Genomic DNA, 60,948 nt, shown 5'->3' with positions numbered 1-60,948 from the left:
AGTTTCCAAGGCTGAAAAACCTTCGCTATACTTTATACCAATCTTAGAAGATGGAGATGGCTTTATGTAGACGTTCAATTTTGGCAACTCGGGAATTTTGTTGACAATGATGACAGTTTTTTTGCAAATGGTTAGATAGTACATTGTATGCATATTTCATAGAGTAAATTCCATTGTTAGATCCACCCCAAATTAGGGCATCCTCCATGGGAGAAAGACTCAATGGAGTTTGTAAGATTGCTTCCTTGTCACAAAGAAGAAACTCATTAATCACATCTACTCTCCATCTTCTATTATCTTGATCGATCAGGTCCGAAACCAAAGTGATTGAGCAGTTGGTGGGTTTACCTTGGCGAAGCTTAAAATTTGTTGAAGATGGTAGCCAGTTGTGATCACCCATGCCAACATGCCATGTGAGACCTGCAGTCTACCCTTCAAAAATACTTTGCCATGCATATGAGGGCTGATTCCCTAACTTTGCATTTAAAAAAGAGTAAATATCATCTCCCTCCCCTCAAAGGATTCATAATATCAAACCCCTCTTACGGGTTTTGAATAATGCAAATTACCTATTAACGCTATTAAGTGATGATGTGGAAATTACAAATTTTCTAAAATCTCATGGTACTTTTAATGTAATTTTATTCCAATCCTATTAACCCTTCAAACCCCAAAACCTTTTTTGTGTCTTCTTCCTCCCAAAAACCCCGCAACGATGAATGGATTATGTGATTTCTTCTTCAATCTTCTTCTTCGATCAACAAATATCTCTCTTTTCCCTTTTGCGTCTCTTTCTCTCCCATCTCATTCGGTTCTATGGTTTCTCCATTGTAACTTGTTACAGATATGAAGAAGATAAATCCCTTGTCTTGACCCATTAACGCACCCACTATAATATATTTTAGCCAAGTGCTTGCAGCAATACCCTATTCTGAACACATGGACTTGCTCCTTGTGACACCTGTACCCAAAACCCATACCCTGAACCGTGTAACATGTGACATCTCAATGAGGGAATATCATCTCTTCTTCTAGCAAACAAATTTCGAGAAGGAATTCATCATTTCAAGCACAGATGTGTAGAGCTCCAAACAAATCTAGCGATTCCCAATTTCCCAAATCAGAGACCACATAAAAATTTTCGAGATGGGCAAGAAAACCCATTGACAAAGGAATTGTTCAATTTCTCCTTGGTTGTGTTCAAACATTCAGTCGGGAGATTTCCTGGGGGTTCTCGATTTCCTTATGGAAGAGAAAAAGGTGAATTTTCCGAATCAACAGAGAGTCCAATCTTGTTCATGAATATGAGATGATGACACAAACTTGCCAGGCTCTGCTACGTCAAACAGAACAGTGAACTTTCCTGTGGAAGACAAAAGGTAGATTTTCCGACTGGACCAGAATACCCAAGAACAGTGATCTTATGATTCTTATTCCATGGGTTTTGCTTGTTCTGATTGCGGGAGGTACTCACGGTGGGTGTTGGGGCTTGCACAGGTGGATGGAGCTTGCGGGTTGCAGATGGTGAGGTCACGCACAAGTGCTGGGGCCTCACGATGTTTTAGGTGTGAACACGGATGGATCAAGCAAGTGCTTGGGTCGCTGGTTTTAGATGATTACAAGTGTGAGGCTGGAGCGAACAAGAAGTTTTGGGGTCGCAGGTTTCAGGCGGGAGTAGAGTGTGAGTATGGATAGGTTGAGGTGCACGAGCACAGGTGCTGTGGTCGTAGGTTGTGGATGGGCAGTTGAGCACAAGTGTAAGGGAAGAAGGAGCGGAGGACATTAATGTCACTTTACCCTATTAAGGGTATATTGGTCTTAGAATTTCTAAAACAGAGGGGTTTTGGGGAGAAGAAGACACAAAAAGGGTTTTGGGGTTGAAGAGGGAAAAATTGGAATAAAATTATATTAAGGGTATTATGGGGTTTTAGAAAATTTGTAAATGCCACAGCATCACTTAATGGTATTTTTTAACGATTAGGATACAGTTGATAGAATCTTTCAAGAGTAGGGGAGGGCATTATCATTATTCAAAATCTAAGGGAGGGGTTTGATATTATGGATACTTAGGGAGGGAAGGTGGATGATATTTACTCTTTAAGAAATGAATATTAGAGAAATAGATCGATTTAATGAACTTTGCCCAATTTGAATCCGGTGTTGACCATTGCCGCCAAGCAAGTTGCAATGTCTCACTTCATCATCCAATAGAAGTTCACTCACAAACAAGCTTGTTGGCAAGATTTCCTATCAGAATTTGACATGACCCTTGAATACAAACCTGGTCGAGTGAACAATGTTGCTGATGCTCGCAATTGGCTGAACTTGCAATACTACAACAAGAGACAAGGAGGTACACGAGCCATGTAGGTACCAACTTATTGGAGAAGATCAAGGAAGGACTACAAACTGACCTTCAAGCTCAAATCCTTTGGTCTCTGATAAAAGCGGGAGGAACCAAACGGTTTTGAGAAGGAGACAGACTTCTCTACACCAAAGGCAGCCTCCTTTATATCCCTTGATTAGGGAGCTTAAGAAAGGAGTTGATTAAGAAACGCCATGACACCCCATGGGTAGGATATCCTGGTTGGCACCATACATTTGCTTTGTTAGAGGGAGCCTACTATTGGCCCCTTATGAGAGATGATGTGATGGATTATGTTAAGCCTTTCTTAGTATGCCAACAAGACAGTGTTGAGAGGAACGAATCCTTGGGTCTTTTGAAACCATTGCCAATACCACAAAGACCATGGGAAAGTGTCTTTCTTGACTTCATTTGTTCCTTGCCAAAATTAGGGAAGTATGGGTCAGTGCTAGTGGTGGTAGACAGATTCTCTAAATATGCAACAAGAGATGTCGACTACATTGTAGCATGCATGCTCTACCCAACAAGCCTTCATTGATGAAATACCTAGTCAAGTGGAATGGTTTGGCAAAGTACGAAGCAAGGTGAGAACCAACAACATCCTTATTAGCCTTCCTTGACAAGATCGAAGAGTGCCTTCAAGAGGAGTTGACGAGGGTGTCAACATTACAAATGGGGGAGAATGTCACAGCCGTTTCGTCCAGTGCTGTTCGCATGGCCTACGGTTGTGGCATAGGTGGAGCTTGGGATCATGGCATGGGGGTGGTGCCTAATGACATTTTTGTAATTAAATTTTTGTGAGTATGATTTTTCAAGGGGTCATGTCTCCTTCAAGTTGTCAAGGAGTGTAGCATTTGGTTGCTTGCCCTTATGCTAGTGGCTTGAGGCCCATTGACCTGCTTGCTACACATTTCGCCTGGTGATCCCCTTTAGATTGTTAGGTTGTAATGATTTGCTTCAATTAATGAAAGTGTTTTGACTTCCTTCCATTTGTGTGTCTTTGCCTTGCTTCCATGCAGGCGCTCCTATAATGTGTCTCTGTCTTCCTTCACTCAATAGCACCGCGTGCTAGTGAGTGCTGCACGTACACCTAATTGAGTAGGTTCGTGACAATGTGGCCATTCTTGCAACAAGCTTGCGACCAAGCCTGCACACCCTTTGTAGGAGCGCCCGCAATCTTGATGTGGCCATGGCCTGTAACCTTTATGTGGTACTGCACATTCCATTTGGGTGTCATTGTCTTGCTTCCATGCGGGCGCTCCAGTAATGTGTCTTTGCCTTCCTTCACTCAATAGCATCTCGTGCTTGTTAGTGTCGCACGGACACCTAATTGAATAGGTCCGTAACAATGCGGCCATTCTTGCAACAAGCTTGCAGGCAAGCCTGCACACCCCTTGCAGGAGTGCCCACAATCTTGATGCGGCCATGGCCTGCAACCTTTATGCGCTCGTGATCCATGCGCACCCTCGCGCACATTGAGGGCAGCAGCCCATGTGCACTCACCATGATACCATGATACCTCCCCGCACATTAGGCAACAGCCCCTCGCAGCCACACCTGCATGCCTATTGTAGCCGTGCTCCCACGACCTGTACAGTCACGGGCTTATACACCCCCAGACCCTATGCACACCACCCTTGTGGCCATGAATGCCACACACCCTATGCATCCATATCCCATGCACACTCACCATGATACCCTCCCCCCCCCCCCAACACACACACACACACACATCCTATCATGCCACATAACCCCCATGTTACGCCCCTACTCCCATATTCCCTTGCTTTTAGCCCTCTCATCCTCACCTTGGGAACCCACTCCCTTACTTTAATTCCTAACCAGTAGAAACCCCCCACCCTAACCTAACCAACCCCAAATTGCCACCTAACCCTCCCTCTTTCTATATCGAAAACACCTCTCTCCTTTATCCTAAAATACCCAAACACCATTGCATTTTCCCACCCTTTCCCATCCTACCTCCTTCCTTGACCCTTTGCTTATAAATACCCAAAAGCTCTTCTTCTTCCCTTGGCCAAATATACTCCCCAAAACCCCTTTCTTGAGTTGCTCCCCCTTCTTCAGTTGATCTATCTCTTTAGTGGATCTCCCCTTTAGTTTGGAAGCTTTCCCTCCCTACCACCAAACTCCTCATCCTCTCTCCTTCCTTAGACAAGTGAGGAAAGGAGAAGGGAAGGAAGGAAGGAAGGAAGAAAGAAAGAGAAGAGAGAAGGAAAAAGAGATGGAAAGAAAGCAAGAAAGGAGAGAAATGAGGAGAGGAAGAAGGTAGGCACAATCCCTCCCCCTTACCTGAATACCCCTTCTTTTCCCTTTGTTGTCCCACACATATACACACACAACTCACTCCATACACCTAAACTTACCCATACTCAGTCTCCAATCCAATCTATCACACACACCCCACATTCATACTCAGTCTCCAATCCAATCTATCACACACCCCACATTATCCCTTTGTTATATGTTCTTTAGAGGGGAGTTCTCTTCCAAATTGATGGAAACAAGAACTCCCCTACAGTTGCACCCCCCCCCCCCCCCCGCCCCCCCTCCATATATTTTTTTTGGATACACATTCTCCAGCATTTGACAGTAGTAGGGCATCCAAGTTTCTCCCACTTGAATGTGTTGTCTGACCTTGGGTTGAAACTTTGGGGATTTATTTCCAATTTCTTTAAAGACTTTTGTTGTTCTTGAGGGGTTGGTGGTTGTTGAAAACCCGGAATTGGCTAGAGAATCAGCCTCCATAGATTCAATTCACATTTGATTGAAAGTGGTTGCAATAATCCATTGCTTTTATTTTTTTGGTGAAAATCATCCATTGGCGATTGGAACCCTAGATATTAGAGTCGGGAAGAAAAAGAAAAGATATCCATAAATCTCTACATTTTTTAAAATTTTTATTCAAAAGTCTTGTAAATCTTGCTGCACGAGGGAGCTGTACTTTGTCTGGAAATGTTTGACCAAAGTTTGTTTAATGGATGTATTTAGGGTCTCCACTCTTGAGTGTGATGTGGATATCTTGAGCAGGATTGGCAATAGCATGTACTGTTGTTTACACACACCGGCGATCAAACTCATGTATGGTTTACACCGATGTGTGGAGCAATAATGTGGTGTTCTCTTATTCTCTCATTTTGGAAAAAAAAAAGAGTACTTGTACACATCATGTACTATGACTCCATTGAATGATTACCTTAACTTTTCAAACAATTACTTGAACACCTTTTGCATTTTAATATTTCTTACAACTAGCCCCTATCCATTAATCAGTCATCGTTTAGTGATGACATCATACTTGACATCAGGGGTTCGAAAAATAAAAAATGTCCACCACCATGCCCCTTTTACCGTTGGTGTCTTCTCTGTGATGGAAATGAATGGGTGGAAAGAGAGCAAGGGAGGAACTCAATCTGGGTTCATCATTGTCGCCATTGAGGATTTGTGGGTCAGGCAGTGGTGGCCCTATTGCCAATAGGTTGTCCATGAGCAGAAATTCTAGCTCTTTTGGAGTTGGTAGTTTTAATTTCATAAGTTTTAGTTGAATAACTCATAGGGGTAAAATGAACTTTCAATTCAACCACTAACAACAGACTAACACCGTCAGGTTTCAGGGGGTGATAAGTAATTGTTTGAAAAGGTTGGTGTATTAAGCAATTAGGCAATAGTACAAGACTAATATGAATAAATTTCCCAAAAAAAAACATGGGTTGACAACTGTTGGGGCTCATGAGTGGATCATATCCTTGTACAACTACCATCCAAGGCCTCTCAGGGCCAGTCACATGGAATCCACTGTGAGACCCTCAGGATGAGTAGATTCCATGTGAGTGGCCCTGAAGGACCTTGAACGGTCTTTATAAGGACATGATCCGGTCTCAAGTGAGAACAATTTTAACTTCGTTTCAAACAGGACAAATTGGCAAATAAATGGGCTCAAAGTTAAGTATTATTTTATAATTGTAACAAATAAATGCTTCCATCTAATTAAATTCATTAAACAAAGACTACTCATCTATTAAGAGCAATGGATAATGCGAAGGATAATACCAACCAGCCCAAGAGGAAGAAACCCACTACCCTAGTGGGGCCCACATCTTCCGGTTCCTGTAACATAAAAAATTATGATATAATCATCAATCAAAAGTTAAAATCTATAATAGCAAATTCTAGAGTAGGAATTACCCTTTTTCAATGTTGTTAAAGTTTATGTCAGATTTTAACTCCTTTTTTTATCTTGGCACGAAAAAATTGAAAGAAATCGAAGGTGTTTTAGGGACATTCTTTATTTCCACTATGATACATAATTGTCAATTGATGGAATTGGATTCTCATTTCCCAATGTTTACTTGCAGTAATAAGGGAATGAGGGCAGCAATCATTAGAATTAAATTGTACAGAGCTTTTGCAAATTGAGGGTGGAGGGCTAAATTTGAAGAAATCCAGCTATTGGTTGTGACCATACGCCCTTTATTGCAGACAAAAGAGAAAAGCAAATTTTCAAGCAATGTGGCTTAGACATCATGATTGCAGTTGTACTGTAACTTTAGCTTGGAGTTCTACTCAGTTAACACCCCTCCTTGTGTTCTTTCTAAAAAATTTCAAACTTGCAAGAGACACCATCCGTCAAAGATGGAATGTGAACATATCTTAGACAAGAATCCAAGCCTTGAAGGAAGAGCTGTTGTGTCTTCAAGGTTTGCCGGCTTCAATGGGTTCTCGGTTTCTTGAGCAGGAAGTATCCAAGGAACTTGAGGAGATTCTAGCTTGGACGGAGTTTTAGCATTAAAAAACGAGAAAAATCCGGTTGCAATGTGGTGATCAAAATGTGTCATCAAATAAAATTTTCAAAGTGAAGCTCCCTTCGGGTTCTTGAAGACACTGCAAGAGGTCGACTCTTAAATTTTGAGTCACTAAAAACATTGTTTCAATAAAAAAGGATGGAGGAAGAGGCTATCCATACGGTTCTTCAATCAGTTTAGCCAAGTTTGTCGAAGGAGGACAATAGAAATCTTTGTTAGTTACCGTCCTAGGAGAAAATTAAAGCGACTCTCTGTGCCATGAGTCCCTTGAAATCCCCAGAGCGAGATTGGTTTCCCATATTCTTTTATCAAAACATTTGGGGGTATTATTCATGGAGAATTTATATGCCTTCGTAATTGACTTCTTTGCAATAGGACATCTACCGACTTACTGCAACGAGACCTTCACACGTCTCATTCCAAAAACTGGCAAATCAGAAACAGTGGACCAATTTCGACCAATAAGCTTATGTAGGGGTTGCTGTCATGATCATCACAAAGATTATTGCCGCATGGTTAAAAGATGTACTAGCTCATATTATATCTTCGACACAATTAGTTTTCTTTCGGACAGGATTATCTCTAATAACAAATTCACTGCCCATGAGGCCTTTCATTATATATCAAAAAGAAGAACAAGTAAAATCGGTTATTGCCCTTAAAGCTGGATATGCAGCGGGCATATGATCATGTTAAAAGGAGCTTCCTAGTAAGAATCTTGTTGTGGTTGGTTGGGTTTTAACAGGCAAATTGCCAATCTCTTCATGGCCTACATCCATTCCGTTTGTTATACGTTCTTAGTGAATGGTGCAGAAAGATCGCTCATACCGACCAAAGGTATCTGCCAAGGAGACCCATTATTCCCTGCTTTATTTCTTATTTGCTCACAAGGGCTTAACAGTATATTGGCTCAAGCAGAAAGAGAAAATCTCCTCCATGGCATAAAGGTGAGGAATCAGTCCAAGGCAATTACACACCTTTTTACGGATGACTACCTACTTTTTTCCAAGGTCAGCCTCTCCGAAATTTCCTATCTGAAAGAATGTCTTGAAGTGTATTGTTGGCAGGTCAAGCATTTAACCTAAAGAAGTCTACACATTCTTTCAATCCTAACATACCGACTCAATTTAAGATGTGGTTTTCTAGAGTGCTTAAAGTCTCATACATTGATGGCCCAAGGAAGTATCCTGGTCTTCCAATTGAATTTGGCGTTAGCAAATCTGATCTGTTTCATGAGATAAGTGACCGAATAAGCACCCGTACACAAGGTTGGAAACAACAGTTACTCTCCCAGGTAGATAAGGAGATTTTGCTCAAGTCGGTGGCACTATCCATGTCAAAGTTTTCATCATCACATTTTAAATTGCCAGCCTCTCAGCATAAACGTATGTGAGAGGACGCTGCAAAATTATTTTGGGGGATCAAGGATCAACCAAATAAGATCTATTGGATTTCATGAAAGAAAATGTGCAACTTGAAAGATACTGGTGGGCTTGGCTTTTGGGACCCACAACTATATAATCAGGCTCTACTCGCCAAAGTGGCATGGAGGTTATTCCATGAACCTGATTCAAATTGTGCACTTTTTATGAAATCACCATACTTCCCATGTAGTGATATTTTAAATGCAAGGAAGAGTAACTAACCATCATGGGCGTGGAGAAGTATGTTAGAGGGTAGGTTGACCCTACCGGCAGAACTCCTATGGAAAATAGGAATAGGCAATCGGGTTCATATCTAGGAGGATAACTAGATTCTGACTTTCCTAGGTTTTAGAGTTCAATTATCCATACCTCCTCACAGCTCCTTCAATTGGGTTTCAAAACTGATAGATCAACAGAACATGACTTAAAAGGAAGATATTATTGAAAATCTATTCATCCTACAGAGGCTACGACAATCTTTCAGATACCTCTAGCGCTTTTTCCACAGGGAGACACTATGGTGTGGGGAGCTTCAAAAGACGGGGGGTTCTTAGTTAAATTTGCCTACCATCACCAGTGTAATTTACAGAAGATGGAAGAGGCAACACGACCATCGTCATCTAGGAGTTCTTGCAGCAACACACCGCCTATAGTGTGGAAGAAGATTTAGGGGTGTCAGACACTTCCAAAGATTAGGAATCTCCTTCGGAGAGAATGCACAAATGGGGTAGCTATAAGTGAAGGATTATCTCAATGATAAGTTCCGATTGATGCTATGGTGAACCGAAGGAAAGTCTTGCTCATATTTTGTTGAGCTGCCCCTTTTGCCCAAGCGGTTTGGTTCGGCCCTTTATCTTGTCCAGTGAAGACACCAGGAGATATCACAATTGACTCATGGATTCAGGAGTGGTGCTGGATGGAACAAGAGGGCAAGCATGTCAATCGGGAGAGTTGGAGTCTATGTGGTTTCATTGCTTGGTACTTACGGCAGGCAAGGAATGACTTGGTAGTTGGGACTAGAGTGTGGACTCTAAATGAAGTAATCAGTCCAGCCTGTCGTGCTCATCAAGAAATTTGCCAGGTTCTTTCTCCAACACAAAGCAATTCCACACAAATTAGTATCCACAGAAATCAGGTGGATCAACCGATTTGGGTACCACCACCTATTCATTACTTCAAGCTAAATAATGATGCATCATGGAAAGATAATCATGTAAAAGGGGGATTAGGGTTCTTGATAAGAGATCATCTTGGCCACATTCGGCTTGCGAAATCTGAACCAACAGTCTTCAACTCTGTTCTCACGGGGAACACTATGGCTGTACTTAGCGGGTTATTGGAGCGCTATTTGATTGAATGGATAGGATCATCGTGGAAATGGACTGCAAGGAGCTTTACTCCTATTTAGCTGATGCGAGAACTAATCCTCCTCTATCTACACAAATGGTAGTAGAAGATATTTTGCATTTATCTGGCTATTTTCACTCACGTAAGTTCCAATATGTTCCTAGGGAGATTAACAAGCTTGTTGACTCACTGGCAAAGAAGGCATTGTCGTTGACGTGTGCGACAGTTTGGCCTAATTCCACTCCATGGTTGAAAGAATCATGTATTCCATCAACTACGTGTTTGCCACGCTGCAATGAATAAATATTCTTTTTACAAAGAATAAAAATTAAAATCAAATAACCGTTGCCATCATGGTTTTAAATATGGACAACCGAATGGATAAATGTTTACTTTCTATCACTCCTCTATACTTGCCCTTAATTACTGAAATTCCCTTGCCTAGAATTTTTTTTATTCCTCCAACAATCCAAGCTTCCACCTCTCTTTCTCCTTTGATATTTTAAAATTCTTAAACTAACTCTGGTCCCCTCTTACAGCCCTACGCAGCAAACTCTTGCATTGCCTTTGCATCTCTCCCTCAACGTTCATGGTATCGGTATGTATTGGCTATATCGGGTGGATACGGGTTCAAAACATCATTTTTCAACAAAAAAATGGATGTCTATACCATCTTGATCAGATAAACCGATACCAATTTTTGACTAATACTGATATGAATTGGATGATACGGCAGATCCATTACTGATACCTAAAACCGTGCTCACCCCTCTCCCCGACCCTCTTCATCTCCTTCCCTTCGATGCTTCATTGCTCCATTGGTACCCAAACCCAAGTTTAGGAACATAACTTATAAGAGATGTACAGTGAACAAGAGTCTACAACAACTTGAATCATCTGTTGAAGAACATAACCTTTGACCACAGTACCCTTGGAAACCAGGTTCTTCCCGTCTTCTTCCTTCCTCTTGTGCAACAGATAATCGAAGTAATTCAAAACAGTGTAAATGCCAGAATGTAGGCAGTAGATAATAATCAGCACAACAGTTCCTAATAATTCATCCGAGATAGCTATACCTATGGATGAGAACAAGATCGACCACAAAAGCCGAGAAACAGAGGCAAAGCCTCCCAATTCAGCCACAACACTACAATTCCACCCGAAAGCTCATCAAAATGAAGGGATGAAGATCTTCAATACAAAAAAGAACCAATTACGAATAGGAAAAAACTAATATTGAGAAGTTGACAAATAAATTTTCACTTGGAGCAAAGAGCAAAAAGGAACTCAAAAGCTGGCAGGGAGGAATAAAGAATGCGAAGACGTGATTACTAGGCTTTAGATCAAATGAATATAAAACTTCAATCCCAACTAGAGATGAAGCAAGGTACACAAACCCTAACAAATTGAGGATATAATTATAATCATTCCCTCTGGATTGTTTATCATAAGAACATATCTCGTTTGAAACAACGAAGACAACAAAGGGTAGTGCAGACAATGATAATATCTAAGGTTTTGAGAATGGAAGCTTCGGATCAAGTCATTGGATGCAAAGCTGAGAGAGAAACAGATGCAATCGTGCGGCTGTTTTGCACATGTGGTTTTACGCAAGGAGAGATGCAAGGGAGAGGGGAGAGCAATAAGCATGGATGCTACAGGAGGGGGCTGTGGGATATCACAGCGGAGGGGCACATAGAGGGCTACGAGAGGGGGGTGAACAATTTAGAAATTTAAAAGTATCAAAGGAAAAAGATGGGTGGAAGATTGGAATTCTAGGGGAATCAGAAAATAAGTTATGGATAGGACAGTTTGAATAATTATAGGACAAGTATAGGGAAGTGACTAATTTTCCCATAAAAAAATGCCTGGACTGGATTAGGTCATATTTTTTGGTATGGTCCCAAAACCAGTCTAAGGGGACAAACTAGTCAAGATCAACAAAAACTAATGCAAAGAAAGCCCAGCAAAAATCTAGAAAATCAACTAGTGTTGACAATAACAGTCAATTAGGCTGGTTGACTTTCTGAAGTTGTTTGACAATGTTTGGTTAGATAAATTGAACCAGCTCTAGCCAGATCAAATCAGGACCGGACAACTTTTCTACGACTATACATATACATACATACATATATATATATATAGAGAGAGAGAGAGAGCATTGTGTAATGGAATATTACATGTTAGCATCTTATTGATCCTCCTCTCTACATCTCAGTCATTCAACACGTTAGTTGTCGTAACCCATTCTCTCCACCGCCGCTACACCCTCTCTCACTCCACTTGCAGTTAAAATTGACCGGGCACCCTTCATCTCTCTCTTTCTCAACTTTGCCCCATCTCTGTACCACCACTCCCCTGACCCTTCGTTGATCCCCTGCCACCCCTCTCCTCCCTCTTGAACCCAACCACCACCGCCTCCCTGCTTCGTCTCCTCACTACCTCTTCCCCTCCTTTGTTGTGATCAAAATTAGAGGCCCTCCAACAACAGCTGCAAGCAAGGTTTAAACTATCCTTTCATTTCCGGTGATACTAACGATACGTATCTTATATTTAATGTACACATACGATACTAAAAAAAATGGTATTAGTACATGTAAGAAATCACATCTTTATATATAATCAATTGAAAGCACTTGTCTCGTCTTACTTTGTTCTCCTTTTTATACATTATATATTTTACATGTTACTTATTTATAATGTTTTATGCTTCAAAAGGGTATTTTGCATATATCATAAGCATTTCCATGTGTTTCTTGACCATTTCCATACGTATCTAGCATATCTTGCTTCTCTCTGATATGTTATGATATGTCTCTTAAAATCACCCTTTGGATACGATACCCGATATCGATACTTTAAACCTTGGCTGCAAAAACACCAAACTCACCAATAAAAATGGTGAGAAATTCCCAAATTGCACAAAGGAGGTCGACGAGCAATGGCATGAATTCTCTCCAACGGCCGCACAAGAAGAGAATTCATGCCTCATCAACCACTCTCTCAGGAAAACCGAGACCACGTCCACACACCCTGCCCCACCCCCTCTGTATAATTTTGATTAGAACTTTGTTTTGGTCGATGAGAAACAGGTTTATGGTAACCTAACTAAAGCGAAAGAGTACTACAAGAGATCAACTTTGGCAAACCCAAGAGACAGATATCTTTTGTCACTCTATGCTGAATTGCTGATCTGATATAGGAAGCCCACAAAGATGCTTGTCGAGCTGAGAGATACTTCAACCAAGTTAAAGTCTCCCCCAACGATTGGTGAAGAATTGGTTTCATATGTTCCATTTGCTTTCTAATCGAATCTCCTTAAGATATTCAATTGTTTCCGAGAAATTTGGTCGAGGTTTTATTTATCTCAAACTGGGTTCGAAAGAGAGGAGAGGACGAGGGGATGCAAAGAGGGATGACAGGGAGGCGGTGGTGGTTGGGTTCGGGAGGGAGGAGAGAGGTGGCAGGGGATTGATAAAGGGCAAGGGGGCAATGGTACAGAGTTAGGGCAAAGTAGGGGCAATGGTACAGAGTTAGGGCAAAGTAGGGGCAAGGGTGAGAGAGGGCGGGAACAGAGATGGGGGAGAGAAGGGAGGGTGTAGCAGCACTAGAGAGAATGGGTTGAAACAACTTGACCAGTTGAATGGTTGAGATGCAAAGGGGGGGGGATATGATGATCAATAAAATGTTAGCATGCAAGATTCCATTACACTCTGCTAGCATGTGGATCCCTACTCCTTTATTTGTTGGTTTGCTATTTAAAAAAACGAGAGGGTTCTGTAAACAAGTGGCATAGAAGAGCGCACCAGTAATAAAACGGTACCGTACATAGAAGGGCAAAAAGGTCATTTCATGTAAGGAGAACAGGGAGGCACACAAAGGTGCTGGTGTACCCTGCCCCATTAGCTCAGGGAACCTTTTCCCTTAAAAGAAAACTAAGTGTCGTGAAGTTCTAACATTTATTCTTGAATGGTCAAACTTCTGAAGGATCTATTTAAAAGACGCCAAGAATTGAGTTTGGTGAATCTTCACGTAAGTGAAGTGAGAGTCCGCTCCACTTACACCTGCAGATACATCGGATGGACACCAAGTAGTTGATATTATACCTCCAGGACCAGAACTTCAGAAGGATCTATTTAAAAATACGACAAGAATTGAGTCCCGTGAATCTTCATGTAAGTGAAGTGAGAGTCCTCTTTTATCAATTCGTTTTCATTTCTTTATCTTTATTCTTCTTTTAAATTTTTTATTCAACATTCATTTTTATTTTGATCTGGCACAATAGTTTTAGATATCAGTCTTTGCTAATATCAATCCAATATTGATAAAATTTAAAAAATAATAAAATATTGGTAAAAATTGTATCAAATCAATATTGTAACTAGATAGCGCTACGGCAGCACCACGATGCTATGGCTGTGACAAATATCAATTTGTATCAGCATATCGAGAAAAGTATGTCATAGTGCCAAATTGTCGCTATACCACCAAATCCCCAAATCAGCATATCGCCAAATCGCCGCCATAGCACCAAATCGCCATATTGCCAAAATATGGTCACTATGGTATCATATGTCAATTTGACACTATGGCGGAAATTCGGAAATATGATGATTTGGGGATTTTGCGTTATGGCAACCATCCTAGTGATTTGACGATATGATGCCATGATGGAAATTTTTTTCCGTATGCCGATACAAATCAATACTGGTTACGATCATAGCATCACTCATGACGTTATTTGGTGATGATAGCAATTTTATCAATATTTTATTATTTTTTAGAGAAAATTACTCTAACCTCCCTGGCATTTCTGACAATTACAAACTTCCCCTACTTTACAAACTTTATTGTACTCAGCCCCAGTCCGTTAGTATTTTAAGGTTAGATAACGACATAATTTCAAAATCGATTTACTATTGACCATACTACCCTTGATAGAGTTGATGTTAAATTTTTGCCCCTCTTTTAAGTCTTTTTTTCTTCGTCTTTCTTCTTCTTCTTCCTCCTCCTCCTCCAAGTCTCCAACCCCTTTCCTGCAACTCTGCTCCCACCCCTGCTGTCGGTCGCACCTCCCATCTCCCCCCTCTGCAACTCCCCATCCCCGCCACTTATCTTTGTGGTTACCTTACCCCCAGCAGTCCCGCTTCAAATCCCCCCCCCCCAACTTCTTCTTCTTTCCACTATTGACTGGATATAGCAACAAAGAAGAAGTACATTATACTTCTCCACATCATAATAGGCCAAAACAAGCCCTGAGACCAACATGATGGCAGCTTAGTTGCCAGTCAACCAACATAAACTTTTCTACATCATAACATAATAGAACCCCTAAACTAAAAATGATCACTAACACAGAAAAAGGCAAACGGAAGAGGGAAGACAGATATATAGCCAAGGGCCGAAGCATGGAATTATGATGAGTTTCATGCAATCTATCCCTGGCAAAGCTCATATTGGCTCCAAGTGGCAGACAGGTAGCCATGGAAGAGCACCTTCTGTTGACTCAGAGCCCTTAGTCAGTGCATTCACCATAGACACTCGCTCAAATGGTCAAGAAACAACGAGATTATAGAAAGAAGAAATAAATCAATCCATTTCAATAATTGACTTCCTACAACACAAAACTAAATCATACATCAGAGTTTTTTTTTTCCGCCCAAAAAAAAGAGACTACCATCACAGATTTTATATTGAGATTTTTAACCGCTGAAGCTACAGGGACTTCGATCAGAGAACACACAAAAAACATGTGAAGAAGCATTGTCGTTATTTTAGATACCTAGAAGGTCACTGGGACTAAAATAATTTTTATAAAGAAGTACAGCAACAGTTAAAATCGTAGAAACCAGAGAAATCGCCGATAAGATCTTCAACCTCCTCCATGGTTCGCTCTCTTTTCCTCTCTATTTTTCTTTCTGTGAGCAGTTAGGTTTTTTCAATCTTTGATTTTGTTTGTTTGTTGGTTTAAAAGGTCGAATTTTTGTTTGTTGGTTGGTTCAGGTTTTTTCAATCTTTGATTTTGTTAGCAGATTTAGCTGCTCCGTGATTTTGATTTTGACTTCAAGCCCTTTTCTCACTATATTTCTTAGAAGTAGAAACCAAATTTTCTACATCTGAAATTGAATCTGGGCTTTCTTTATCTTTATTTGAGCTCTGCAACTGTTCATGAGATTGGGTGCAGCAGTCGATTCATTTTGCAACACGACGAGGTGGGTATCTTTATGTGTTGGTTAGGGTTTAGATTGCGGGGTTGCAGATGAGTGAGGTTGGGTGAGGTTGCAGGGGAAAGAAAAATAAGAGAGTGGGGGTTGCAGAGGGGTGGGGGCAGGTGGGTTTGCAGGAGGAGGAAGAAGAAGAAGAAGAAAGGGAAAGGGTGCGTTGATGCTGACCCTTTGTAAGTAGGGGCATTTCGGTCACAGCAGGTTTTTTACTAACATCGTTAGCTTCAGGGGGTACCTGAGAAATTGTCACAAAAGCAGGGGAGGTTCACGTATTTGTCAGAAAGGTCAGGGGAGGTCATAGTAATTTTCTCTATTTTTTAAGTTTTACAATATCAGATTGTATCAATCAAGACTGATACCTAAAACTATTGTGCCTGTTTAAATAAAAAATTAAAAACAAAAGTAAAAACAAAAAAATGAAAAATAATTGATAAACCGTAAAAGAGAGTGGAAGAGAGAGAGAAAGTGAAGGTACATGCAATTAGAAGAGAGAATAAGTAGAATCCACGTTTGACTTGAGAGGTGTAAGTAATGCGGACTTCCTCTTCACTCACGGAAAGATTCACCGGACTCCCAAGAATTCAACCAATTTCAAAGACTATAGGGCGCATGCAAAGCTGGAGTCATATGATGCACTTTACGAGATGATAATGATAAGAATACTGGGGAAACGATGCAGCCATAATTCATAAACCAACAGGATCACATAGAAATTGGAACAGTCTAAGGACTTTGAAAAATTAAAATTGGCAGGCTTGTTAGGGTAATAGAAGCAAAGCAGGTTGTAGACTTGAAGGAGATGGAGATCTTCAACATCTGGACCATGGAATTTTCTTCTACTAGTGCAAGATTTAAGAGAGCTTTTAAACTCTTCCAGTCAATCCTTCTCCTCCATAAAAGGAGCTTTAAAACAGGATATAAGGCGTCTTTTCCCAATCAGATTTTAGTAATTGGTAACCGATCGGTTGGATCGCCGATTATCCCTTATTTGTGGAGATAGGTACAGACCAGAGTAAAACGGTATAAAACCTGGTTTTTAAATGAAATCAGGGGCATATCCATGTGATACGGGCAATGGATACGGTATCGGTCTCACTAAATCCCTGTTCCCAACTGAGTCTTGGGAATGATGGCCATGGTCCTGAATGGCTTCATAACCTTGGCTGTTACAATTCATATTTCAAGGAGAAAGAGTGATGAAGGTTCTAATTCGCACCAGCTATATGCTGCTAGATGATGGTGGTTAAGGGCAACTCCAACAAGAGAGATTTGAATGGACACTACCACCACACGCAAGTAGTGTCAAGGGCAACTGGGATCGATCCTGCTATACAATGTTCTAAGGGCTGGGCTTCTTGCTGTCAGGCATGACCTTGAAATAGTTAAAGAGCAGAGGTTTTGCAGTTCTCTGGCTTTCCCAAGCAATTGAGATTTTAGTAGAGCATTATGAAGCTATTAGGTTTAAATTTCAGTATAGGACGATATCACACCAGCCTCTGTGCAAACCTTTTGACGGGAAATGTCTTGTCATTTTAATTCATCTCTTTTGGCTTTTCCTTTTCAGTTTTCAAATTCATAGAAGGGCTGCAATTTATCAATCCATTCAGAAGCTTAAATGCAGAGAATTTGCAGTAGGGTGCACACCTGCGGTGGGGGAGTCCGTGTTGGTGTTTGTGTTATGTCAACCTCGAAAGGCCAGAGATATTTGTCTGGCTTCTCAGCCCTTGCCAAGCTCCAGTCATATAATCTCCTTTCCTGTTCCGATGACAGAATTGAGTACGATTCCTAAGAACAAAACAGAATGCCAGATTCAGATATCGGGAAGAGGATAAACAAAAATATAAGAAGAAAGAAATCCACTATAAGGAAAGATAGTCGCAATCGGAATTCGGAAGGGAATGGAGAAACCAACCTTTAAGAGATCCAGTTTCATGGTGAGATCCTGTTCATCCAGTCCTTGATTCATAACTTCCTCATACTTATTCTTATATGCAACTGTTACCTATAAGGAGGAGAGGCTTACATTGTTAGCGGCTTAGCAATTCAAAGGCTGGATATCCAACTCAATGAGATCAAAGAAAACTATACTGGATTCAAGTAAGAGATATAAACGTGATTCCCAGTCCAATAGAATCACCAGATATTAAAACCCTAACAACAGCAACTAAAAAAAGAAAAGTTAAAGAAAGGTTGGGAAACTTTTGTCTGAACAAGGAAAAGACACAGACGCATAATTTCATCAAGAAGCCATTCACAGTAAATAGGATGTGGAGCAGTTGTGTTTATTAAGGGGAAACGAAACTACCTCGAGATGACTAATCTAAAATGATCTTTTAATGGAAATTATAAAAATTTATCGTTTATGCGAAGAAAATGGATTGAAGCAAATTTACAATTGTTTTAAAAATCAATTACAAAGAGAAATTAAAGAGTTAGAATGGAAATCATTGAAGATAAGAATGTCAGGCGAAGAAATTTGATTGATTGAAGCAGTAAACCAATAATCGTCGTGAAAATCCATTTCGAATCTAATTGGACTGCAATAGACACGAAAATCATTCAATCAAAAGAAAGTTCAGAGAAATAATTCGATTGAAGCAGTAAACCTCTCAAATCTTAATTGTCGTGAAAGAGTTAAATCAGAGAGTTCCGACCTCCTCATAAGGACATCCTCTTTGAAGTCCAAGTCTACCGTAGTGATCTACCTCAGTAATGGCTGCACTCTAAACCACGAATCGATCAATGAAATCGCAATCCGAGAAGAAGGACAAATGAAAACGTAAAGGCTAAGCAAAATGTGTAGTGATCTTTCACTACCGATGCCGCGAAGAGCCTTTTCGACGTTCAAAGCAGAGATGAGAGAAGGAGGCGACTTAGATGCTTCAACAGAACTCTCTGAATCCGTTTCCATTTCCGTTTCCGTTTCCGTCGCAGTCTCTTGCGAACCATCACTTGAACTCCTCATCATCAGAAAGTTTCGTTGTTGTTGTGGTCGTTGTTTCACGGGGAAACCAATGGCATGTGGAATGAGAAAGCCAAGTTTCGGTGTCGAATACCGAAGTCCATTAGGATCTCGCCAGGCAATGCAAGGGTTTGCAATGGTTGAAGAAACCGCCATGAACACCTTCTGTGAATCTTTTTTGGTTCCCCAAGTCCAGCTTTACCAATCGTTGATCCAGAGAGAAAGAAAGCACTGGAAGTTGATGTGTCGAAGAAGGGCGTTGGAGATAAGAAAAGATTTTTCAACCTGTCCAATGTTATCCAACTTCACGCGGGGCAAGAATTTCGATGGAGGTCGCGCCATTGACACGTATGAGCGTGGCTGAAAATGCCCTTACAGCCTGCCACGTGGTAAATATTTTTTAATATATTAAAAATGAAGACTGTTATTAAAGAAAGTCAAAAAGATCCGAAAAGAGAAATTTACAAGAAAAAGGGGTGGGTAAATCCACCAACACATGATACAAACCTAAGAAGAATAACAGATTAGTTGACACCTTGGTTCAAAGGATCCGGTATCGTACGTGTGAGATGGTTTGGCCTAATTAAACGTTTTAATCGAATGAGATCGTTTAACACTTTTACTTTAGGGGTGCGAGTTTGGCTCTCGATCCGAACCTGCCCTGAGCCTGAACAGGATTTGGGCTGAGATATTTGGTCCTGAGGGAGGGTCAGGGCTGAAAATTTCTAGCCCTGAGTCAGGATCGGATCAGGTCGGATCAGGGTTTAGGCCTCAGGCTAAGCCTAACCCAGCCCAGCCCGACCCGATCCTATTTTAAGTTATACTATAAAATATATATTTATATAATATATATATTATAAACTTTAAATGTGACTCACATTTTGTTATATAATATATTATATATGAAGATAATAAATTATATAATACATTTTATTCTAGTGTTATTTACATAAAATTGATAATTTTCTCCCTGGCTCATTCCAGCCCATGTATTTCCTTCCCCCTCCCCATGATCAGGGTCAATCAGAGTCAGTCCGGCCCGATCTTGAGTGCGGGTCAAGGTTGGATTTTTCTGACCCTGAGTAAGGGTTGGATTAGGCCTAGGCCCAGCTAAAGGGACTTAGGGTTGGGCTAGGGCTCTATAAAGCCCAGCCCAACCCGACCTTATTGCAGCCCTACTTTACTTACTACCCGTCATTAAATTTATAAAAACGTCCCTTCATGCCCCTTAAGTTGTGCATCAAATTGAATTTCACTTATTGAGGTGGAATATAAAGATTTCAATTTTTACACTAAAACATTGCATCTCAAGATTTCGTGATGTAAATCCGTATTTTCAACCAAACGAGAAAAAAAATTGAGATTCAGACATCTGTGCTTGTAACACCCACAGATTTATACAACCAAATGCAATGTTAAATACTCCAACAACCCCAACCGCGCACCCGAAACTGCCCGAATTTGATCAGGTCTTGCTGTGTCGGAGATTCGGCAAGTATATATAAGATTATTTTTTTTCTGTTTTTTCGGCCAGAAAGTGTGTATTAGATTACTTATTATCAAAAAAGTGTAAATTAGATTACTTCACTTCTCACTTGGGCTTTGGGTTGCAGAGCTCTGTTTTCTGAACTACTTTATCGTTCCCCGTTTCTGCTCCGAAAATTATTCGCGGAAGGCGGAGAGAGAGAGAGAGAGGGGATGAGAGCGCAGGAATCATCAGGGTCTGTTAACGCCGGTAGCGCCGGCGGGGAGTCGACCACCTCACAGCCGTCGGCGGCTAGACGGTTCCCATTCGCTGCACAACCGGAGATCATGAGGGCAGCAGAAAAGGATGACCAGTACGCTTCTTATGTTTACGATGCCTGCCGTGACGCTTTCCGCCATTTGTTTGGTCTGTTCTGCCTTCTTATTCAATTTTCGACTGCGAATAAGGGACCGAAAAATGAGCACTAACTGCTTGTTTAAATGTCTGCTAACCTCTCTTCCTGCTTCTATGTGCTCCAATTTCTAATCTCTCTTCTCGAAAGGAAAACCATACATCATTTTCTCCAAGGAACATGATCATTCAGATTGCTCTCGGCAAGTGTTCTGGGTGGAACATCTTGTACATGGAAAATTGAATATGTTTATCTGTTTGTTTAAGTGTATTTCAATTGTTATTGAGGTTGTTGCTTACTTATTGACTGGGGATGCCTTGCCTTGAGATTGCTTATTCTTTTGGTCGGATTGTCCACAGACTGTTCCTTAATTTGCTGTCTTTGTATCCCCCCCCCCCCCCCAAGGGAGAATAAAATTCTAATTCGTCTTGCCCTATTATTGCAGGTGCAAGAGTTTCTGTAGCATACCAGAGTGAGGTTAGTCAATATGAACTGTTTTGACACCTCATGATTACATTACATACAAACGTCACTTTTTTCCCTGAAGCTCTTTGGTTACTTACAAACATCATTTTGGCACCATAGTATATTAGTTTAATTCTTTATAGTAAAATGGGTCATTGATTCCATTTCAGTATTTCCTTGTATTCTCTGTCTCTCCTTTTACTGTTTTTCATATCTCTGTTTTGGCTGTTCAGGGGTATTCTCTTTTCTATGCATCATGCATTTTATATTAGCTATTGTTTTTTGATCTCTTTTATGTTTCAGACAAAACTGCTGGGCCAGATGCTTTATTTTATATTGACAACAGGTTCAGGGAAGCAAACACTGGGGGAGGAATACTGTGACATCATACAGGTCTGTGGCCTTTCAAATTTCAATCTTCTACCTTTAGGGAGTCAACACTATAGTGAAGCCCCTTGTGTTGATAAATGCTTGTGCTTATAAATTCTGTTGCCACCTATACCTGACTTGATGGCCTAATGATTTTTCGTAATGGTGTCTTGTCAGAATATTCTATCACGTCATTGATAATGTGTTAGCTCATTTTGCAGGTTGCAGGTCGATATGGGCTTCCTCCAACACCAGCTAGGCGTGCTCTTTTCATCGTGTACCAAACAGCAGTTCCTTATCTTGCAGAAAGAATTAGGTTTCTAAAGCATTTCTCTTGTGTCTTCACTTTGGACATTACTTTCTTTACGCTTTTCAACTTAACTGCCTACGAACCCATAAAACATCTGAATTATATCTTTTTGGCAGCTCTAGGGTGGCTGCACGTGGGATCATCCTCGCTGATTCTCAGTCCGATGAACTGTATAATAACAATGATACTGGGAATAATATGGTTCAGTCTACTGGTGTCACTGAAAGCTTATCTAACTCTGATACGAGGGTATCTTTTCTAAATTTCTCGAGGTTGAAGGAGAAATTCCATAGGTTATGGTTGTATGCAGTCCAGAGATGGCCAATGGTATGCTGTGATTTTAGTGTACTTTTGTTGTTGTTTTAAGACAGTTCAATCTACCTCTTTTTTCATTCCTCAACTAAGCAGATTCACAGCAGATGTGCTTTTTTGGAGAATGAACTAAACTTTAAGACTCAGATTATGGTTTTATTATGTTTTTCTTAATCATTGTCTGATTAACACTGGTATATATTTTTCCACTTCTCGCTAATTTCTGTATCCTGCTTTACTATTCAGGTACTTCCTTTTGCTCGTGAATTTTTGCAATTCCTTATCCGTTCCAACCTCATGTTTTTCTACTTTGAAGGTTAGTGTTGGATTATGGAGGATCAATATGTATGTTGGATGTTTTAGAATAGCTCTGAAGAGAAAAATCAATGTCTTATACATAATCTCTATTTTTGTAGGTCTATATTATCACATATCAAAACGTGCAGCTGGCATTCGTTATGTGTTCATTGGCAAGTCATTGAATCAAAGACCTAGGTACAGGGCCATAAATTTAGAATCATTTGCTCTCGAATGACTTTCAATTTCTGTGAGTAATTATTTTCAAATTAAGGTAACTAGGTTGCATTATTAGTAACTGATGATGGTCTAATTTCTGGCACATATCTTCACTGACATTAAGTGATGCATAGGTCCACACATATGATTTTTCTAAATTTGTTCCTTGTCTCTTACAAGGTTTAGTTCAAAAGATTGACTGGAAACTCCTGCTCAGTGGTACGAGCATGAGTCGTCATGCTGATTCTCTTCCCTCAACATTTTTTCACTCCCAAAATCAAGTATACCTATCTCTCTCCTAAATCCTGATGGGTCTTGGAAATGCACTTGAATTTAAATTTGCTCCTTTTTACTAATGAAAAGATAGAGTATTCAGTGGATTAACCAAAATGACCAACGTTGTTTTGCATTACTTATTAGTTTCCTTTTATGGTGGGTAAATATCAGGGGTTAGGGTTAGGTCTTATTGCAATTTAGGTCCAGCAACAGTAAATGCTTCAATTGGTTCTCAGATTTGCAGGAAATTTCAGAACAATAAAAAAAAAAAGAGAAATTGAAGAAGGGAAGAAGAAGATGGGGTCGTCTTTCTCAAACTCGGGTCTCTCACCCACACTCTCACCAATGGCATCTCACCATACTCTTTCACAAAGCAAAGTATAAACTTTTTTTTTTTTTTTTTTTGTCATTCTCATTAATCAAATTCTTGTACAAGGCTGCCCCTTATAAACTTATATTGAAGACTCAAACACTAAAAAGGAAAGGCCTAACCCAATCTTTAATTAATAAGGTAACATAAACTGATTAGGAAACTAAAGGAATGAAAGAAACTGACTCAAAACAGGACTTTAACTAACTAATGAAGTAAATCCTGTTTTCTTACTTTCTACCCATATCTTAGTCCCATTAAAGTGGCTTATTACAAAGAAAACTCATGGGATCAAAGGCCCAAGCCCTACATAACCCAATCCAAGGCTTATTTCCAATAAAATAAGCCCTTTAGGTGACTTATCTGCATCAATTTTGCAACACCTGGATTTTTTGGTTTGGGCCATGTACAGAACTTCAAAGTAGTAATGAAGGGGGGGGGGGGGAGGACGAGGACATCACAACTTGACAAAATGGGCCTAATTGTTGGAGACTATGCATTTGGTCTCCGCATTGACTCAGATTAATATCACCACATATAGCATATAAAATCTAATGTATGGTTAGATTATTATGCTGGACCATGAAAAGGTTTGTGCTTCATCTGTAGGTGGTTATACCATTAATGGCTATCTAATTACCCAAAGGCTGGGATTAGAATAACCAGCAGTGATCTAGAACAGCATGTCAATCAGTAACCTTCAAATAGAGCAATATCAGCAACGTGGCTTAGGGTGGTCGATCTGGTTGCAACTCTGACCACAAGGCCTTTCAGATATATGGAATGGGTTGCCAATATTCGATGGTTAGATCGGAAAATATTAAGAAGTTATGAACACAGAAAGTGGTTAAAATTTAGAAACTACAGAAAATAGTAACAACTACAGTGAAGAAATAGCAAGTGTATACAAAAATAGAAAGTGAGGAATGGAATTAGTAACTGATGAGACAAAATATTGTGTGTAAAATAGAAACTAGCAGGACAGAATTAGAAACCAAGCTAATAAGGTGCTGCCACAGTCTTCTAGAAGGCTGTGTGGACCACCCATTATTCGGACCGATGATACTGCCTTTGGGGTCTACTACAGCCTAAGGATCTGCCCAAACTTGAGAAGAAACTCAGATAACAGTTAGTGGACAAAATAGTATTCAAGAGAGCAAACCAAATGGAAGAAACAGTATGCGCGAGACTGAAAACAGATTCTGACCTATAACAGAAGAAGGAAAAGAGATGGAAGATAGAAAATAGTAGAATGATATGAATCCCACCTAGAACTTGAATTACATCTCACCAGTCCAACTTGGCATCCCACCAAGGGCTTCACTGCATCTCACAGAAAAGGAGTTCTGAATCTCACAGAAATCAGCAAGCATAAGCTTTAACAACTTGTTCGAATCGTTGGGGTAGTGTGATCCATTACTCTTTATTTATAACTTCAATGAAATAACAAATAGAAAACCACATTGTATGGTAGGGAGAATCCCTTACAACTCAAGTCTTCCTCAAAATAGAAACTATTCTAGAACTTTAACAAAATAGAAACTAGGGGCTGGAATGTAGCCATGTAGGACATCTGCCCAGCCTTCTAGAAACACTACTAAAATAAAGAATAGAAACTAACACCAATCCCATATAGGTCTTAAATCCTTAATATCTGAGCTTATAGAATTGGCCCATTATAATAGAAAACCAAAGAATACCAAGGCCATGCTCCATATCACCCATTGGACACTCAAAATTAAACATATTGGTCCATTCGTGGTCCAGTCCAGTGGCCTAGTTTGCTGCTGGCCTTCTTCTTCTTTTGAACTGCATCAACTATACCATAGAAAACAAGGTTTGCAACTGAATTGATTACCCATTCAAGCAATTTTGATATGCAATCCTTTGATTCTTCTTTGATTAGGGGCACATATTCTAAGAACCTGACTCCTTGGAAAATGCTCAACCAATAAATAAGTTGAGAAGGAGAGAATAGATTGGCTTGTCAAGGAGACAGAGGCCACAACTTTATTTATAATATGAAATTGTTACAAATATGGAATGATTGACACAATCCTAATCAAGCATAATTAACACAATTAACATGTGCAACATGAACCTAGACACTATAATATATCTAGCCACACTAGGAGAACCAAACCGGTAAGTGAACCGTACTGGGGCTGCACAGCCTGCACTTCAACACTCCCCCTCAAGTTGGTGCATAGGTATCTCACATGCCCATCTTGGAAACAATAAAATGGAAGGATTTAACTGTTAAGCCTTTAATGAAAATATCGGCCAGTTGGTTCTTAGTAGTAATAAACGATTAAACAGAGTGCATATGAGACCGCTTCGATCTTCTCCTTGATGAAGTGTGTGTCAATCTCAACATGCTTTGTCCTATCATGCTGGACAGGGTTATGAGCTATACTAATTGCAACTGTATTATCACAGTAGTGTCTCATAGGCCCCCTTCTGGTGCTATTTCCAGATTATAGAGGAGTTTCTTTAACCAAATGAGTTCACAAACCCCCTGTGCCATCGAATGTATTCTGTCTCAGCACTGGATCTGGAAACCACAGATTTTTTCTTACTCCTCCAAGTTACCAAATTCCCTCCAAGGAATGTATAGTAGCCTGAAGTGGATCTTCGGTCATCAATAGAACCAGCCCAATCAGCATCAGTAAAGGACTTCAACTTTTGACTTCCATTGTTTGAGAACAAGATTCCTTTCTGATGCAGGAGCTGTCCATGGCCCGGGCCAAACCCGTTTGAGAATCCAAACCAAGACAAACTGGGTTCAATTGGGTCTTTGAGTTCAGTAGGATATTTAGTTTATTTATTTATTTATTATGGTTTTTATTAGCTGGGATTTATCTTGTAGTCTTCTATTTTAATTTTAATAGATTAATTAGTGATAGAATTGCATTAGGAATTTATTTCAGTTTTAGATTTCAATTAGGAGTTTTATTTTCTTTAAATACTAGCTTGTAATGAAAGAAGGATCAGATTTTGAAGAATGAATTAATTCGTTTGGTTGAAACCTATTGTGGTTTGACTGCTCGTGTGAGCCCCTCTTCTCCTCCTTCGTCTTCTTCTTCTTCCCTTTTATTTCTTATTATTTCCCTTTACTACAGATACCTTGTTCTGCCTAACGTGATTTGCAGCCAGGTGTTGGCATCGGTCTCTACCGCCTCTCTTCAGAACAGTGTGAGATTGGAAACACCAAGGCAGCAAGCCATCGGCAGGGCTTAGCAAAAGGAAGGCCAATAATCACCAAGGCAGCAAGTGAAGAAGTCAGCAACAAGAAAATATTGTTGGGCAGCACTTAGCACAGCATCTAGGCAGTCGGCAGGGGCGTAACAGTGGCTGGGAGGGCTGACAGGGTGCCTAAAGATGGCTGGGAGAACTGATAGGGGTCCAGCAAGCCATCGGCAGGGCTGGCAGGGTCTGTGGAGGACCGAGAGACACCAGCAGGGGCAAACGAAGGGCCTAGTAGGGAAGGCGCAGGCAGGTGAAGGCCCTTGGAGGGCCTGGGAGTAGTTGGTGAGAGAAGGGGAATCTCTGGCAGGTCCGGCGAAGGCAAACAAAGCCCTGGGAGGGCTAGCAGGTGGTGGCAATGGCGGCAATGGCAGGGGTAACCCTTGGAGGGTCCGGCGGTGGCTGGAGGTACCAGAAAAGGGGCCAGCAAGGCTGGCAGCAGACCAGCAGACAGTGGCCGACAAGGGTGGTGCGTAAAAAGGGCCCTAGATGAGGGTGACATAGGCCGCAGTGGCGGCGGAAACAGAAACCACCATGGCGGCAGTGGCGGCAGGCAGTGGTTGATGGCCGTGGTTGCTGGTCAGTGGTCAACGATGGTTAGCATGGTGCGACATACGTGATCACATAATCACATATTCAGTCAACCATGCTGAACCTAGAGGCTGAAACCTCGGCGGCGGTGAGTACCCTTTTGAAGGGAAATAAAAAGAAAAAAGGACGATCCACTCTGATACCAAGTTGAGAAGAGAGGATGGGAGAGAATAGATTGGCTTGTCAAGGAGACAGAAGCCACAACTTTACCTATGATATGAAATTGTTACAAATATGGAATGATTGACACAATCCTAATCAAGCACAATTAATGCAATCAACATGTGCAAAATGAATCAAGACACTATAATGTATCAAGTCACACTAGGAGAACCAAACCGGGGCTGCACTTCAACAAAATATATGTTTGCAACTATGGTTCCAACCGCTTATGCCTTTTTTAAGTACTAACAATCACTTTTAAATTACAAGTTTGAGTGGAAAGGGTGTTTGTTGAAGTTGATTTCTGAAACCAATCTATGCTTTTAAGATGATTTGTCCCATGTGTCTGTTGGAATCTAGATATGTGTTAGTTCTTTGCATTTCCAGAATTTAAATCATCTGTGACACTTCAACAAGTGATGTTTCAGTATAATAACAAATTGTCAAACTGAACAAGATCTTTTTTACTGTTTTTTGATACAGATATCAGATACTGGGAGTATTCCTTTTAATTCAGCTATGTATTATTGCTGCTGAAGGTCTTCGGCGCAGGAATTTGTCTTCTATTACAAATTCAGTCCATCAAACAACACTTAGGACACACCACTCATCAGGAGGTCATCAATTATGAACTCAATTTACCCAATAATCCTGTTATATCGATTTTTTGTTTTATATGCACTGTTGAGAATCCTAGCATGACTGTTTGGAAAAATAAGAAATTATGTCTTTTTCTTTGGCTGGGAGAGATAGAAACTTAGTTTCAGTTTAGCGAGCATGACAGCTTGGTAAATGAATGTTGTAACAAGATCAAATCTAATAAATCAGAACAGAGAAAGAAGAAGAACATGATGGAGAAGATTTCTGTTCTTAGGAATAAACAGAATCGAGAGTGAGTGACTATCGGCTCACTCCTTCACTATATAAATAAGAAAATAGAAATTCGACTTAGAGATAAAATCAAAGTAAGACTAAAAGTAACCTAACCTATCTAGGACTCATAAACTACTTACTACTCAACAATAAAAAATCAACCAGGCTAAAGAAATCACAGAACACGAAATTACATATTAATGTGTACATGACCATATATACCCCCACGGTACATATGGTCATGTACCCCTAACAACTCAAATTGGTAAACACTTTAACACTACCCCTCAAGCTGGAGCAAACAAGTCTCCCATCCTCAGCTTGACACAATGCTTCCGGAAGGTAGGCCTAAAACGCGGCTTAGTGAGCATGTCACCAAGCTTTTTACCCAAAAAAACAAAAGAACATGTCAACAAGCTGATTAGTAGACGAAACAAATGGAGTAACAATGAACTTCTTCATGATAGCATCTCACACGAAGTGACAATCGACTTCAATGTGCTTAGTTATTTCGTGGAACACTGCGTTACTAGCAATATAGATCGCAGCTTGGTTATCACAATACATAGTCATGGGACGAGTAACAGGGCATCCTAACTCTTGAAGAAGAGAGCGTAACCGCATCAACTCAGCAGCAGTATGAGCCATAGCTTGATATTCAGCTTCAGCACTAGATCTAGCCATTGTAGTCTGCTTCTTGCTACACCAAGTGACTAGATTACCTCCAACAAAAGTACAAAAACTAGTAGTACGCCTCCGGCATAGTTGTCACGGCGTCACGGCGATCCAAGTCGGTGGAGGGGTGTCACGTCGATATATCGACATGTCGCCCGCCATGGCGTTGCCATGGCGAGCATGTCGACCATGTTTTATTTTTTATTTTCTCTATTTTTAATGTGTTAATAGATGTATACTCAAGCCATGTTTTATTTTTTCTCTATTGTTTCTCAAGTTTTAAGAAGAAAATTCAGAAATCGAAGAAGAAATCGAAGAGGGAAAGAAGAAATCGAAAGAAATCGAAGAGGGAAAGAAGACAGGAAGAAGAAATCGAAGAAGAAATCGAAAGAAATTGAAGAGGGAAAGAAGAAATCGAAGAGGGAAGAAGAAATCGAAGACAGGAAGAAGAAATCGAAGAGGGAAAGAGAGTCAGGAAGAAGAAATCAAAGAGGGTCGCCATGGCGTAGGTCGCCATGCAGCCCTCTCCAGCGCCAGGACGCCATGACAACTATGGCCTCCGGTCATCATCTGTACAAGTCCAGCCAGCATCAGAATATCCTACCATATCAACATTTTGATGTGGACGATAAACAAGCCCTTTTCTTGGGGCCCCTTTGAGATACCTCAAGATCCTACAAGCTGCCTCTTAGTTAACCTTTTTAGGTGATTGTATAAATTGGCTGCATAAACTGACTAATAACTCAAACAATAAAGGATATGTCAGGCCGAGTAATAGTTAAATGGATCAATTTTCCAACTAGCCTTCTATATTGGTGCACATCAGCAAAATCTTCATCTGTAGTAGTACCAAACTTTTGATGGGGATCCATAGGAGTATCCACTGGTTTAGACCCTCCCCAGACCCTGCAGTGGCCGGAGCCTCGTGCACTGGGTACGCTCTATAATTCCTGAAGCATCATTCCCAGATATTATAATATCATCAACATAAACAATCAAAGCAATCACCTTCAACCCTTGTCGACGAACAAACACAAAATGATCTGAATAACATTGTGCAAACCACATTGAAGTGAAAACAGGGGTAAGGCTGCATACATTATGACCCTCCCCAGACCCCGCAATGGTGGGAGCCTCATGCACTGGGTACACTCTTTAATTCCTGAAACATCATTCCCAGATATTATAATTTCATCAACATAAACAATCAAAGGAATCACCTTCGACCCTTGTCAACGAACAAACACAGAATGATCTGAATAACATTGCGAAAAACCACATCAAAGTGATAATAGAGCTAAACTTGTCAAACTAAGCAAGAGGTGACTGTTTTAAACCATAAATAGCCTTTCGAACAAACACAGAATGACCTGAATAACATTGCGAAAAACCACATCAAAGTGATAATAAAGCTAAACTTGTCATACCAAGCAAGGGGTGAATGTTTTAAACTATAAATAGCCTTCCGTAACCTGCATACTAGGGCAGAATTCTCCCCTGAGCAACATACCTGGGAGGTTGCCTCATATGCACCTCCTCATCAAGATCACCATAAAGAAAGGCATTTTAAATAGCCATTTGATCAAGAGGCCAATCAAGATTAACGGCAAGGGAGATAAGCACACGTACAGATTTCAACCGTGCCACAGTAAAAAAAAGTCTCAAAATAGTCCACACCATAGGTCTGAGTATAGCCCTTGGCAACAAGACGTGCCTTGAAAGGACGTGCCTTGAGCCTTTCAATGGAACCATCAGGATTGTACTTAATTGTATACACCCAGCGACATTGTACAAGATCTTTACCAAGAGGCAAATCCACTAGGGTCCATGTCTGACAGGATAACAAAACTTCCATTTTCGTATCCATAGCTACTTTCTACCCAGGGGGAGATAAAGCCTCATGATAATGCTTAGGGATGGAATGAGTAGAAAAGGAAAAGGCAAAATTATGTAATGGAGACGGAAGATGAGAAAATAGAAACATAATTGTCAATGGGGGTAGGCAATCTGGGACTTCTGCGTGCAGGATCGAGTACCTTCGTGAAGAACGATTGGTAGGTCTGGTGAAGGAACCTCTATAGAACCTAGTGAAGGAGATGGTAAGGCAAGAACTTCAGTAGGATCAGACTATGTAGCATTGTTGTCAAGGCATCACCTTGTCGGTGTTGCCTTAATTTTGGACCCTCTCCAACACCTTGGGTTGCCTAGACGCCGTAACAACTATGCTGCGTAGAGGGCAAAGGAGGAGCTGACACAGGCTTCTTTCGCCAAGTGTAAACTTGTAGAGGACGAACAAGAGAAAGAAGTATTACAGGAAGAGGGGTAATCTGATCATGAGCTGCACTAGGAGCTGGAGCAGGAATGCCAGGCAAATAAAAAGGAGTATTCTCAAAGAAAGTAACACCAACGCTCACATATTGCCGATGAGTAATAGATTCATAACATTTGTAGCATTTTTGGGTCCGAGAATAACCCAAGAATATACAATTAATTACATGTGGGGATAGTTTATCAATATTAGGTTGTAAAACATGTACAAAGCAAACACAACCAACACCCTTAGGGGGGGAGAGAGAATAAGGGAGTATTAGGAAACAAAATAGAAAACGGAGACTGATTTGATAGAACTGAACAAGGCATCCGATTAGTAAGAAAACATGCAGTAAGAACGGATCGCACCAAAAATGTTTTGGCACATGCATATGAAACATAAGAGAACGAGCAACCTCTAATAGGTGATGATTTTTACGTTCAGTCACCCCATTCTGCTGAGGAGTGTGAACGGCTTGTTTGATGAATAATGCCATGGTCTAAGCAAAAACTAGTAATATCATGTTGTGCATATTCAAGAGCATTATCAGATTTGAAAACCTTGATATAAAACTGGGTCTTTATTTCATTGTAAAAATATTTTAAAGTAGACAAGAATTCGGAACGATTTTTCAATAAATAAATCCAAGTCATATGAGAGTGATCGTCTACAAAAGTAACAGAATAAGAAAAAACTAATCTATTCTTGACATGATAAGGACCCCAAATGTCAGATAAACTAATGAAAACAAGGATTGACGCCAAGGTTTGCTACAAGCAGGATAAGATGACGGTGATGTTTCCCCAACTCACAAGCTTCACACTGAAGATGAGAAACAGACTTGTAACTAGGAACCATGCGTTGAAGTTTAGGTAAAGACAAATGACCCAGATGAACATGCCAATGAAAAGGAGAAGGCCCACTAGTGGTAGTAGCAGCAGCAGCAGTAGAAGGTCCAGTACCATCCAGATAATATAGTCCAGCTTGGTCAAGCCCTCCACCAATCGTCCTCCTTGTCTGAAGGTCCTGTAAAACACAATACAAAGGATAGGAAGTAACAGAGCAGTTAAGCATTTTAGTAAGTTGACTAACAAATAAAAGACTAGGTTAACTGGGGAACATGCAACACACACAATTTTTTTTTGGTCAGTCCTAATCTAATCTAAGTAGGTTAGAAGGGAAGGCTAAGACAAGCCAACAAAATCCTACAATTACCAAGGGGGGAGAGGGGGTGCCTTTATGGAAAAATGCAATCCAGGAGAGTCTATCCCTTGACTTCCTGGGGGCATACACTCAACCGGCATGCCTCCAACCAATCGAGCTAGCGGTTGTTTGCTAACACAGAGGATAAGGTTAAAGGGGTAGGTGATACCGTCCATGGCCGGTAACATTAGAAGATGAACCATTAGCAAGAATGATAGGAGAAGCAGAATTAAGGGATGATAAAGATGAAAATAATTTTGACTTACCAGTCATGTGAGTAGAAGCACCAAAGTCAATAATCCACGGAGTGGAAGAAGTGGTAGAAAGAAAGGCAGAATTACATGTGTAAGCTAAAGTAATTGTAGAAGAGGAAACAAAAGTCTCAAGCTGTTGAAGATGCTTGAGAATTTGAGCATAGTCATCCTAAGACATAGAAACAATGGAAGAAGCTCCAGATGTAGATGTAGTAGATATATCACTAGAAGGGACATGCTCTGTATTGTTTTCAGTAGTAGCAGTGTTGGCTAGTTCATTAGCTTAATTAGGTTTGCCATGCTTGGCCCAACAAGTATCAATAGCGTGGTTTGAGAACTCGGTTTCGGACCCCAACTCGGTCAGCCAAAAAACCAAGTTGGACCGAGATTTCGGCGAGTTGGTACCTTTTTTTTTTTGAACTCGTTTGATGTTTTGATGGGTTTTTGACCTAGTTTGGTCATGAAATTTGGTATACAACCTATTTTGGGCCATTTTAAACACAATGACACTGGTCAAATTCCAAATAGGAGTTTGACTTTGGACCTAGGTTGATAGGCTACGACGTACTAATAAGCTCTATTCTACACATAATTTAGTAATAGAAAGCAATCAAAGCATACAATTAATGTAAACCAACTTAAATAAGCATTAGAAATGTAAAAATGTAAAATACATCAATTTTAACATAGACCTCTATCAACTCCTCTTTCGTTCTCGCTTGAATCACTTCTCACTTATAATCAAATACTAAAATTTCATTCCAAATTTCCAATTCTATCGCGCAAATGAATGTCGTGTTGGATCAAAACCTCGAGATCTGTTGAGCGTTGACTCTGTCGAAGCAAGTTAGCCTCTGTTTGTGACACATAGGCTTCCCATGTCATAGTGTTGCTGAAGAATTGCACGTACTCTTCCACACAATACATAAAAGTGAAGTCATCAACAAACTGAAGATACCCTATCTTAGGGTATGAAGGAGTCGGTTACGATGAGATCGATCCACTGCTACTGCCACCAGACTGTCGAACTACCATCGACATGTATGGCTGGGTTGGGACTGTGAATATAATGTGCGTGAAAAAAAAGTGACTCCGTGAGGCCGTAGGGCATCTAACTGTGTCCAACATACATAAAAATCAATTTCAAACAGTCACTATTGACCCTATTTTTTTCATTATTTTTGCAAGAAATTTATTTTTTTCAAAAAATTAAAAAAATAATAATAGCAACAAAATAAATCGGACTCCATGAAGTCATAGATCAGCCAAAGTTGTGTAGCATATATTAAATTGACACCCAACCACCAAGATTTGAACATATTTTTTGGAAAAAAAAAAAGAGATTTAGGGAAAACTGCTTTACCTTGGAATACTTTAAACTTCTTCAAATCACTGCAGTCTTGATGTAGATCGACGTTTCCATGCGTTTGTTGAAGTTATCTGGCGATTTTCCATCAAAAATTGAGAAGAAAGATGAACTTTTGACTAACTAGAGGTATTCTCACCGAGACCACCGAGAGCAGTCGAGATCCGACTGCTCTCGGTCGATACAAGTCACTTCTTATACCTGGGCTTGGCCCAGTCTTGGTCGAACCGAGATCTCGGCCGAGACAGTGTACTTTTCCTATTTCTCCTATGATCTCATCTCGCCTTTGCAAAAAAGTGAGATATTATCGAGATCTTGTTCCATGATCAACAGTATGATTGGGCTTGTTGCAAAAGGAGCAATAGCGTGAAGACTTGACAGAATACTGACCACCAGTACCTCTGTAATGTAGTCCTAGATAGGTAGTAGACCTACTAGGAGCCAAACAACAGGATCAAATAAAAAAAGGGGCTGCTGGTTCGAATGGACAGCACTAGGATTTAGGTCAATTCCTAGGGTTAGGGTTGGATATTGGGAAAGGGGTTTATAGGGTATTAATGGGCAGGTCTAGGGGGTCAATATGGTATAAAAATAATAGGATTTGGGAAGGTTTTAAAATTCTGCAGTTCTGGACAGAATTGTGTTGCAGGTTTTGGGTTTTAATGGAGTGAAGGAATGGAGGGGATAAAATGGGAGTTTGGGGCTGAAACTTGGATCGAGTGTCAACAATGATGTAAGGGATGTATGCTGAAAGTTTGGTTTGAAACTGATGGATAGATTTGGAGTTATGGAGGTTTCCTAGTAGAAGTAGGAGAGAGGGATAAAACTGTAATTCCAGACAATCGGCTGGGTGGATGGTGCTGAAATTTGAATCGAGTCTCTCTTAGGGTTTGAGAAAGACTTGATCAAATTTTTAGCAGATTCTAATGGTTAGATTTGGCTGGGCAGAATTCTCACGAAAATCACCTTGTATGTGACCTTCTAGAAGGAAGAAGAATAGTTGCAGAATTTCTTACTTGTTACAGGTCTTCAATGGAAACAACTTTGAAGATGAACAATGGGGTCTCCCGATCTTCACAATGCAAGGAGATAAGTAGCAGCCCTCCCGATCTTCACAATGCAAGGAGTCGATTGGAGATCCACCAATCCCTTCAACCTTGATATTACTCACAAGGCAACCTTGATATTACTCACAAGGCACACTCACGATGGAGCAAAGGCAGCAACAAAGGCAGCAAGCATAAAGCTAATTTTTATTAATCAAATTCGTATACAATGCTGGCCTCCCTTACAAACTTATATAGAAGACTCAAAAATAGACTTCGACACTAAAAAGGAATGGCCTAACCTTATCCCTAACCTATTAGGCAACTTAAACTGACTAGGAAACTCAAATAAACTCAAAATAGAGTCCTAATGACTTAAAACAACTTAAACTGCTTAAAATAAAGAAGATTCCCTAGTAGCCAATAGGATATAAGAACCTCTTAGCCAATAGGATCACTTCACTTAAATTATACCAATTGAACCAATTGGATGCAACCAATTTAAACCGGTTCAATTAAAAACACAAAATAAAAACTAAGTATTGGGCTAATCCCGTATGCAACCTATATACCCCTATTTCAGGCCCACTAAAGTGGCCTAATACATAGAAAACCCTTGGGAACAAAGGCCCAACATATATATATCCCAACCCTACACTTATTCCCAATGAAACAAGCCCTATTTGATGATGAATCTGCATCAACTCTCCCCAACTTGAAAAAATTCGTCCTCGAATTTTGTAGTGATGAGGGGGAATCAACATGTGATCAGCAGCTTTGACCATCCCCAAACAGAATTTCGGTGAAGCGGGAACATTGGGGATTAAGTCTTCAATGCATGGAGCGTTCTCTTCAAAGAACCATAGTGGCATAACAAACTCTATGTGCTCGACCTCTTCAAGAACAACATCTTGGATGTCGATGATTTCTTGTGGAGTGTTGTCAATCACCACTTCATCTTCCATGTCCTCAGCCTTGTCTACTTTGCCCTCTTCAGTAGTTTCTTCTACCATTGTGTGTTGGACCTCCACATCAATTTGATGGCCGAGCTTCTCAACCATGATCTCAACTACTGGTGCAGCTTGGTCTACTTGAATTTCTTTAGCTATAGGTTCTTGAATCTCTTCAACACAAACCGCTTTAGTAGAATCTTTTGTTGGTACATCTGCCATAGGTGAAACTTCAAACACAGTCGACGTCACTTGCATTTGAGTTGACATGTTCGGCAGTCCTTGTGGCTGTACAGTCGATGTGGTCACCTTTGGTTGTAATCCTTTTAGAGTAAACAAATGATATAGACGCTGTCGATCAGGTAGGACACACAAGTTGTTTTCCGGTTCAATCCAACCTTGTCGCTCGTCTAACCAATTGCAACCTACTGCAATAAAGATCCTTGGAGATGGTACCGGCTTACACCAAGCACCATCATGATATGAAGAACACCCAAATTCAACACAGACTTTACCTGTAGGCTCGATGCAAATCTCTCCTGATTGGGACAACATATCCACCACGGATTGTGAAATAATGTTGTTACGTCTCCTCTCATCAACAACTAAGATGGCTGTGCTCCCATTGGGTAGACGAACTTGGGTCTTGAAAACGAAGGGAGGTGGGTCTTTCAAGGCTTGGTTGGAGCTGCCCTCCGCCATAGCTTTGATACCACTTAATGTAGTCCTAGATAGGTAGTAGACCTACTAGGAGCCAAACAACAGGATCAAATAAAAAAAGGGGCTGCTGGTTCGAATGGACAGCACTAGGATTTAGGTCAATTCCTAGGGTTAGGGTTGGATATTGGGAAAGGGGTTTATAGGGTATTAATGGGCAGGTCTAGGGGGTCAATATGGTATAAAAATAATAGGATTTGGGAAGGTTTTAAAATTCTGCAGTTCTGGACAGAATTGTGTTGCAGGTTTTGGGTTTTAATGGAGTGAAGGAATGGAGAGGATAAAGTGGGAGTTTGGGGCTGAAACTTGGATCGAGTGTCAACAATGATGTAAGGGATGTATGCTGAAAGTTTGGTTTGAAACTGATGGATAGATTTGGAGTTATGGAGGTTTCCTAGTAGAAGTAGGAGAGAGGGATAAAACTGTAATTCCAGACAATCGGCTGGGTGGATGGTGCTGAAATTTGAATCGAGTCTCTCTTAGGGTTTGAGAAAGACTTGATCAAATTTTTAGCAGATTCTAATGGTTAGATTTGGCTGGGCAGAATTCTCACGAAAATCACCTTGTATGTGACATTCTAGAAGGAAGAAGAATAGTTGCAGAATTTCTTACTTGTTACAGGTCTTCAATGGAAACAACTTTGAAGATGAACAATGGGGTCTCCCGATCTTCACAATGCAAGGAGATAAGTAGCAGCCCTCCCGATCTTCACAATGCAAGGAGTCGATTGGAGATCCACTAATCCCTTCAACCTTGATATTACTCACAAGGCAACCTTGATATTACTCACAAGGCACACTCACGATGGAGCAAAGCCAGCAACAAAGGCAGCAAGCATAAAGCTAATTTTTATTAATCAAATTCGTATACAATGCTGGCCTCCCTTACAAACTTATATAGAAGACTCAAAAATAGACTTAGACACTAAAAAGGAATGGCCTAACCTTATCCCTAACCTATTAGGCAACTTAAACTGACTAGGAAACTCAAATAGACTCAAAATAGAGTCCTAATGACTTAAAACAACTTAAACTACTTAAAATAAAGAAGATTCCCTAGTAGCCAATAGGATATAAGAACCTCTTAGCCAATAGGATCACTTCACTTAAATTATACCAATTGAACCAATTGGATGCAACCAATTTAAACCGGTTCAATTAAAAACACAAAATAAAAACTAAGTATTGGGCTAATCCCGTATGCAACCTATATACCCCTATTTCAGGCCCACTAAAGTGGCCTAATACATAGAAAACCCTTGGGAACAAAGGCCCAACATATATATATCCCAACCCTACACTTATTCCCAATGAAACAAGCCCTATTTGATGATGAATCTGCATCACTCTGCCACCATTACCTCAACCACATCCTTTGGTGGAACGACGAGCCCTTCCATTAGAGGAGCCATGTCCCCTAGTAGCAGTAAAAGTGTATCCTTCCTTCAGCGAAGGTGTAGCAGAATCCTTGAGGGGAGTAGACATACGCTACAATCGAGAAAAGATTTCATTTATGTACCTTTTCCCCCAGTCAGAAGATGACTCTTCACAGATTGGTAGTCAGGGTGTAAACCAGCTAAGAACTTAGCAACATAAAATTCAGCTCTCTGTGCCTCAAGCTGCTCGAAATCAGTGGTGAGGGGTTGATGCATCTGAAGTTCTTCAATAATTCCCTTGTATCCACTGTAGTACTCATTGGGGGACTTATCTCCTTGAGTGAGTAAACATCTTGTCATATAATTCATATATCCAAGAAAGATTCTTCTCTTGAGAAAATATTTCACGGAGATCATTCCAGACGCCCTTGGCAGTTGAATGAAACATGTCATTGGCGGCAATAGAAGGCTCAATATTGTTCCATAACCAGATCTTGATAGTAGAGTTCTCACGCATCCAGTTTTCATATGCTGTGAGTGAGGTAGGATCCGTAGGATCAGCAATAGGAGGATCATCTGTAATGAACTTCATCTTACCTTTAGCATGAATATAGGTTTGTACAGCTTGAGTCCATAACAAATAGTTTGAAACCCCAGTTTAGCTTAATGGTTGTAATCTGAACTTTGACATCCGAAGGAGATTTAAATTTTGCCATTGCAGAGATCAAGATAATAGGTCCAATCACCAATCAGCAGCAAGATAATACCAAGAGTAGTATTGCAATCACAAATCGGCAGCAGCCCGAAGTATATGCAGAACCAATTGGACAGAGAATGAGTGATCTTTGAATCACTCCCAATCAAAAGGTCAGAACAACTATCGAGCAACCTTCCTGGGTAGGGGAGTAATATCCCAAAATACCATTCTGATCAGATGGAAGGATCAGAATTGATTGGATGACCAAGGAGAGAAAACAATAACGCAGAAAACAGGGTACCGCAGCCAAGAAGGAGAAGATTGATTGCAGAAAATCAAGCCAAAGAAATTTAATAGAACCTGGATAGAGTCTCCCTTGGGATGTCCTTAATCATCTCTCAAAAAAATCATAAACACCAGATGGTTGGATGGGTTGCTCTAATCAGATCTTGAAAGCATTCAAAACTTAAAACTTGAAACTTGTTGAAGTGTTGAAGATTGGTTCGGTTCGGTTCTCTTCTGATTTGGTTCTCTTGGTAAAGTGTGTGATGTAACTAGGTACATCAGAGTGTCTAGATTCATTATGCACATGTTTAATGTGTTAATTGTGTGATTGTGCAATCATACCATATTTGTAATAATCTCAAGATTAGAAATAAAGTGGTGGCCTCTGTCTCATCGATAAGCCAATTCATTCTCTATTTTCTCTCTTTCTCTCAACTTGATATCAGAGCGCAATCCTTTTAGGGATTTTTTTTAGAGTCCGCTGCCGCCAGCATGGTTGACTGAACATGTGTTAATGTATGTCGCACCATGCTAACCACTGCTGACCACTAACCACCACCATGCTACCCGCAGCTGCCGCCCTACCGTGTACCGTCGCTGCCACCACCACTGCCCTTTTTGCCCTCCTTTAGGGCATCCTTTTTTGCGCCGATCACGTGGGTCTCACTGCCAGTGCCTGCTGCCCCTTCTCAGCCACCGCCTACCACCACCAGCAACCACCGGCCCCTCTGGCCACTTGCCAGCCTCCTCCGGCCACCGCCTGCCACCGTCGATGGTTTCTATAGCCTTTTAAGGCCCTGCCTGCTTGCTGCCACGTCTTCCTGGGCCTTTTCAGCTCCTACCGGTACATTTCCAGCCCCTACCGATGCATCTCCAGCCCCTGTCGGTGCATCCCCAGCCCCCGCCGGTGTCTTTTCCGGCCCTATATTTGGCTCTACAATTGTTGTGACTTCTCTTTGATGCATCTTTTAGGTGTTTCTACCCTCTTTATGGTTCTCTACCTCTCCCTATCTTGTGAGTAGCACCTTCTTTCCAACTTTTAGTGCATTTGTTGTGTTTTTCATGGAGGGATCTAGTACATCTGGTGCTATTGGGAGCAGTAATCTAAGTCACCCTATTGCTCCTCACCATCGTCCTACTCTCCAACCTGGCCGCACTAAGTTGAATGGAACAAATTATTTAGCTTGGTCTCGTGCATGCCTCCTTACCATTCGTGGTAATCATTTTTTTTTTTTTGGTATATATTAATGGTGACATCCCTATGCCTACTGAAACTCCGGCCAAGGATATCTGGTTAGCAAACGATGCCCTGGTCATGTCGTTCCTTTTGAACTCCATGGAGTCGTCCATTAGTTCCAGTTTTGTCTTCCTTAATTTAGCCAAGGAGTTATGGGATGTTGCGTAGCACACTTATGGTCAAGCCAGCAACTATGCCCAAATATATGAAATTCGTCGTCAAGCTCAGGAAACTAAACAGAATGATCTTACTGTGTCTGCCTATTATTCTGCCTTGACGACATTATGGCAGCAATTGGACTTCTACCATCTTGTCACTATGACTAGCCCAGTTGATGCTGCTACATTTGCAAAGGAACGTTAAATGGAACGAATTTATGCTTTCCTTACTGGCCTTAATCTAGAGTATGATCAGATATGCATTCAAGTTCTCAACAGGAGTACCTTTCCTACTTTTTACTTGAAGTCTATAATTTGATTCAGCATGAGGATCACCGTCGTTCTGTCATGATGCCTTCTATTGTACCTTCTTGGTCTGCTCTAGTTACTACACCACAGACTTCTTTATTGTGGTCGCCCTCGTCATATTAGGGAGACTTGTTGTAAATTACATGGCCGTCCCAAGGGAGATGGAAAGGGAGGGAGAGCTGGTTCTGCTCGTCCTCAGGCTCAGGCTAACTTGACCGAAACTCCTGAGGTTACTGGTACTTCATCTGTGTCTGCAAAACAACTTGTGATTCAGCTCCAACGTATAATATCTCAAATGGGTACTGCATCTTCTACCATGGCACCTTCCACTTCACCTACCTCCCATCTTTCCCAATCAGGTATATTTTTGTTCTCCTCCCAATATAGCTCTTCATGGCTTCATAATTCTGGAGCCTTGGACTGTATGTCCGGCTCCTCGGACTTGTTTTCTTCTTATCTCCCTTGTTCGGGTAAGGACAAGGTCTGACTGGTTTTTTTTTTTTTTGGATGAATAAAAATTTAATTACAAAGAAAAAGAGGGAATATACAAGCCCAAGGGCAGCAAGCCGAAACTAGGGACTAGTTAGGGTGCAAAATGGAAGTAGGGAGGCTCTAGGAGACAACAATGAGCCTGTTCCTTGGGGAATCCTTTACATCACGGAGGGGGAGGGATCTAACTTTAGATGAAACATAAAAAATGATGGCCTTCCAAATCGTGTCGAAAGAGTGGGAGTTGGATGTCCATCTTCTAAGGTTGCGTTCCATCCAAATGTGAGAGATAGTGGCACAAAAGGCAATCTTGCCAACCGAGTCGCAGATCGACTTCCCTTCGAATGTCATGTCAATCCAAATCCATTCCCTGCTGAGAGGAAGAGGAGAGCGCCGACCGGGCCAACAATGGCGGAGAACACAGGTCCAGATGGAGGCAGCAAAGGGACAAGTAAAGAAAAGGTGATCGACGTCTTCAGTCCCATTCCAACAGAGACAGCAGTTGGGAGGGACTTGAATATGCTGATAAATAAGGAAGGCAGCTAGCAAGGGCGCGCCAAGCGGTGAGGCTATGGCAAGGTATGTGACCACGAAACCAAACAACTCTATACCAAGGACAAGGGGTCCCTCTATGTCTAACCAAATCCCAAGCGGAGTGAGAGCTGAATGGTCCGAGTGGTTGATGATTCTCTCTCAGCTATTTCTGGTAAAGGCTCTTTTCTTGCACCGCAACCATTTCCTTGTCCTCCGTTTTGCATGTCCCTAATCTTTTGCCAACTTACTTTCTATACATCGTCTTACCACTAATCTTAATTGTTCTGTTCACTTTTTTTCTACTCATTGTGTTTTTCAGGACCTAGCGATGGGGGTAATGATTGGATATGGTTGAGTGGGGATGGTCTGTACTATTTGGATCCTAGTCTCACTCTAGCTCCCTCACCAGTTTCAGTTCATATTACTCGAGAAGCCAGTGATCTCTGACAATTGCATCATGAACACTGTCGTCTTGGTCATCCCTTTTTTTATATTTTGCGTCATTTGTTTCCTTCTTTGGTTAAACAATGTAACTTGGATCATTTTAATTGTGATGTTTGTGAACTTGCCAAGCACACACGCTCTTCCTATTATTCAAGTAATAATAAAAGTTTGATTCCATTTTCTGTTATTCACTCTAACTTATGTGGTCTTTCTCGGACAATTGCTTGGGGTAGGTATAAATGGTTTATTACTTGTATTGATAATTGTACTAGACTAACCTGGGTTTACCATCTTTGCACCAAGTCTGAGGCTTTTTCCTGCTTCCAGTCCTTCCATAAAATGATCCAGTTCAATACACATGTTAAGGTTCTCCAAAGCGATAATGGGACAGAGTACCTTGATGGCCCTTTCCTCCAGTACCTTGATACCCATGGCATCCTCTCTCAGATCTCTTGTGTTCGCACATTAGAACAGAATGGTATTCCAAAATGCAAGAACAACCATCTCCTGGAGGTCACGCGCTCTCTAATGTTTACCATGCATGTCCCAAAGTGTTATTGGGGTGACGTTGTTCTCACTGTTGTCTTTCTTATAAATTGGGTTCCTTCCAGTGTTCTCGACTTTAAGACTCCTTTGAGTCAACTACCTGATCCCATTGTTGCCTCTCACCTTCCTCGTGTGTCTGGATGCATTTGCTTTGCTCATAACTCAACTCCCTTCCAGTCAAAGCTTGACCCCCCAGGCCTTCAAATGCATCTTCCTTGGGTATTCTACTTCTTAAAAGGGTTATGAAGTGCTATCATCCTCCCTCTCGCAAGCTTTTTTATTACCATGGATGTCATTTTCCACGAGGATGAACCTTATTACCAACCTTCTCTTCAAGGGGAGATTCTAGAAGAAGGGAATCCTTCATCTCCATTCATTATAGACACTATTCGACTTCAGGGGGAGCAAAAAGATATTGTTCAGGGGGAGCAAACTAATAAGATCGATGCAGCCACTAAACACAAGGATCTTATCACCTATCATAGAAAGGAAATGACTATCCCTAACATACCATGTCCACCTACGCTCCCTGAGCTGGTCCGACCAACTCAAGCACTAGGTAATACATCTTCTTCCTTTGTTGATCGTCCTATTGCCCTAAGGAAAGGAGTCAGAACTGGTACCAAACACCCTATTTCTAACTCTGTCTCCTATGAATCTTTATCCCCCTCCTACCATGCTTTGTTTCTTTGTTGTCTTCTGTGTCTATTCCACATGATTGAAAGGAGGCTATTGCTGACCCAAAATGGAAGAATGCTATGGTATAAGAAATGCAGGCTTTGAAGAAGAATGATACATGTGAGGTTGTACCTTCTCCTAAAGGGAAGAAACCAGTTGGATGCAAATGGGTATTCATAGTAAAACAAAATGCAGATGGGACCTTTGCTCGTTATAAGGCTATATTAGTTTCCAAGGGATTCACACAGACCTATGGCATCGATTACCAGGAGACCTTCACTCCAGTTGCAAAAGTGAACTCCATTTGAGCCTTATTATCTTGCGCTGCAAATCTTGGATGGAGTCTCCAGCAACTGGATGCAAAGAATGCCTTCTTGAATAGTGATCTTGAGGAGGAGATCTACATGGATTTCCCTTCTTGTTTTGACTCACCTACTATAGCTGGCAAAGTCTGTCGACTCAAAAAGTCACCCTATGGGTTGAAGCAATCTCCTCGTGCATGGTTTGGGAGATTTCAGAAAGCAATAATCAAGTTTGGCTACAAAGCAGAATAATGCTGATCATACCTTATTTTTCAAACACAAGGATGGGAAAGTCACTGTACTGATTGTATATGTGGATGACCTAGTAATTACCGGAAATGATGAAGCATAAATTTCATCTCTAAAAACTCAGTTGGCAGCTGAATTGAAACTAAGGATCTAGGACATCTAACATCTTAGGGATTGAAGTAGCCTGATCCAGCAAAGAGATCTTCATATCCCAACGAAAATTTCTTGGACCTTCTTGAAGAAATAGGGATGCTTGGGTGTGAACCTATTGACTCTCCCATTGAAGTCAACCATCAACTGGGCAGCCTAGGTGGTGACTCTGTCAATAAAGAGAGGTACCAGCCCCTCATTGGTAGACTTATCTATCTTTCCAACATCAGACCAGACATTGCCTATGATGTGGGGGTCGTTAGCAGATTTCTTCACGATTCGAGGACCACTCATCTTGAAGTAGTATATAGCATTTTTTGGTACTTAAAATCAGCCCGAAGGAAAGGAATCCTGTTTTCAAACAATGGAAGTCTAAAGTTGGATTCCTTTACTGATGCTGATTGGGCTAGCTCTATTGATGACCAACGATCTACTACAGGTTACTGTACATTCCTTGGAGGGAATTTGGTGACATGGAAGAGCAAGAAGCAATCTGTAGTTTTCAGATCCAGTGCTGAGGCAGAATACAGGGCGATGGCACAGGGGGTTTGTGAACTCATGTGGTTAAAGAAACTCCTCTTAAGACTTAAAAATAGCTCCGGAAGGGCCTATGAGACTCTACTATGACAGCAAGGCTGCAATCAGTATAGCTCATAACCTTGTTCAGCATGATATAACAAAACATGTTGAAATTGACTGTCACTACATCAAGGAGGAGATTGAAGATGGTCTGATTTGCACTCCATTTGTTACTACTGAGAACCAACTGGCCCGATTTGTTCACTAAAGGCTTAACGGTTAAAACCTTCCATCCTATTGTTTCCAAGTTGGGCATGCAAGATATCTATGCACCAACTTGAGGGGGAGTGTTTAATTTTTGAAGATTGGTTCAGTTCGGTTCTCTTCTGGTTTTGTTCTCTTGGTAAAGTGTGTAATGTAACTAGGTACATTAGAGTGTCTAGATTCATAATGCACATGTTTAATGTGTTAATTGTGTGATTGTACAATCATACCATATTTCTAATATTCTCAAGATTATAAATAAAGTGGTGGCCTCTGTCTCGTTGATAAGCCAAATCATTCTCTCTTTTCTCTCTTTCTCTCAACTAAACTGCAACTGACGGTATGCATCAGCAGAGATATCTTCAGCAAAATAACGTCATAAGCAGAAGAATGTAGATAAGAATAAGCCCTAGTTTATCTTCATTGTATCATAAACTTAGGGCAATATGCAGATAGTCAGAATAGGCTACTGCAGCCAGTAACCGATGGAAACCCCTGAAACACCAATCAATCCAAGATTCAAGAAGATGATCTCCTGATTTATTAATGCTCTGATGCCATGTAACAATATCAGATCTAATAAACCAGAACAGAGAAAGAAGAAGAAGAAGAGGAACACGATGGAGAAGATTTCTTTTCTTAGGAATAAACAGAATCGAGAACGACTATCAGCTCACCTTTCACTAAATAAATAAGAAAATAGAAATACAACTTAGAAATAAAATCAAAGTAAGACTCAAAGTAACCTAACCTATCTAGGACTCAAGACAATAAAATATCAACCAGACTAAAGAAGTAGCAGAACACAAAATTACGTATTAATATGTGTACGTGACCATATGGACGCCCCCACGGTACATATGGTCATGTTCCCCTTACAACTCAAACTGGTAGACACTTTAACGAATGTAATATTGTGCTAGACCTTAAGGTTGTTGTTCGCACAAGGAGTTAATTACCGCAGTCAATTGTGGGTACTACAGCAATTATAGATTAACAAGGATTGGAGAGGTAGAAAAGCAATATCTTGCAGTTGAGTACTAAAAGGAGCAGCCTCATAGAGTCAAAAATTTCATTGCATGTAAAAGACTATAATGTTTCAATCAATGTTATTTCCGTATTTTGTTTCATTGTAGTAACAACTCATCTCCTACATTTGTGGGACTGCAGGACGAGGATTACCTGTTCTGAATGAAGAAGGTAATCTAATCACTACTGATTTGGATTCTGACAAAGGTAGTTGGTCCTCTGACTCCATGGCTGTTTCAGAGGTATTTATATTCCTTCTTTTGGTCTTTCCGTAGTATTTATTATTACCATCCAAAAGGGAATTCTTTTGACTGTCAGTATCAGTTTTAGACGTGTTGGTGTTTGTAAACATTATCAGATACCAAAATTTAAAAAAGAGAAAAAAATGAAACTGCTTTTTCCCTGGAAGGGGTGATGTTTAATGGCAATGCTTCAGTAGGAATAGCAAGTCGAGGTCATTGAATTGCAGACATTTGTTGTTCATTCAATAAGAAAAACGCCGTGCCATGTGGAATAATTTTGGAACCGTCTCATGTTTGTCCCAGGCAACCAGTGGGATGAGCAAATGCACACTCTGCCTCAGTAGTCGTCAACACCCAACAGCCACACCTTGTGGTCATGTCTTCTGTTGGTACCGTTTCTCTTCCACCCAAAAAACCTCTAGAGTGCCTTAAAGATTGTTTGGTTAAATTTCTCTCTCTCTCTCTCTTGTGGTTTGACATGACCTTTTCACAGGAACTGCATTATGGAGTGGTGCAATGAAAAGCCTGAATGTCCTCTTTGCCGTACTCCAGTAACTCATTCAAATTTGATTTGCATTTATCATTCAGACTTTTGATACTCCTCTGCTGAAGGCCCTGCAATCTGTTGTCAGCGCCAAGTGCAACTAACAACATTTAATCAAGAAACTCAATGAACTTATATGTTCAAGGCTGCAGAGTGATTAAAATTGAGTGAATCATATATTAGGAGTAAGGAGTACAAGTTACAACTTCAATTTGATCTTTGCATCTTACAAAGCTTCTGTAATATGGTGACTGGTATTCTGCTGCAGTGATGTTGTAAATGTAGGTCATCATGGAAGCATGAGATATTCGTCAGATGAATAAGCATCGGATGTAAATTCATGGTGGGTTATTAAAAGGCATTATTGTGCCATCTTTGTTCATTGCAGATTAATTTTTGTTTATTTTTCAATAATTTAACAGGGGGGATTATTTTTAGGCATTTTTACCTTTTTATGGTCCAGTGTAGAAAGGTTTCTCTCTGCGTGACTCCAAATTCTGCCATGTGGTAGGATGCTGTGGCAATTTCAAACTGTTGGATAGACAGGACAGTCTTGATAGGCCACTTGTTGAATTTTATACTCAAAATCAATTATCAGAGAGGGTTCCGTACACTGCCTAAGTGCAGTTTTAGGCGAATGAGAGAACCCCCTTGAAATCTAACAATTGGGGGAGGGCATTTATAACATACCACCCCTTCACATAAACAATGATATGTGAGGGGATGTGTAATTTCACTTTTTAGTTGGTGTTATGCACAACTTTTACCCTTCAATTCTTTATCCCTCTCCCCTAATGTTTTGGCATGCATTCCCTTGTATATACTAATGTATATGTGTACTATACTCCGGGCAGTGTTGTGTATTACCATGTGACAGACTCAGCTTGGGCCGAAATTTGACACATGAACAGGGAATTTAAAGGTCTTACATGTCCAAAATTTGGCTCACAGTCAATCTGCCACGTGGTAGATCTAGGTCCCATGTTAGAGGAGCCATCTTCACAGCCGTGAAGAGGCCTTTTGTCCTTGATATTATAATGTTGCTATGGGCATTATTCTTTTATCTTTAAGAAACCAATTGACCATGCAGTAGAAGCTTTTTTGGGCATTATTCTTTTATCTTTAAGAAACCAATTGACCATGCAGTAGAAGCTTTTTTGGCTAAAGGGTATCCACTCAATTGCTCTAATTGGTATCCTTTATTTCATTCCTTTGTTTTTAAAAGGAATTTTCATTCTATAGGCACCATCCAATTTGAGGTCCTGTAGATGGTTTACCGGGTCCCTTAAATATTACCGTTTCAGTCACGGTTTTTAAAAAAAGGTCGGCCAATTTGGATTGGAATCAGCTAAGGCTGAGCTTGATTCCTCTCATTTTGCAACAGTTAATTCACACTTTGTTTCTAGGGTTTGGGCTGAATTGACTGATTCCGGTTGATGTGGAATGAAATCAAATCAGAATCTGGTAGACTCGATTGAGATCTTGATTCTTTGTTTTAAAATCTCCTCAGATTATGGTAGGTCTTTAAAGAAATGCGTAGTAGGATAATTTTCTTACCACATAAGTAGACAAAGCATTTAATGCACTTTAACATTTATTGCATATTGCCTGTTACTTAACCAATGGAAACAAATAATTTTAATTTTTGTAATTTTATGAAAAACCTTCAAAGTATCCTACTCCTTTATTCCCACCTGTTTTTTTTTCATCAGACTCAGCCTCAATAATTTAGGCCAACCATAGTCCCAATAGATCTTTCTGCTTCAGATCTTAGAACATCAGAAAACAATGTTGGGATGTTCTATATTAACTTTCTGTTACCATGTCACGTCTTAATCACTAAATCGTTCCTCTTTAATTCACTGTACTTGGGAGAATAGTGAATTTTTAAAGGAGTTTGAGACCCGGTCAGGTGATGACAACTGTCCCACCTGATGGCATTAAAAATGAGTAGAGGCATTTATCGAAGAATAAGGATAGATATCATCATCTAACTGTACATGTAGCATACACAAGCTGAGCTCGAATCACATTCTCGTACGAGAATGTGAGCTCGTACGCTGGATGACAGCCATATGGAATCCACTCCTTGGGCAGGGGGTGTACTAGCTTCCATTTGTCTGGCATCCAGCGTACGAGAACCATTCTCGAACGACAATGCTAACCAGTCTCTTTTTAGCTCATCAGCTAAACCCTAACTATGTGTCTACCAGCCTTTGCACTTCAGTAATATATCACTGAGATGTACAGATACGACCCAGAGACCAATGCAAGAAGCTTCAGTTGCTGACAAAGGTTTCAAAATGATAGTGTTTCATTAGGGGAAAAAATGATGAGTGAAATCTGATGAATATTGATAATGTTGTGAGAAGTTTCCCTATAAAGGCATGCATGACTGGAATGAATTGTTTGGTAAACTCTGAAATTTGGAATAGAAGCACCATTGGAGTCCAAGTCTTCATATAAACAAATGGCTAGCATTTGTTTTTCTCATGTAAACATTTCACCAAGAGACAAGCGGAGCCAAAACTTAGAAGAATTGTAATCTGTCTCACTTGTTATGTTGTTGAGAATTGAGATATCACTGAGGCTGCTGCTGCTCTGCCTTCTCAGCCAAAGTAGCAAAGAATTCTTTCCAGTCTGGCACCTTCTCTTCCCCGTTCACCACCTAGTGTCACAAAGCACCTGATCATAAGATATGTGATGACAATGCCAGATCTAGAGGATGGACAAGGGGATCATGGCTTGGGCATCTTGGGACTCAATGCCACTCACCTGGGATACCATTCATGGGAACCATGGACCCATATATGTGCTGCAAGATTTCCCATTAATCTCAATCTTGGTAAAATTTAAACTAAAAATAAACAAAATCATGAATAACCAAATGATGACGACAATGGATGGAAGGTAACAGTCTTCTGATCAGGCATGAGGTTGCTTAACATCTCTCTTTGTGATGAATCCTTAAGTCTCAGATAATTTGAGCAGAAACTAATTGTTGCCTATCCAAAAGGACTGGGTTTCCTTGACCAAAGAAGTTGAAATCAAGTTTTGGACCAAATAAAATGAAGAATTGGAAGCAAATTCTGGAGTTTAATGTGGAATTTGATACAAACTATAAATGGTTTATGTTTAGTAACCAACCTCAAAGACAATTCCTCTCTGTGGCACCGTATCAAGTGCCTCCACACAAATAAAGGCAGCATCCTCCTTGCTCAGTCTTTCTTGTGCTGCACTACCCTAACATGGAATAAAGTCATGTCATTCTCTATGCAACAAAAAGTAAACATGCTTTGGATCAACGACTCCAGGATAAACATTGTTATGCTCAATGCTAACAACAGTGAGGATTGTTTGACCTGAAATTGCAGAAGGTAACTTTAAGGTGCAGTGTAAACTTGAAATCACACAACCAAACAATCCTCACCCATGGTTAGTCGCTGTTGGAAGGTAATGGACACTGTTACAACAGCCAGAAAGAAATTTGTGTGTATGTATTGTTAGTATGTGGACTCTCAGGTTGCAAGTTGATACCATTCTTGGGCCACTGAGTATCGAAGAGCTTGCCTGCCTGTTGGATTACCCTAATTGATTAATGAACAGTCTCCTCTATTCTCCTTGGTGAGGAGACATGTTTTCCTCGAGATCGAGCACGCAAAGAAGGCATACAAAGTTTGTAATGTCTTTTTTATTTTTGAGGAAAGCTTTGCTAAAATATAGTCTCTCCTGTTCCACCTGGTGTGGACTGTCTTCACAATCTACTGGTCAAAGCAGGCATACAAAAGCTTTTGATACCCACCCTTTTATTTTTATTTTTTGTTCGGGTGTGGGGGGGGGGGGGGATATGCAGTGTTAAGGAAAGCTTTATTATACCCATGAACATGTTCTGAATTATCTCCTTCAATATGTACAGTATAATGCAACACTTGGAAGGAAAGTAGAAGTTGGAAGAAAACTCTTCTGTTCTATGAATGGCGCTAAATTACATGAAATGCTCCTCTATGCCCAATTTACATAAAAAAGGAACCCTTTGCATGAGCCCTCTTGCATAAAATACAGGAATTGGAACAAACAATACCTCTTTAAAGCAGAAACCTTGGTTTCCACCTGGAGTATTTTCTAACAATCCAGCTCTGATGATGGTGTATGGGATCCCTGAAGCAATCACCATTGATTCATCTTGCTCAGCCAATTTTCTCTTGTTGCCAATCATCAGAGCTAGAACATCACTGCTGCCCCTATAAGCAGCCAACTGTAGCCCTTGTTAAACCTCAATAATATGAACCTTTTTTAAACCAATGGCATGGACAGGGAGAATAATAACCTGAGATAAAAGTACTATATGTTGTAGCCCTTTAAAGCTCTCCTTGTCAGAAAAGAACCCTTCCTACAGAAGAGACATCGTCTTTTGAAAATGGCTGACACAAAATTGTTTCCATATAATGGAATGCAGTTATGAAGTAAGAGATGGATGTTGAATAAAAAGAGTATGCAAAACACAGCCAAAATCTAACTAAGAGGAGATAAAGGAAACAGTTTGATTTTAATGCTTTTCTTCAAAAGGACAAAAGGAGAACTTTCAGTGCCAGTGATCTTATTCAATGGAATCGATAAAGAATTCCAAACAAAATTTACTCTGAAAGGTTCCTAGAATCCATGAGACCTACATGCTACATCAAAAAAAAATAATAATAATTTTGAGATTCAACAAAATCAATGCTTTTTTTTTTTTTTTGGTTATATGGATTGGGGATATCACTTCTTGTAGAAATTGAAATTCAACAATGTTAAAAAAAAAATCCATTCATGTGTGACCAACTAAAAGCAAAATACAAAATAAGAAAGGTGAAAAATAAATATTAAATATAAAAAGTTCCCGAGAAATCAAGTAATGGCAGTAGTTAGAAAATGGTGGAATGGTATCCTAACTAGTACCTCCATGCATGGTGCTTATCTGACGTCTATAAACCATGTACAATGTTAATCATTCTCATTGTATGATGATTGTGTTAGGTAAATACATCACTGTTATCCATACATTTGGGCATATTATTGCACGAACACCCCTTAGAGCCTTTTTCAGGATTGACCTATCACTTGCATCTCCGGCTATTGACTTTCATACAAGAACATAAGTAAGCATCAATTAGTCATTGCCATTGAGAGCAAAAAACAAAAAGAACACTTATTTACAAATAAATGGACATGCAGCAGTAATACAGTAGGTTATTACCTCAACATAAGTTCCAAAGGCTTCAGCAGCGGCACGCTTATCTTTCACTAGTGCTTTCACTCGAGTTCGTTTGACTATCAATGACAATATTATCATCTGAAAAGGCCAGAATTTAGAAGATTAGGGGCTCATCAGCCATAGCACAACCACAAGGTACACAATAAAAAAAGTATAACACATGGGAGCTCAAGTTGAATTTCACAGGTATGAAATATTGACATGTTGAATCCCTCTAGTTGGTCATCAAGTTAACTTTCCAAAGTTCAACAACATATAAAAGGTCATTATTGCTTTCAGACAGGACTCTGATCAGTTGGAGGAACATGCACAAGATCCTGTGGAAAACATGGTTGGAGTATATATTCAGTATCATTGACCTCCAAGTGACTCAGTTGAAAACGTGCTTCTACTAATTTTAATAACTTACTACTGAGAGCTCAAAGTTGACCTGAATCAGCTAAGTCACAGGTTGGATTACTAGGTTTTTTCAGCTCTGGTTAAGCAGCATACTACTGAAATAAATAATGAATAATTAGGTCCATGTTGAGGTATACCTGACCCATCTCGCTATCTCCATCTGTTACCAAAACTGCATCTCTCATTGCTTCTTCTTCTGTGCTTTGAAAAGATATATTGACATGCCTTAAATAACTCAATATGTAGCACAGACATTTATATACTTGCTAGAGATGACTACCTGCATATTCATCCCCCTCATTTGTTAGAGCCCCATCTTTCGGTAGTTGATCCGGTGCCCCATACCACTTACGTAACTTGGGTCCTCCTACAAATGGACACTCATGGTGAAAAGATTTAAGATTAACTGAACTAGGCCTATTATACATCCCCACCAAAAATAAATTAATAATAAATAAGTAAAAAATCCAGAACTTGTTCCAAGTTCAAGGTAGACATTTCAATCTAGAAGTGCCTCTTAGAGATGCTTGGACCTCTTAGATGGTTCTTGAGATAAACTTTGAAACTTTAAGTGTAATTTTTTTTAGTTTTTATTTGATGCATTCTGGTTGCATATTTTTATGCAACAAAAAGTTAAAAATGAGAGATTGGGCAAATCTAAGCAAGCCTGTAAATACAAAAACTATCATATCAACAAAAAGGAGGATGATACACATAAGACTGTTATTGGATACATGGATTGATGGGAGGAGTTAGTTTAGGAGTTGGTTTGAATAGGTCTGTCTCTTTGTATTTAATGTATTTTATCAATCAACAAAAAACATTTATTTTATCAATGAAGAAGGCATTTGAAATTTTATCTTTTGTGAACTTCTTCATTGAGAGGCTCTGCTTGTTTCAGCGTAAAATTTTACTTGAAAATTTTCACTTCAAAAAATTTTACGTGCATAAAAGTTTTCCAATGCTTTTTTTTTATGGAAACAAACATTGAAAAACTTTTCAACATGTAAAATTTTAAATTTACGAAGTAAAATTTACCGCGGAAACGCTGAAACAAACGGAAGTAGGAGGCTAGATCCCCATCCAAAAGGATCGATTGGGAGGTTGGACATCACTTTCTGTTTCCCTTGTTATTGTTGCAGTTCAAAAAGGTGCACTTCAGTTAATCTCGTAGCTCACAATCCAGCGGCTATGAGCAAAGCTATCATGAGGATCAGATACAGTCAAACAAGAAAATTTGGCTTTATGTGATGAAATTATGAAAGGATGCTCGCATTGGAAAGTAAATTTTATTCCCTGGTGATAGGAGATCAAACCCAAGGAGGAAGCAGCAGCCATCAATTAAAGCCATGGCACTACTGCAGCCAGGACATCCTAAGAAGGGGAAGAAGAAGTCCAAAAAACGCAAATTAAGCACTGCTTCTCTCAAAGTATGAAGAGAACTGCAGCCCCAAAGAGCAAGAGATTTCAAATCATATGAAGAGGGTCGCAGAGAAGGTGATGCAATCCCCTCCAGCGAAGTTGAGGCAGCACAAGTTGACCATCATTCAAGAAAACCTTGTTCTGTTTCCTTCATTGATTGGGCATTGTTACAATTGGTAATTGGGGTCCTAATGGAGCCTACTTTCATGTACTTCTACCTTGAGAACAAGATCCTTTTGAGGAAAAGGCATTGGAAATTTTATCTCACTCGAACTTCTTCATTGAGAAGAGTTCGGATTAGGGATATTAGATTCCCCTCAAAGAAGATCATTTAGGTGGTTGGCTCCCCTTCAAGAGGACCATTTTTATGTTTCGCTTCTTAATCTCTCCAGTTCAGAAACTTCTGCATCAGAGGATATGAGATTACAATGCACAATTTTTGTTCTTTTTTCCTGATAGTGTAGAGTAAAGAAGGTTTCTTACCAATTCGTTCAATTTGGTTGTGACAAGTTGACAACTGAACCATAGATTTGATATTGTATCTTATTTGAAAAAACAGACAGTTATTTAGTGGAATTGAAATAGAAAGAGAGAGAATACCTTCTATGTAATCGAGAATTTGATCCATGAAACTGATTTTCTTCTTGGAAGAATGGCAAATGAGAGTTGGTCTGTCGAGCTTCGTCAGGGTGGAGAAGTTTGAACTTTTTCCATAGTTTGAATCTATCCTTAGGTTTCGAGGAGGAGAAAGGCAAGTGTAGAGGAAAGAGGAAAGAACAATTGCCATTTACTGCTTCAGCGTTGCTATGGAGTGCGTACTGCGTAGTCTTCGTTTCTATTGCATCCAACCATTTTTTGTGAACCCAGAAAGAGGATAGTGGAGAAGTCCAATAAAAACAAAAAAAAAAGGCGCAAGAGACAGGTTGAATAAGACACGATAGAAAGAACAGAGTCCATTTGATCTGGGTTAAATCTTCTTAACCGTTACAATCATAAAAACATGGGTGAGTGATCTCTCAATTTGTGGTAGGATGGGGAGGCAACCAAGAGGCTGGCTCCGGTTCTCGTACGGGCCTGAGCCGCAGAGATGAAATCCAAGAGTGGGACGGAAAAGGCTCTTGTCTTACAGTGGCGGGAGCTGACCTAGGCCCCACATGTGAAATGACCACCCCACCTCTTGTGTTTAGGTGATTTTGCTGGGCTGGACGCTCCAACTCCCGCCATTGCAAAACAAGAGCCAAATCTAAGTGGGACCCACTTCTCATGGATTCCATTTGTGTGGTTCAGACTGTACGAAGCTGATTCTCGTACAAGAACCTAAGCTGCACTCGCCAACCAATGAGAAAGATAGAGAATTGGAGACATTGGTCAATAAGGGGGAAAATGAGTGTATCACAAGGAGAGAGAATATGTAAGCGGATGAGTATTAGAATTTTAGAGCTATACAAAATTATAGACTTGCAATCATCTTCGATCTCCAATGGCTTCTATAAATTCAAGAAATTCCTCTAATTCCATTCAACCCTTTGAATCTCAATTTAATCCATCTCTGGTTCAACTCAATAATGTTCGCCAGACACTCTAGGAAACTTGATCGTCAAAACTATCTTTTCTGGGAATCTCAATTTGTTCTACTCTGAAAAAGTTATGCTTAATTGAAGGGTAAATTACTTGGACATCTTCTATACTTTGGCCATTTTGCTTATTCTTCTTAATTTTTCAAATAATTATTTGAACACCCCTTGTAGTTTACTATTTCTTTCAAATAGGTCCTGTCCGTTAGTTAAGTGCTGATGTCCTCGGTTAAATTTTTTATAATGCCTAAACTACCCTTAAAGGCACTGAAGTGACCCTTTTATCCCCTCCTCCCCTCCTTCTTCTTCTTCTTCCTCCTGCAACCACACTTCTTGCTGCAAGTCTGTAACCCACCCCTACCCCCTGAACTTCACGCCACCCCGCCGTCCTCCTCTCTACCCCACCGCCCCATCTCACCCCGTCTTCCAGTAAAGGACTCTCTCGCTATCTTTATGACGACCCTGCAATCTCACCCCGTCTTCTCGGTAAAATGGACTCTGCAATCTTACCCCATCCTCGGTAAAATGGATAGAATTGAGATGCAGTCCCCTTTCTCCCCTACACCTTTTTCTCTGGCGACTTGCAACTCAATCCTTTCTTTCTCTGCAACTCGAAAAAATTCCAGAAATCTTCTTTCATTACAGAAACTACTGTCCATCTTTTCATGAGGTTCCTTGGACGTAATTAACACTCAGTTAGTGGTTTGAATCTACTCTTATTCTGCTGTTTTTATTGTCTTAATTCCCATGGCTAACCATTCCTATTCTGTCAAACTTATTCTTAAGTACAGCACCCTGCGATTCCAGCAAGGTCCCTATTCTGGTTTCAAACTTCAGTCTCAGTTTCCAGTTCATTCAACCATCGCATGGCCACATCTTTTGGGGGTTTATTCCCCCTTATTTAACCTCCATTCATCCTGAATTTGGGAACCATTTGAAGTTATCACAGTTTTCCTCTACCTTCTATTTTTCTGTTTCCTTCCAATTCCAACGAATTTCCCAGAAAGCAAAAAAAAATTAGGACAGAAACGCTACAGCAAAACACCAACCCAAAACCCTAAATAATTTAGTCAAAATTAAATAATATACTAAAAAACCATAAAGTTGCAGGCTTTGAACTCCCACGATTAGTGGTATTTGCTAATCAGACACAACGAAACATTCACGCCTGACCTGCCCTGAAGATTATCAAAGCAGAATTGGAATCCATTCCTTACCATTTTTTTTTTCTGCAACTTTATTCGACCTATCCCTCCCGCTAGGGTTCCACCGATTGGAAAAAAAAAAAAAAAAACAGTAGAAGAAGAAGAGCAGAGAGGGTGAGAAATCGAGAATCCAAAAAAAAAAAAACACCTGGTTTGTCTTGCGGTGGTTCGAATCCCATCACGTCATGCGTTGATGGTGACGGTGGTGAGGTTCCATCCTCCCTCTGCAGCTGAACTGTAGTTAGAGGAAGAAGAAGAGGAGTAGAGAGAGGGTAGATTGGTAACTTTGCTGTTTTCAATTGAATAGATGATAAGGGTAAAATGGACATTTCCATTTAAATACAAACAGTAGACTAGCACCGTAGCAAAATGACCAAAGTACAGGGGATGTCCAAATAATATCTTTTCTAGGAATCTCAATTTGTTCTACTCTTAAAAAGCATATAAAAAGTTATGCTTAATTGAATTATGTGGATGGAACTACTAATTTCTATTGACTTTTATATTCAAGAGACTCAACCCTACCCACACTCTAATGACTCTAGCAACACCAAAATCAATCAATCGTTAGTTGGTTTCTCTCTTCTATCACAGAAGGTGTGTTTGGACAATTCATTAGTCACACAACCTCGGCTGCTATTTTGGGATGCATTCAGTAAAATATATAAAGTCTAATCTTCGTCGTGCAACTTAAATATCAATTGTTGTAAATCGAAAAGGTGGACTCTTCATGCATGTCCATCCCCAAAAGAAGAAAAATATAGCCGACAACCTTGCTACAATTGGACAAGTTGTTTTTGAAGATTAAATTGTTCTCAAAAAATTGTTTCTGATCCTATCTCTAGTGAGGATTTATATGTCTATCTGTATATTAAAGAACAATAGTGTTATATGTCTAATGGTATCCACTCTAGTATATGAGTGCTAGATTGGACCAGTCTAATATGAGATAGGTTAAAAGAACTTGATTTAATGCGTTTTATCAGCTTTAGAGTTTTTGGCGTATTGATCAGATTCCTAGCAAATACTTTCAGGAGCTCAACAAACCTCTACTTTAGATCCCGCCCTCTATTCATATTACTATTCATGGAGGTTCTTCTACCAAAGGACATTTCTCTCACCCTTTCCTTTTGTCCATGCGAGGTGACCCTCCTTCTATGTTCTATTCTTCATTTAAGATCAAATGTCAAGTTGGCAACAAGGTTTGTCATACAATTCTTTGTTGTCACAATCATTCTAACCATGCATATCAACCATCAATTGCGTCAAATCTCAATGTCATATTGTATCACTTGAGATTACTTTTGAAGTGTATATGTTGTTATTGCTGGCAATGGTACATATTGGTAGCAGTGTTGGAGTTGCGTTTGGGATGGTTGTATATGCATGTTTTTCATGTGTTTTGATGCCCAAGGGTATTTTAATAATTTTGTTCTAGGCCTTACATGGATCGTATTGTTAATGGGTTAAATGGTTGCAATGGTTCAGCATGGGATTTAATTGAAATGACATGCATTTTGGTGTATACATTTGTGTGGGACTCACCATGGTTTGATGAGGTGGTAGCATTTGTTTGGATGATGTCGCAAAATATTAAGGTCACATGGCCTTTTGAAGCAATGGCAAGGCCACCAGAGCCCTTCGCATGGGCGGCACAGGGCCACACAGGCCCATGGTGCATGGCCCCCGTGCACACTGGGCAGCTGCCCGCAGAGGCCCCCACCTGCGTTGGGCAACATGCCTGTAGAGGCCCCCGCACGTGCGGCTGGCCATGCCGGGCTACTGCTTTGGCTCGGTGAGATTTCCGTGCCTTAGTTTTTTCTTGAAGGTTTTGCGTCCAGAAGCTTCTGTGAATTTTTTTATCCTGTAGACATGTTTATGTCTTTTAAAGCAAAATCACAAAATTGATAGAGGCAAAAAGTAAAGATAAAAAGGCGGGAGGGGCTTCATGGAATTGGCGCAGGGGTTGCTTATAATATTAAGAAGTTCACGGAATTCAAATGGATGGCTTGGATCGAGCCACGATGGCTCAGTTTCTAATTTGAGGATTTGTGGCAGTGGTTGTGCGTCAATTCCTACGCCTAGGTGTTCATTGGCTGCGTGTAGAGATGCATTTGTAATCGACGCTGAATAGAAAATCTATCGAGTCCGAGATTTCATTTGTTAAGCCATTAAATAGCCGTACAGAGATTCTCATGAGTGCAACGTCGCGTTGATCAGTGCGTCATAACGCAGGAGTGATTTAGTGCAGCGCCAATGCATATTGCACTCTCTTTAAGATCCCATTTAATGCTCTGGGAGTTGTCACACTCTCATGCGTCAGTAAAGCACCGATCTGACGACCATCGAATGGCGCGACAGAATCACTCAGATTCGACGGCCTCCATCCCAGCCGACTGCCAATAATGCAGCACAAGTTCACGATCTTAAATAGTGTCTTTTTCCCATGTCATAAAAATGCCCAAAAATTTACAAAAATATCTCTCTAAGTTGTTTTGGCCCTAACTTGATCATTTCAATTCGGATTTGGGTGTTCCAAGTTGCTAATTTCTAAGGAGAACAAGGAGAATTTGTTGGAACAGTCTGTTTGAGCTCAAGATTGCCCTAGAAATGAAAATCATGTGTTTTTTGGTGTTTGGATCATTTGGAGGTAAGTATTTAACATCTTCAAGTTTGATCACATCGTTGAAGGTTCAAGAAGCATAGTGGAGCTCATGGTTGTGGTTGTATGCAAGTGTCTTCAAGTGGTTGAACCATTTAGGTGATTTCTTCCCAACATTTACATTCTTAGATCCTAGGTTGTGGTGGATGTTATTGTAAATGCCTAGTAGATCTTAGTTGGAATTGGGGTTTTTATTTTCAACCACTTTATTGCATTGTAATACCCCTATGAGTAGTTGCTCACTAGGTGTTTGATAAAAAGCCTTTATGTTTTATGGTCTGTAGTGTGTACTAATTCACCCACCACAATGCTATTTTATGATGCTTGGTTTGGCTTCCCCCCCCCCCTTCGGTTGCAAGTTCAACACCATTCGAGAATGATGTCATATAGCTTTCATCTTCCCCATATCTGACCACCATTCGAGAATGATGTCCTACGGCCTTGGCTTGGAATATGGCCCATTCCATCAAAAGATTGCAGAGAGGGTGGTTACAAAGATCTCTGTTGTTCGCAGGGGTGGGTTGAATGGATGGGTGTAGTGGTTGGACACACTGATCACGATGACAGTATTTGTAGTGATGGGCAAGGCAGGGTGATGCAATGTGTTCTCACGCCATTTCCAACTGTTTTCCTTTGATTTCAGCAATCGGTGGGACTTTGGAAAGGGATGGGGTGGGAGAAACATGATGCCACATAGACCGACATGAAGAATGCAATGTTTAGTGGCTGTCAACCCAAAATTCCACCCCTAATGACGAAACAACCTCAAATCACATGGGCATGAAATAGTTCGTACAACTATCCACCCCATCAAAATCCTCATCAAACAAACGTGGCCTAAGTCAAGGATATAAAAGAGTTTTCAAAAATAATTTGAATGTGACTCAGCAATATGTCATTATCAAATAGGGAGAATGTTCTTTGTGCCGCAGCGCAGGCTGCACCCAGGCACATGAGCCTGCCACTCAGGGGGCAGGGTGGTCATTGCACCCACCCCCATGTGCTTGGGCGCAGCCTGCGCTGCGGCACAGAGAACAGCGCCCCTATCAAATATTATCATTCTTACAATTTTTATGTCATTATAAAAAATTGACACTCTTATTTTTTGAGTATACATATATAAAATGACATTATTTACCATCATTAAAAAAAAAAAAAAAAAATTATACTGAAAACTGAAATAGTTAAAAAGTAAAATTAGAAACCATTTGACAATAAAAAAATGACAAAGTTTCCCTCCACCCACGGTAAATGGGATCCCATTCACTAAGGGACGGAAGAGGGTGGGAATGAGTATCGAGAGGGTATTTTGGAACATATAAAAACCCTAGGAGGGGTTTGTGCTATGGA

The 60,948-nt window shown here is 40.3% G+C and overlaps 3 protein-coding genes across 5 annotated transcripts; 1 reads left to right on the top strand and 2 right to left on the bottom strand.

Annotated features, from left to right (window-relative positions):
* Positions 1-6,307: 6,307 nt before the first annotated feature.
* On the bottom strand, positions 6,308-19,374 carry LOC122666666 (NAD(P)H-quinone oxidoreductase subunit U, chloroplastic). The gene is made up of 5 exons (XM_043862707.1): positions 18,998-19,374; positions 18,835-18,896; positions 18,093-18,182; positions 17,825-17,965; positions 6,308-6,490 (listed from the first exon to the last, which is right to left on the bottom strand). Exons 1-5 carry the CDS (start codon positions 19,296-19,298, stop codon positions 6,395-6,397), a joined length of 690 nt encoding a protein of 229 aa, XP_043718642.1. The 5' UTR covers positions 19,299-19,374; the 3' UTR covers positions 6,308-6,394.
* A 1,393-nt stretch (positions 19,375-20,767) lies between these two features.
* LOC122670035 (peroxisome biogenesis factor 10) lies at positions 20,768-47,454 on the top strand. The gene is made up of 11 exons (XM_043866974.1): positions 20,768-21,033; positions 21,465-21,496; positions 21,788-21,877; positions 22,075-22,169; positions 22,280-22,490; positions 22,722-22,791; positions 22,892-22,970; positions 28,120-28,253; positions 46,438-46,538; positions 46,842-46,927; positions 47,032-47,454. The coding sequence occupies exons 1-11, from the start codon at positions 20,841-20,843 to the stop codon at positions 47,132-47,134; spliced, it is 1,194 nt and encodes a 397-aa protein (XP_043722909.1). The 5' UTR covers positions 20,768-20,840; the 3' UTR covers positions 47,135-47,454.
* A 1,961-nt stretch (positions 47,455-49,415) lies between these two features.
* Positions 49,416-55,056, bottom strand: LOC122670093. Of its 3 annotated transcripts, none has more exons than XM_043867058.1 (9): positions 54,758-55,056; positions 53,016-53,102; positions 52,873-52,934; positions 52,319-52,414; positions 52,124-52,201; positions 51,410-51,472; positions 51,164-51,337; positions 50,230-50,325; positions 49,416-49,767 (listed from the first exon to the last, which is right to left on the bottom strand). In XM_043867058.1, the coding sequence occupies exons 1-9, from the start codon at positions 54,942-54,944 to the stop codon at positions 49,744-49,746; spliced, it is 867 nt and encodes a 288-aa protein (XP_043722993.1). In that variant the 5' UTR covers positions 54,945-55,056; the 3' UTR covers positions 49,416-49,743. The 3 variants fall into 3 exon arrangements, with proteins under 3 accessions (XP_043722993.1, XP_043722991.1, XP_043722992.1); XM_043867056.1 differs by having other exon boundaries at positions 49,416-49,750; positions 54,758-55,051; XM_043867057.1 differs by having other exon boundaries at positions 49,416-49,750; positions 52,873-52,931; positions 54,758-55,050.
* Positions 55,057-60,948: the final 5,892 nt, after the last annotated feature.

Source organism: Telopea speciosissima, chromosome 7, assembly GCF_018873765.1.
Source record: "Telopea speciosissima isolate NSW1024214 ecotype Mountain lineage chromosome 7, Tspe_v1, whole genome shotgun sequence".
NCBI lineage: Eukaryota > Viridiplantae > Streptophyta > Magnoliopsida > Proteales > Proteaceae > Telopea > Telopea speciosissima.
This window is presented reverse-complemented; position numbering and strand designations above follow the sequence as displayed.

What these genes read in the sequence shown, in the direction of transcription:
- LOC122666666 (XM_043862707.1), bottom strand. Translation starts at nt 19,298, where the DNA reads ATGGCGGTTTCTTCAACCATTGCAAACCCTTGCATTGCCTGGCGAGAT. An exon ending in GAGGATGTCCTTATGAGGAG is followed by an intron (nt 18,183 to 18,834) that starts GTCGGAACTCTC and finishes TCCTCCTTATAG; the next exon opens with GTAACAGTTGCATATAAGAA. An exon ending in CACGGACTCCCCCACCGCAG is followed by an intron (nt 6,491 to 17,824) that starts GTGTGCACCCTA and finishes TTTATGTTACAG; the next exon opens with GAACCGGAAGATGTGGGCCC.
- LOC122670035 (XM_043866974.1), top strand. Translation starts at nt 20,841, where the DNA reads ATGAGAGCGCAGGAATCATCAGGGTCTGTTAACGCCGGTAGCGCCGGC. An exon ending in AATACTGTGACATCATACAG is followed by an intron (nt 21,878 to 22,074) that starts GTCTGTGGCCTT and finishes CTCATTTTGCAG; the next exon opens with GTTGCAGGTCGATATGGGCT. An exon ending in ACTCCATGGCTGTTTCAGAG is followed by an intron (nt 46,539 to 46,841) that starts GTATTTATATTC and finishes TGTTTGTCCCAG; the next exon opens with GCAACCAGTGGGATGAGCAA.
- LOC122670093 (XM_043867056.1), bottom strand. Translation starts at nt 54,944, where the DNA reads ATGGCAATTGTTCTTTCCTCTTTCCTCTACACTTGCCTTTCTCCTCCT. An exon ending in TGAGGGGGATGAATATGCAG is followed by an intron (nt 52,935 to 53,015) that starts GTAGTCATCTCT and finishes CTTTTCAAAGCA; the next exon opens with CAGAAGAAGAAGCAATGAGA. An exon ending in AGAGAGGAATTGTCTTTGAG is followed by an intron (nt 49,751 to 50,229) that starts GTTGGTTACTAA and finishes TTGTGACACTAG; the next exon opens with GTGGTGAACGGGGAAGAGAA.